The sequence below is a fragment of the Ailuropoda melanoleuca genome, chromosome 2 (genome assembly GCF_002007445.2).
Source record: "Ailuropoda melanoleuca isolate Jingjing chromosome 2, ASM200744v2, whole genome shotgun sequence".
In the NCBI taxonomy this organism is placed as follows: domain Eukaryota; kingdom Metazoa; phylum Chordata; class Mammalia; order Carnivora; family Ursidae; genus Ailuropoda; species Ailuropoda melanoleuca.
Genome location: NC_048219.1, coordinates 157663821 through 157735909, shown reverse-complemented (window position 1 = coordinate 157735909; position 72089 = coordinate 157663821). Strand labels below are relative to the sequence as shown.

Below are 72089 nucleotides of genomic sequence, written 5' to 3'. Positions count from 1 at the left end.
CACTCCCGTGAATCTATTAAAATATGCTGTGTAATCAGCCAAAACTAAAATGAATGGAAAGCCCAACGAAAGACCGAAGAAAACAAGGGAGAGGGAAGGAAATCTGGAGAGGAGAGAGTACTGTTGCCACTGGCTATTCCCATTTCTGATGATGAAACCAAGGATCAGAGCCATTAGCTTGCCCCATTTATCAGATCTCCTCTCCACCTTTCTAACAAATGGCTGACAACCAGACCTTTCACAACTTCTTCTCAATTGCCTTTCCCAGATCGATGGCCCTTATGCCAGACTTAACAGTTCAAGTTGGGTGGTGAGAAAAGGACAAAGAGTGGAATCATATCCTAGAAAGGTACTTCTGAAAGCTGGCTGTATCTCAGGGGTAGGAGAGACCCGCAAGGAGAGATTCCAGGAGAGCCACGATCTCCCTTCTACCACCAAGGCCTGAAACAATAACCGCTGCTTTGTGCTAAGGAGTTTTGTTGTGTGCGCACATCTTGCCCGGACTGAGGATTGTGCGTGTTACCTTCCACATTGCCCTCACTAATGCATTCAACCAAATCCAGTGTGTCTCTGCCGCTCGGCTAGACTCCCTTAGCTCCGCAGCCGTGGCACTCATTTCCAACTTTGTTTCCCCGTGTGAGTGTGCATAAATCATTGCCTTATGTAGCAAAACAAGATACCCTCCCTTTTTGAAAATGGAGCCGTTTATCCAGTGTGGGGCAGCTGGCCCTTCCCTGCCCCGCCACGTCTCTGCTCCCTCAAGCGCAGCCTGTCAGTGATTCACGTCTCCGTAGGAACTGGACAAAGGTGTCTAGACCTAAAAATCTGAACAGTGCTCTCTGGTGACCTTTTTCCATATCTCGGCCTTCCAGTTCTCCTACCAGTTGTTCTGCCACCCTTCCTCAACTGAAAAGCATTCTGCCTGACCCAGGAGACAGGTGCAAAGAGGACAGGCAACAGGGGGCTTTCTCGCTGTTGTTCCTTGACCTCGCACTCCCACTCCCACTCAACATGAAACACTGATGTTAACTTTAAAAGCTTCTTGTTCTCTTTGGCATTTTTCAAAAGCCTCCGTTCTTTCTGAGTCTTAACCTTCCTACCTCTCTTCATGAAGGTTCCCGCGTGTATTTCATGTTTATACTAGGTCATTTATTCATTCTCCCTTTCTTTGAGCACTTTTAAACCTGAGACAACCCAAGTGGTTGGTCCTCGGCCAGCCTCAGAGCCCCCGTGATACCACACTTTCTATCTGTTCTCCAGGACAGGCGTATTTACCTCAGAAGTACACTTTTCAGAATTACATTTTCTGGGTCTCCTTTTTCTCCTGAGTTACCTTGCCTAGTAGAGTCTTGGCGGCGCAGCGTCCTGAGGCCGGAGGGACCGTCACCTATTCCAGGAACTGAGACAGGAGACTGAAGCCAGGAAGGCATGGGTTTAGGATTTGGGCATCTTTAACCTTCAGCCTTTTGACATTAGCCCTGATAACAATTAGAATGACATCATCGCCTCTCCTTCCCCCTGCGAACACCTTGGAGCCACTTCACTATCTTGAAGGGGAAGGAAGAGAGAGGTCTCAGGACTCTAAAGGAGAGCCATTGTTCGCATACCTGATAGAAGCTTCGAGGAGAACCACTGGCTAAAGTGAGATTTTATATGCTCTGCAGGGACATGAGCAGCTAACGACCCCTTTATCACAAACAGCAGAGCTACCTATAACAAAGGGTGAGTTTTCTCATCTCAGGAAGTGAGTGCAACTAATCGTGTATGGGGGAAAGGCGCCTACATTTGCGCTTCTGCCATTCATGGGGGCCCCAATGTACTCTAAAATTTGCCCCAACTCCAAGCCCCATTTGGACCCAATGATTCATCATGGATGCTGAGATGTGGCAAGTGAGCAACAGCAACCTGAAGACTCTCTCTGCCCACCTGTGAGTCATACCTTCTGTCACCCGGCATCATGTGGCCTCTAGTCACTGACTCACCACTGCCAGGAAGGGAGCTGCCAGTAGAGACAGGTGTTCCTGCTGCTCCGTTCGATGTCACAGTGCCCCCAGACGGCTGTCAGAAAGGAATGACTGAGTACCTCACACCTCTCCCTCCCACCCCCAGCCTTGGCCTTCCCAGAGCCCACTTCCTCACGGCACGAGTGGAGAGCACTGCAAACACTCCACAGAGTCCTCACGGGGAGGGGGGCTCACCTCTCCAGTAGACACCACTTCAGGAAACCAGCCTGGCACCTCTGAGAGGAAGGACCCCGCAATGGAGAGCTTCTGCTCGCTTTAGGTTCTGTGGCTCCACACAGAAGAGGCAAGACCGGGAGCATGGTTTCAGTTGTTGTCAGAATTTTCCACAGTCTGCCAACGAGTGCTTTTACAATACTCATAATTCCAGTCCCTGGATGGGGAGGCCTGTACCGATTTGCATGGCTGCTTTTTAAAGATGAAACCCAAAAGGTGTATGTATGCTCCAACATGGCTGCGATTTTAGCTGTTCAGAGAACACAGCAAGATAAATAACCATGCCATGAGAAATTACAGCGTTATGCACTGCAATAAATATGACAAATGATAGGCCACATATTCATTGGCTCATAACAGTTGGCAGGCATAACCATCTGTAGATCCGAAGTTGAACTATTTGTTTTCTCTCCCTCAGCTCCCTTGATCTGTGTCTACCTCAGCTGGAACCCCTGATCTTTAAGGCAGCCTGGACAAGCTTGCGAAAACTTTGACTTTCTTAGGGTTTAATTAAGAAATACAGGTGTTGCCACAGAAAAGTCAAACCTTTCTGTGTGTATGAGAAAGAAAACACAACAAGAGATCTCATGTCCCTCTCTTGAAGTGGAGAAGTTTTTACTTGCAAAGAATCTGAAAACAGGAGAGGCAAACCTAAGGATAATTAAGAAAAATGATGGTGTTTGTGGCCACAGAAGAAATAAATCTTCTGTGTCTCTCGTTTATTTATTGATTAAACAAGGAACCCTACAATGGATTGAAGCTCTTGCTTTTGTCACTAGAAAGGTAACACTGAAGTCCATTATTTCATTATGTGAAATGCTAATCTATATTTCTCATTTAGAATCTAAATCCTCTGCTTGGTTGAAATCTCAGCTTACACCACTGATAAGAGAAAGCCTAATGAGCCCTAATGTCGCCACAGCAAAACTTGCCCAATTACACCAGCTGTTCCATTAAAAAAGTACACTGTGAAAACTTCTCATGCAGAATCTTGACGGTTCAGAGTTGAAAAATCCATGCCAAGAAAAATCAGATTTTTAAACAGGTGTCTTTCTGAGCAGAGCTACTTCCTGCCTTGATTCTCCCTTCTTAGCCCTGTAGGAGGATATCTGGAAGGGTTTCATCAGAAAGGCAGACAAAAGGATTTTTCAGACAGTGCAAGGCGCTAGCAAAACTCCCTGTAATAGAAACCTTTCCCCGGTTACTGTTGCGACCTGGGAGTGAGGCGGCTGAGCAGGACAACTGATTCCTGATCGTTACGCATTTTGTCTTTTACATGACTGTTTCCCTTTCAGCACTCATTAAAATAAAGCAAAATGACCATACCCAAGAGCAAAATTCTTTCTTCCTTCCTCACACAAAAAACACGGAGCCAAAGAGTCCTCAAGGGCAGATTTTGGAAAAACAAAACTGCAGGGTTATGAGAGCCTTCTGCTACCATTTCTTATCCAGGGAGCACACCATCAAATCAACATTGCCACAGTAGCATAAATCCATTTGGTAGTATGAACTGACCAAATGTGCACTGAGCCCCTTCTACATACACAGCAGCAAGCCGAGTTGTGGGACGATGCGGGGAGGGGCTACAACTAAAGCAGACATGGCCCACTCTTTACAGCTTCCGGTCCATGCAGACAGAGCGTTCTGATGCAGGTCAGACAGGCCTCCATGGTGCATGAGGGACTCAGACAGCGCTGGGGCATCAGAGGAGAGAGACTCAGCTGGGAGAACAGACGAGGGAAGGTTTCCTGGAGGAGATGGTCCTTGAAGAAAGGGACCACTTCAACATGGTGACATGGGGAAGTGGAAGGGCCCCCCAGACGGAGGAAGAAACATGAAAACATGAAAGCAGGAAGGTACCAAAGTGCTTTTGAGCCAAGTAGAGTGAGAAAATGAACAAAGTACCAGGCATGCAAGCAAGCATTGAAAATTGTTTGCTTAGAAATACTCACTGAACATTTCTCTTAGTTTATTTCTGACATGCTTCAAGGCACAGGGGAGACAGTAGTGAACAAAACAAACAAAATCCCTGCTCGCCCAGCTATTTCCTAGCTGGGGAAGATACGTACAACTATATAACATATCAGGTGTTTTTTAAAGTTATGCAAGTTATGTATATGCTTTCACATTACGAAATGATGGAAAGCAAGGGTTACAGAAGGTATTCCGGAGAATTTTTCTGCTAAGGTAACTCTTGAGCAGAAACCTCAAGTGAAGGGTGAACTAAGGGTCTGCTTTGGAAAATAGAAGTCCCAGCTATAAGGTCAACCTCTCCAAGCCCGACGAGGGGTGAATTGCAAAGGTGTGGCAGCTAATTCCACTGAAAGCCTTAATGCCACTGTCTCAGTGGACTTTTTTTTTTTTTCACCCAGGGCTTCGGGACTCCGGTTTCCCCTATTCACAGCGAAAATGTTTCAAGGTTAAAAAGCCAACTGCACTCCCCTACTTCTCTGGCTAATGTGAACTATAAAAAGCAATAATGTGGTCTTTGTGTCTAACAGCCACATCTTCTTTCCCAGTAAATTCAGCATAAAACTTCTCCAAGATGATAGATGAAGAAATGTGTGCTAGCAGGTGCTGCCCGTGCTGTCAGGCAGCCGAGAAGGAGCAGGGAGTGACTGGTGGCCATTCCCTCCCCATAACCAACGCTGCTCCTTCCTGTGACTTAGGGACAGGGCCCTCCTGGATTCGGCCCAGCGCCCTCGCCCTCACCCTTGCCCGCCCCAGTTTAGGTAGCACTCTGATTTTCATTTTTCCCCCAGCTTCGTTTTATTATTAACACACGTTAGCATGTCACGGGAGAGGTGTTTTCTGGATGGCTCAGGTGTCTCCACAGTCTCACAATTGATAACTCCTTAAAATCACCCAGAATGGCTGCAGCACAGCCTCGGATCAAACTGAACAGACAAGAAAGACCATATTTCCAAGTGCCTGCAGCAACCTCTAGGTCAGGTTCCCTCTCTGACCCAAAAATCAAAAAGGAAGGGAAAGAATCCAGCAGCCTAATGTGAGGAGAAATGCAAGGTGATGTGTCAGAAATAACAATGCAGGTCGAGTGGCATTTGTTGCTGCTGAAAGTGACAAGCCACCCGCCTTCCCCCATAACCGCTTTTGCTCCTCCAGGAAAAACAATTGGCTGTCAGTCATTATCTTTCCAGAGCAGTAAAATATGAAGATTTTTCCTATTATGAAATGATGGCCCCATCGTGAAATAAGGTTGAGCATTTTCTCTCTTGCTACGTGGCATCGTTTTTTAAAAACGGCAATTATTCACGTAACACTTTATATGGTTTTCAAGCTTTAATGTACGTATGAATCACCTGAATCTTGCTAAAAATTAGAGTCTGATTCAGGGAGTCTGGGGTGTGGCCTAAATTCTTCATTAGGAGCTCACTCCTAGGTCAAAGGCTGTTGGTCTGCCAATCACATTTTTCGTGTTGCAAGACAGTAAAGAGTGTCTTCAAAATTATAGTTTTGATTACTCTGTATTTTGTTTTGCTTTATAGAACATGCCAATTTCTACTAGATTTGGGTTTTGATCAGGACCCTTGCTCTACCAGTGCTTGCAAGTTCTCTGATGACAGCATTTGAATATATTGACTTTTTAACAATTATGGTTGGTCATGTATTACCGTTCCCAGTGTTAGCTGTATTCTTTACAATTCATGCTCTGCATTTTATTAATGCGTAAGTCACTATGCTGATGAGTTGAAGTGCAGAAATTTTCTTTCCTAATTTTGGAGAGAGTTAGTAACTAAATCCGTTAGAAATCCAGTAAGCAAGAGTCTATTTGTTTAAAAAATACTGTGGTTTTTTTTGGAAAATATTAAAGGCATATCACCTTTCTAGGGGCAAAAAAAAACAACAACTGCTATTTTCCTTGTTCCTTCTTAGAAGGAGAGTTATGAAAAATCATGGAAGGGAGCTTAGAATAAAATTAATTTTTACATTTTGATTCGGATCCTGTAATTTCAAAGAAAGCCTTTGAAGATAGACTGATTTTGATAATTTCCTGCATTCCACTTAACATCACCTGGAGCCAATCAAGAGAAATCAGAATATCTCGCTCTGACATTTGGGTGTGAAGCAAAAACAACACCTTTGTATTTTAAACTTCACTGTTTCTGAAAGTGAGAGGTTGAGAGGCGGAGAGGTTGAAAGTTCTGGCTTCATCCGTGCACATCAGAAGAGAACACAGCACTCGGCCCACAGATAAATTCAAATCAGACTTGCTAAGCTGGTAGTTCTGTCTGAAACCCTCGTAAGTACAATCTGTTGATCAAGCCGAAGTGTATCCTGTAGTTCGTTCCGCATACAAACATCCTCTTACGTCTGTAGCTGAGAATACTTTATTTCCTTAAAACCCATGCCAATTTTAAGATTGTCAATTTATTTTCAAATTGCAGAGAGGGGATGGTAGTTGAGCATGCAGGAGGATATATTGCTCAATTGTCATTTAACCATAGATTAAATGTCTGCATAAAAAAGGAATGCATTTTACAATTTTCAAATTGATGAAAGTTTTATGGGGAGATGTAATGAGAATAAGGATGTATTTTATGCAGGAGGAAATGCTGTCTGGCACTGAGAACCATAGATAAGGATTTAAGAGTCTGGGATTGAATTGGTGGCATCACAAAAGGTGCCTTCAGGCATGGATGCTCCAAGGTAGGTCAAAAGAGCAACCACGGAACCATAAAGGCTCACTGCTTCCTTTGTAACCTCAGAGACTCTGGGGCTCCCAGGTGTAAGGAGAAGGCAGGATCATCTCAGATCCAGCTGTGTGAAGCTGGGCCCAGACTGAAAGGAGTGTAACATAGAGAAGAGACGGCATACCATGGTGGTCAGAGGCATGGATTCCCCAACCGGATTGCCTGCATTGGAATCCACTTTCCAGCTGTATGACCTTGGGCAGGTTACTTACCTGCCTATGCCTCAGTTTCTAAACTATTCAGTGAAAATAAAAATAGTATTTACCTCGTAAGATTGTGTTGACAGTTAACGAGTAATATGCGTCTGATGCTCAGATCAATCCCCGAGGTAAGCATAGGCACTTTGCGTTCATTAAATAAATGAGTGAATAATCAAGCAAAGTGGTCGAGGCATGTATTGTCTAGATTCATATTGCTCAGTTTCAAATAACTCTGCCACCCTACCGCGTGAATTAGTAGTCTAGCCGAAGACTAGGTTACTCATACTTGTATCTCCCATGGTATGAGTCATCTTGGGCCAGATCCTAGCCTATCCGGAGCTTGGTTTATTCCCACACAGCACACTTCCCAAGGTTGACGTATAAAGTTATCTCCCCCCTACTAGTCTTGTCTGCAGATTCGATAAGTGTGTCTTTAACTCATTGAAAAACAGTAACCAAGAAAGGTCCAAGGAAAGAAAACAAAACGAAAGACCCTGTGGTATCCTGGTGGTAATCTTCCAGGTTGGTGTCCACGCACTCATCAACCCTGTCTAGGCGTGGCTGTTCATCCACTATTACTCCACTTCAGGGTGCTGTCGTGCAGCCCATATTTGGCTATTTAGTTCACAAAAATAGTCTTTTTTTACTGCGTGTTTCCTAACACACACTACATGATGATAACACCTTACATCTACGGAGCACGCTACTATTTTGCAAAGCCTTTCACATCCAGTATTTTATTTAACTAGACATATTGTAAGAAAGTCATTTGTCTTTGAAGAAGCAACTTTGAGGAAATTTCCAAATTTAATTCAAAAACATACTTTCACTGCTAACAGAAGTTATTATCGAAAACAGTATTTCCATCGGTGATTCCTTTTAGGTGAGAGACTGTAGGCAGTGCGTCTCTGGATGTTTGCTGCAGGGGGCAAAGCCACCCCGACATTAAAATATTTCTTTGTGTTCTCTCCTCTCCTCTTCTCTCTGCTTCTACCCCAAGCCCTTGTTGCCTGTTATATTGAAAACATCTCAATTTAAATTAAAAGAAAATTCTGTGTTTTCACTTGTTCAAGATCTCTACGCGTTTACCCCGAGAGTAGCTTCGTCTGTAACTACCTTTCCTTGAGCCCAGTCCCCCAAGAGAATGTGCCTGCTGCCTCATCCACGCTTAGTTTGTAGGGCCTGAAAGTTAGTATTCCCCCAGAATCCCTAAATCCACGTCCTGTTCTGCCTATGATCTCCTGGCCCAACACTTACTTAATTATTTATGACTTGGACTTCTCTTTTATTTCATTAAATGAGTAAATATATAGCTCACCCACTTTCCAAAAGCATCTGAGGTGACTCAAAAACACATGAGCGCTTGGGGAGTTCAAAGAACAACCAAGTTGGGCTTCCCAGGTCTTACTCTTGCTGTCCCACAGCTGCTTCTGTCTTGCTTCTCCTCACACACTGCATACGGAAATCAGTCACTTCCCTTGGATAATTATGGTCTTAATCTCACTCTGTGAAGTGAATGCAAACTTTGTGGGCCCCAGAATCTTCTCAACACCCATTTTCTCTACTCTCCCCAGCCTGGAATCCTCCATCTCAGACAAACAAGCCCCTGGAGACTTCATGTGCCTGTTCTCCCTCTCCTGCCTTCATACCTGTCTTTAGGAGTTTCTTTTATTTATATAACAAACATTTACATCAAGTTCTTAGTCTGTACTGGTCCTTGTTCAAAGTGCCTTATATAGATTAGACCCTTTAATGCTCATAACAACACTCATGGGTAGAATTATTATCTATCCTACAAATGAGAAAACTAAAAGAGAGAAAGTTAAGTGGCTGACACAAAAATTTCAAGCCAAGTGGCACAGCCAGGATGGGACCGGGGCGACGGGGTATAAATCTGTGCTTAACTGGATTCTGCCTCCGCTCGACTCTCTGTGCAATGCGTATTGATCTTCCTGAAGCCCCCTTGAGCTCCTACGAGGTCAGAGCACCTGCTACTCCGCTATCCCAAGCATCTCCGAAGCAGTTGAGCTCCTGCAACATAGGATCCAGTGGCTGGTGACCCACTGGCATGAAAAAATAATAATAATAACTCAAATTCATTGAGAGTGAGCTTCATGGACCCCAGTGTTGCTGTATTCTGTGAAGAATGTAATTTTTACATTGATACTCATGAACACTGTCTCAATTCAGAGATGTAAATCCATTGTTTAGATTTGAATGAAACCGAAATAAAACTACATGCTAGACTGATAACAAAAAAATGTTTTCCCGAGTTCTTTTTTTTTCTTCTAGGGAAAAGGCACAACCCGTGTAGGAAAATACGGAGGAAGACAGTTTTACAAGAAATGACAGTGCCCACATCTACTTAGTAACCATGTTCTTCTCTTGCACTAACCTATAATGGTAAAACTCCCAAAAGCATCCAACAATTACACAGACCTTCTGTTTCACCAGTCCAAGTATTTTCAGCTCAGGCTTTTGTATTGTTTTTATTATTTCATACTGCCTAATAAATTACCAGCAATGTACTGGCTTAAAATATTTTTAATCTGGAGCACCACATGATCAGTGAAGGATAGCAAATTTCTGTCAAAATAACTCACCCCCATCGATTTTGCATGAAACCAGGCTTTGCCTAGTATTATCTGGCTCTGAAAGAAAAAACAGGAAAAAACTTTAATCTTTCCCTACTCCTCTTTTCCCTTCCACCAACTCCACTGCCTGTCTCTCAAGAAGATCCTCCCTATCTCCACGACTATCACGAGAGGGGGAAAATGCTTTGTGCCACTTGAGAAGCAAATTCTTTCCAAATGAATAAGAACTGAATATTAAAACAGGTTACTTCACACTATAAGAATGTAGTGCAAGTTTTCACTTCTCAAGGACTCAAAAAATTAAAAACGGAAGATTGGTGGAAAAAAATCATGGTATATTTTACCTTTACCATTTAAATATTTTCTTAAACTTGGGAAAATATTTTTTGTTGACATTTGGAGCATATGTTGGAGTTATAGTAAGTATTGTGTCATTGAATTTCTTCTTATCAATAGATGAAACCAAAGATTTCTCATATATTTTATGCCAGTCCTTAGGAGCTAAAACAGTAAGTTGCAGCCTGTATCCAAGGCATGGTTGTTGTTCAAGAATGCATTTGTGAAGGGTGGGAAGGATACACCTCAAACACTTAATTTTACAGACACTCTAAAATACAACATTAGTACAAGATTAAGGAAGCACCACAATAATTGAGTGAGGAATAGCTCATTCACTGTTGGGCAAAATGGCTATTTAGGGAGGAAAATGTCTTTGCCTATATCCCATATCAAAATGTACACATTTCCCAATTTATTATGGGGTTATAGCCCAATAAACCCATCACAAGTCGAAAATGCATTTAATACATCTAACCTACTGGCTATGAGATCTTAGCCTCACCCACCTTAAATGTGCTCAGAACATCTATATTTGCCTATAGTTGGGCAAAATCATCTAACACAAAACCAATTTTTATAATGAACCGTTGAATATCTCATGTAAATTCTTAAATATCTCATGTAATTTATTGAACACTGTGCAGAAAGCAAAAAACAGAATTGTCGTATGGATACAGAATGATTGTAAACATATCCATTGGGGATCCTTGTGGTCACGGGGCTGACTGGGAGCCGCAGCTCACCTCCACGGCCAGCATCTCAACACAGTATATTACCACACATCGTTAGCCTGGGAAAAGATCAAAATTCAAAATTTTATGTCTGGTTTCTACTAAATGCACATGACTTTCATGCCACCATAGTCAAAAAATCATAACTTGAACCATTGTAAGTTGGAGATCATCTGTATTTAGAAATACACATTTAAAAAATTAAATGTAAAAATGTTAAAAATATATAAAATACATGAAAAAATACAAAGTAAATATTTAATCCCTAAAAAGGCAAGAATTTCTAAGCAGCAGAAACAAATCATATGGATAATAGTTAGCTATTTTAATAAATCATTTTTAATTTTCAAATATCTAAAACTAGAATTACATATTAAAAATAATATATTGAGGAGATATCCGATAAAATTCTAGTATACAAAATGTTACATGTAGAGTTTTGAGAAAGTTTTTCTTTAGTAAGAAAAGTCATAAAATATTTTTAGAATAATGAGTAAAGAACATGAATAAATAATTCATAAAAGAACAAATACAAATGGCAAATTAACTCAAAAGAAAATATTTCCTCCTCACTAATAATAAGTAAAAAATATGTTTTTCAGCTGTCTTATTAAAGGATTTTAAAAATTAAAAAATTCAATTGTAAGGACTATGTGGGGAGAAAAGTGATATCAGAGACTATGCCATGTGTATAAACTGATGTAATCTTTTCTTGAAAGCAATTTGGCAGTGGAGATCAAGGACTTTGAAAAAAGTTAAATATTTTAGCTCAATAATCCTTCTTAGAGGAATCTAGCTAAAGGCATTAAAAGGCATTTATAGGCCAGATTATTTGATGTATGAGTACTTGGTAACAAACTGTCAGACAATAAAGGAATAGTTTTAGAAGTCGGTATGTCCATGATAAAATATGATGCAATTATTTTTAAATTCATAATATAAAGGAACATTTCATGACTTGAAGTAATGCTTTCAATATGTAAATGAGCCAAACTAGCAAGATACTACACTGTACATAAAATGATCTCAATTTAATATAAAATAAATATGTATTAAGCATTTAAGAGGCTAATATTTTTTTAAAGATTTTACTTATTTGAGAGAGAGCACGAGTGGGAGGAGGGGCAGAGGGAGAGGGACAAGCAGATTCCCCACTGAGTAGGGAGCTTGAGGTGAGGCTTGATCCCAGAACCCTGGGACCATGACCTGAGTTGAAGGCGGACGCTTAACCAACCAAGCCACCCAGGTGCCCTGCCGGTATTTTAATAGAGATTGTCCTTTGGTGATATCACTCTTGCTATCAGGAAAAAAAAAGATCTTACTTATATATGTACTGATATAAATATACTTAAAGTAAGAAGACTACCTTTCTGGGGATGATTTGGAAAACTTAAGTCAGACCTCAGCATAAGCAAAGTACATGGCTAAAAATTTGCTAGAAACAGGTTTCCAAAATAATCTCTCCCAGTCCTCTTATTGATCTGCAATCGTTGTTGGGAGACAAATCTCCACGGGTCTTTCATGTTTTAGCATGTCTTTATCCGTAACTCTCTTCTTTAGCATGTTTATCTAGTGAACAGCCATGGAATATATAGTGTCTCCATCCAGAGCAAACAGCAGACATGCTTACTGTCCATTTTCAAAGATTTGAGTTCACTATGTTCTAGATTCCCTTCCTGTAACGCAACCACCATATGTGCAAGTGTCACCTGGCCCTCTTCCCACCACCCTGTGAGAATTATGACCAATATCTGGCTACAAATATCACTGTGAGTAATAAACTGTCCTTTGTCTCTGACCCAGGTGTTTCATATCTTCTGCCAGCATCCATGAAACTGACAGGCTAACATGTTAGTTTGCAAGTAGGGTAACATCTCAGACTCTTCACAGATCTTCACAATTGCCACATTAAAAATGTGGTTCTTTGGTTTTAAAAGTTTTCTACTAAAATGAGCATACATTAATGAAGATAGTACTTAAAATGTATTCATCATTTATAACTTAATAATATGAAAGAATTTATAAGATTCTTTGTTACAAACAAGGTTCAGGCAGAGGAGAATATGATAAGAATAGATCATGCATCCTTAATGCTTGAGAGTTCAGTAGATCATGGCACACAAAACAGGAGAAGCAGACTCTTCTGAAAGCGAAGTAAGGAGAAGGAGACAACCAGTGAATAGGGTGACCATGTAATTTATTGCCACTTTGGAGTATGAAAGGGGTGTTACTGAACAATAGAAAAGGATATTAGATTTACAGCATATAACAAATTACAAAATCACTGTAAAAAGGTGTTCAGGCTACTCCATGCCCCATGCCTACCTTCCCACACCTAGCGGTACTGTACCTTGACCCAAAAGAGCATTTCCAACAGTGCAACAACACAATGTCAAGTTCAGTAACACTGATTGATTGACAAATGTGGGAATTTCAGGCGACATACCACAGAGACTAGAAAGATTGTGTTTTATAGTCTTTGACAGGATACTCTGGTACTGGTCACAGTTTGGATTTTTTTTTTTTTAAAAAGGAGGTCACAATGTGTTTTTGAGTAAAATTTTCCTCCCAGTGGAGAAATTTCCAAGAAAAAGTAATAGGGTTGACTTGAAAGCAAATCCAGTTCCATTTTTGTTTTCCAAGATTGAATGCTCTCTGCAGCACACTGCCCCACCTAGAGAGCCCTAAGGGCCACGCCCATGATGATTTCCAACTCAGCATTAACCAAGATTGATGGTAGACATAATTCCCATGAAATGCTCTTTCAGTGTGCCTTCCTAACCTACGGATTGTTTTCAGTTAAATTGTTGTCTAAGAGAGAAAAGAAAATCAATAAATGGATTGAGCTTTTTATTAAAAACTCTCCAAGAAATAAGATTCAAATGATGAAAGAGTTAAAAAGAAATAAAGTAGCTGATTCAAATGCTTGTATCACAGAGAAGAGTCATAGCATTGTGAAGTGGTGACAAGTGGATGAAAAGGGAGCAAAACACTTGAAGACTGAAAATTTCAATTCTTAAAAATTCCACAGGCTTTTCCCCTTTCTATAATCTTCAAATAAAGGAAACTTGGGACCACTGCTTCTAAGAGAATTCTGCACTTCAGAAAAACTAATAAGTAAAATCAAATTTAATCTTGATGAAAATGACCTCTATTTGGATAGAAAAATCGTTAGCTTGTGGGAGCAGAGGAGTCTATTAAAACATGTGGAAAACATCCTTGTGTTTAGTTAATACTGTTTTAACTGTAGTTTCTGTCTGCATAACCTTGGATAAAGCCAGTTATGATGCTGGATTTCCCTAACCCACACTGAAGTTAGCTAGCTCTATATTCCCTCATCTCTGCTTGAAGGGGGGGGGGGAGTAAAAGAAAATAGGAAAAGCTCCTGGATTCTTACATGGTGTGTGAATTCCACTTAACACAATTATAATGCCCAATTAATCTTAGCAACATGAGTGATGAATCATTTCTCCAGGTGTCTCTTCAAAAGAGAGTAAATTGAGTTCCAACATTTGACTATTGTTTTAAACCAACTATAATCATGCCAGATTAATCAGGAAACTAATAATTGAACTCAAATCCATATTCAAAAATACCCTCTCCCCAGGTACCAACATAACAGCATGCTCACTACCCTGGATACCAATTTTTCCAGGTAATACAAGGAACGATAACTGAATTTTATCATTTGCTCTCTCTTTTTAATCTTGATTTGATGGTATCTCCTGCCATCTACTGATAGATAAAAATAGATAAAAACAATTTTTCTGAATCATTTTGCCGTCATACCATAGATGATCAATTGCCATTTTTTTTTACTTCAATGTGAAAAATCACCTAATCTTAAGATCAAGATTTTTCTATCCAGAAACTAGAATAGGTTTGTTTCTAGTGGAAAACCTTTGACTGCATTCACAACATTTTACATTTAAAACAATTATAGTATAAGAAAAAATATTACTGGCTTTGGAGTCACAGAGTCTGGGTTCTTGTGCTAGGTCATTCTAGGGCACAGACCTTGTCCTCAGCTTAGGTTCCTTATTCTAAAATAAAATATTGGTGGTGGGGGGCACTTCTTCCCAACTTCAAGATGCTCTAAGTCTTACGGGGCATTTGAATTCTTGATAATTACAGCTCCAAAGCACAGGTCACCCACAGTTTTACAGATGGCTCGATTAAAAACCCCAGATTGCTACCTCCCTGTCATGGTCACGGAGTACCTCAGCCACACTACGAAGGCTTCCTCCCATTTTGCCTCTTGCATCCGAGCACTGCCCTTCCAGCCTGCCTCCAGCATGGCGTGTCTTCAGGAGCTGTCCGCTGCGCTTCCTTCTGCTGACACAGCATCTTCTCTATGAAGGACTCCTCTGCATTCCCTCAGACAGAGTCAGCATGGGAATCGCAATTAAGCTGTTGAATTTAAATGACTTTGCCACCTACTCTGCAGAGCTGACTCCAACTCCCAATTGGATGACAGATAGATTTGATTCTTTTTCTAACCTTTGAAGAACAGTCAGTCTGATGACTCTTGCTTATCTGAGTTCACTCATCTGGTAACTTGAAATGTCTAAGGCACAACTGAGAAATAAAGATGGACCAAAAAAGTCCTCTGAGAAACATCTTTAAAGGTCTCCAAGAAGCTAAAATGCACATCACCAAACTCATTTCACTAAAATTAATGCACTTGACTTAAGTGCATATATCATTAAGATTTCTAAGCTTATCCATGCTGAATTTGTAGCCATCACCGTTTACAAGCAGCAAATTAGACATGGGGAGAAAGTCTATCAGAGGCAGAATGGCAGACACGAGAAGTGACAGACAAGCATCTGACGGTAAACAGAAAAAATGAAAATGTTACAGTATCTTAACCAAATCTTTTAAGAAAGCAAAAAGTGTATAATTCATTTTGGAAAGAGTCTCATTAAAATTTGTTAAAATAAAAAATTATCAGAAGCCTTAAAGGTGCAAGTTTTAAATAAGAAAAATTCACCATGTAGTTTTCTGCATTTCTAAATGATTTGTTCCAAGATGAAGTATTCCTATAGAATTAAAACAAGGGGGCTGACACAGTTGGCTTCTTCCCTGGCTGTTCAGACTTAATTTTTCAGTGAATTTTCCCAGCTGGCTCCCTTACCCCACACCCCAGTTCCTAGGTTCTTAACAGCATAGTGTATGCAACACCAACCTTTCTTTTTTTTTAAAAAAAAAGATTTTTTATTTATTTATGTGACACAGAGACAGCCAGCGAGAGGGAACACAGCAGGGGAGTGGGGGAGGAAGAAGCAGGCTCCCAGCGGAGGAGCCCGATGTGGGACTCGATCCGGGAACGCCGGGATCACGCCATGAGCCAAAGGCAGATGCTTAACGACTGCACCACCCAGGCGCCCCAACACCAACCTTTCTTAATAGTTCAGATCTTCCCTATTGACATCAGCAGTCACACTATAATGCCCTCAGGCTGACAAGAGTTGTAGGATTGTATGGCCATCCACAAAATGGTCCTTGGTCAGAGCACCATTGCAGTACTTTTGCCTGTTTCGTTCTTGTCTGTCAAATCAAGTCCAAATTTGTTAAGTGGCTGGGATTCACAATTTAGAATGTGGCCTTCTTCCCTCAGGGTCCTCTCCTGTAACAAGTATTTTTCCAAATCCTCAGCAAGACCTCCCTCGCCTTCTCTATCATGCTCATTCTAGCAGGGCTCTGGGTTTACCCCACCTGAGTTTGAAGAGTCATGCAAGGCAGACCAGGCAAGTCTCTCATCACTCTTGACCTTAGTTTCCACCATTAGTACTGTCATGTGAAGCAAAGTGTGTCAAAAAACAATAATGTGTAACAGATTGCAAGAAAAAAATATGAATATGCTTTTGCCTCCCTCGGTTTTGCCCTTTTACTGTCATGCACTCGGGTGTGAAGAAGCACAGCTTGGGAGGAATTTGACCTACTCTGTAAAGGTCATAAAAGTTTCCAACAGAAAGTGATGACTCATGTTCCATACATCCTGATATTTCAGAGTGTTCAGGAAAAATGCAATCTAGTCCAACACACCCTTTCTTTCCATCATTGTCTTGCCAACTCACTGTACTTGTGAATTTCACTACAAGGGAAGTTCAACAGCCAAGGTGAGGGAAATTGTTTAATGCGAACAAAAGTTCAAAAGCAGGGCAAGAGCAGCGAGGCCTCTCTGTGCTTTGTGTTTATGAACGAGACAGGTTTCATCCAAACACACAGATCTTTCCCATACAAATATGTGGCTCAGTGTTTTGGCATCTTTCAAAGCAAAGTTTTAGAAGCTGCCTTTCCTCCCCAGTTCTGTACACACACATATGCACGCACACACAAACACCAGCTTTGAAATTGGCTGGCATTGTCTCAGAACTTGAAACACATCCAGCATTTGACCTTAACTTTCTAGCACTTCAGGAAGCAGGAATTCTCACACCCTAAGGCCTCTAGTTAAATGAGTCCATGGAAATCTCTCTCCTAGAAATACTTAAGTGTACGCACTGTGTATTTATCATTTTCCCTTATTGAAAACATACAAGGTCACACTCCAAATCTTGATATAAATTTCTCATTTAACAATCAAGCAATACAGATACATAACAAACATACACAACTTGTGAGATCAACTTGCCATCTGCATGTGGATGTAGGCAACAGGAGCTAAAAGACTCTCCCTTCACAGTGCACTGTAGTGAACCACTCAGCTCCAACTCTTCTCAGTCCTTGGACCCTAGTACTCAACATTCAAATTCCCAGGACAGAGTCCGATTGGCCCCCTGTGGGTCAGTTCCCACCCCTTTGCCTGGAAAAGCAAAGGATCTTTGATTGAAGGGAATGTCAAGACTATGTGCAGTGGGGAGGTGGAAAATTAGAGGAAATGGGAGTGGATATTGAGTGGGCAAAATCCCCAGGTTAGCTCTCCAAGCAGGGAAGTAACAAGACACCAATGCTCAGTTAAAATCTTCAGAGTTTGTGCAGGCTATAATGAGGATACCTAGCTGATATTGTGTTTTCCTTAATACAGGATTATGTACTCCAAAAAAGAAAATAACTCAAAAAACAAAAAAAAAGGGAAAAAAAGGATGTAAAACCAACTTTATTAAAGCCATGGAATGGCTTAGTTGGCTTAATCATCTTATCCTATTAAGGGATATAGGAAGAAAAAAAAAGAAGCCTTTCAATCCATTATCAATCCTCTGTCAAAACGAAAATTGAACAAGAAACTTCTAATTCCAAATTCTACAGAATGTTTGAATTGGAAGGAATCTTCATAGGTCTGACCTAACCACTTATTCAGTGCAGAAATTCTCTTTACAAGCTCTTGTAGCTTTCGCTTGCACATATATATTCCATTATTGTACAACTCTAATAAGCAGAATGGCCTTCCTTATACAGAAAAAAATCTATTTACCCGTGAATCCCACATATCGACTCTAGTTCTGCCAGCTGGAACTACATGGGAAAAGAAAAAATGATTTGCCTTTCAAACATCTGAATCATCGCCACTACACCCCACCCCCACCAAAGAAATAAATAAACAATTGCTCCATCCAAGCTGAACACCTTCCAGTTCTCTCAACGGCTCCTCATAGCACTTTGCTGACTTCACTATTCTCGGAGCACTCTTCTGTGCAGTTACTGGTTATGCACATATGAATGTAATTATTTTTTTCTCCTACTTTGTTCCAAAAAATATTTCTGGTGGCTGAGTTCCAGTGTCAATACCCCTTTAAAAAATATGATGCCCGAAATGAAACACAATACTCCAGAGTCAGAAAGCAAATGCACTCCGTTCAGCACACTTCCCAGATAGGCTACCATATGTCACTGAGTGTTTCGGGATCTGCTGTCATTGAGGAGGAGGCAGTACAAGACTGCAGGGGAGTTAAGACAGAGTCCTGGGTTGTGTTCCAGTATCATTCAGTGTGAAATATACCCTATATAAGGAAAACAACAGATGTAATGTGCTGCTTGTCATACGGAACTCTTCCAACATGGGAATATCTTATCACAGTCACAATCTAATGTTGCCTCACACCCCCTAGGGGAAATTCCCCTAGGATGTGTTAGAAGAGGAAACTGCCTTGAAAGAAATTTTTCAGGCACATTAGAGCTGACAGAAATCAGTTGTGATGTCAGGACTAGGGATGTAAAGGAGCTAACCAGGAATACAGCCCAGGTGCTCTCAATGAGCCGTCACAGCCTATATTGAAAACTGCCTCCTGGATGTGCCTGGCGCTGAGGACTTTGACATTCTCTAATATGGGGGTAAGAAGGGAAAATGAGGCTTTGGAAGGTAGGAGGTTGTAACTGAAGGCAGATTTTGTTAATGGGTTATCAAAAGCACATTTCACAAGTTCAACACATTCCCCATGCCTGCTAGAACAAACAACATATAGGAGCTTCCTTTGATTTGCAGTCAATTGTAAACTGTCTCTATGTGATTTTACAACTGTTTAAGCTAATTCAGAGATTTAAAAATCCAGTCCCAGGAGCATCTTTGTGCATTTATGAAGCATCTGAGAAATTACTCATTCTGGAGCCAGAGGATACCTTACATTTTTCCAACTGTCAACTCATATTTGCTCTATTCCCTAAGATACACACACACACACACACACACACACACACACACACACACACACACAATCCATGCTGATCCATGTCCTGTGTGTATTAATGGTCTTCTTTTAATCCAAGCATAATTATTGACTTTCCAAATCTCCTAAGCGACGACAATTCTCCATGCTTTATCTAAAGCCTACTTCTAAACTTGTTTTTACCACTGAAAATAGTGAAAAAGTAGTTACAAGTTTTGGGATAGAAACAACGAACTATATTTTATTTAGCTGTTTTGAACTCTGTAGTATCAATAGAAAAAGAAATAAAAACCCTGCATGGTGGCTCTGGGTAGGCTGACAACACATTGCTTATACAAACCTGAGTTGGGATTGTAGTATCTCACGACCAATGGCACAAACCTATTCAAATGAAAGGTGTGTCACACTGGTTTTCTGGAGAAGCATGGAAAGCATCTTGCATACATATTCCAAGAGGAGTCTGCCAAAGCCCATCCTGTTTGAAAAGTCAGCCTATGACATAACCGTCACTTTGTCAGGAGGCACACCATTTCCTACCAACACGAACTGCTATATCCCAAAGGCCAGATGCGGACATGTCTGTAGGATGCAAGCAAGTATAGAAATCCACCTGCATTTTGATATAAATTTGTTAACTGAAAAATAAGCCCATGAGGACTGGGATTTTTATTTATTTGTTTGTTTGTTTGTTTGTTTGTTTTTAGTCTGTCTTGTTGACTGATTTATCCCAAGCACCTGGGATAGTGCCTGGCACATATTTGTCGAATAAATGATATGAGTGAGAATGACTACTCTAAGTTCAAGTCTGAAAAGATACTGTTCTTCGACCCTGTACTCTGCTTATAAACATTAAGACGTAGTTGTCTCATGTTGGCAAATATCAGCATTTGGACTAATGTGGGGATAGGCATCACATGAGGAGACTTGGTAGAAGATAATATCTGGATCCATGCAGATATTTTTAAAAATTGTTTTCATGTTTTACTGACCAAGAAACCATTCTTCACGTCTTTCTGTATTACACAAAAGGAGTTTACAAAGAAAAGACCGGCAGTCCTCATGATCAGGTGATCTCTTATGTCTACAAGAATTTAGCATCTTGGGGCGCCTGGGTGGCTCAGTTAAGCTGCTGACCCTTGGTTTCAGCTCAGGTCAGGATATCAGGGTCCTGGATCGAGCCCCATGCTCAGCGGGGAGTCTGCTCAACATTCTCTCTCTTCCTCTGCCTCTCCCCCCCCCCCACTCACTCGCTCGTTCTCTCAAATAAATAAATAAATATTTTTTTAAAAGAATTTAACGTCTTAATAACTCTTTTAACTCAAGGTATTACAAGTTGTTTAAACAAAGAATAGGGCAGTAAATTGAGCCCTGACGCCAGTGAGAATCTCTGCTCAACAGAGTGTGGCCAAAAAAGAGAGTTCGATGGGAAACAAGGACCCAGGACACTGAGGGCCAAGAGCAGACAGGGATGTGAGACTGACACTGAAGGATGACAGTGTGGCCACCAGAGACCAGCGGAGCAGAGGGCCTGCAGGTGGGTGGTGGGCAAGGTGCCGCGGCCAGAGGTAAAGGCCACCAGCTCTCCATTGCCTATCTTGAAGGATGGAGAAGAGGCAAGTTTCCTTGGCAGGTGTGCTTGGCTGTCCTATAATTCTCCTGATTGTTCTCTTCTCCCACACACTCTTGGCTGTTCAACAAATAGCAGATTTGGTAGATGGACTGGGTGTCTCCATGAAGATCCTACAGGCACAAATTAGTATTGGTTTGCTAGTCACATAACATTAGCAACAGTATTTCTAATAGATATATTAATAATGATAATACTAAAAACCATAAGATATCCCTAACCTCTTTACAAGTAAGTGACATTTTTCCTCCAGGAACTTCCAAAACTTTATTTGCTATTTGTACATAAATAAGAGCTACAGGTTAAATAACACTCATGCTGGAGCGCCTGGGTGGATCAGTTGGTTAAGTGTTTGCCTTTGGCTCAGGTCATAATGCCAGGGTCCTGGGATGGAGCCCTGCATCACGCTCCTTGCTCAGCAGGGAGCCTCTTTCTCCCTCTCCTTCTGCCTGCCGCACCCTCTGCTTGTGCTCTCTCTCTTGCTATCTCTCTCTCTGTGTCAAACAAATAAACAAAATCTTTAAAAATTTTTTAAATAAATAAATAAATAACACTCATGCTTACTGCAGCCAGGACCAGAGCCAGAAAATCTATGCTAATCCATGTCTTACACATCTGTGGACTCTATTAAATCTCTACATAGTTTGTTTTGATGGTTTCACAAAAAGTCTATAATTATGCCAATTTGAAAATGAGAGAGATGAGAAAAATGTTTATGGCAGGATTTTGTTATTGTATTTTTTTTTCCAGTCAGACACAGAGGGCAAAGATTTAGAGCCATGAGTCAAATGTTGCCTACCCTTTAAATGTACTAATTTTAAGGACCAGCATCTTTGGATTTAATAATAATCATTCTTAGACTGTCCAGCCCTGAGGAGCAAGCCAGAATATGTGTGGAGAGGGGAAAATATCAAGAACATTGGAATCAACATTATCTGTATTTTAAGTGTTAAAAACAAGTAAAATAAAATAAAATAAAAATGTTAAAAGCGGCTCTGAGACCCAGAGTTCTATCAGAGTCAGGATAACATGGAAAGATTCTCACATATGTGGGACCGTTAAGAGGAATGGAGCAGAGCCAAGTCCTGTCATCCCGTACATGTTTCCAAGGGGCAGGTCACAGTCCTTGGGACTGACTTCTCAGACCTTTCCCAGGAAAATCTATGTCCCTAACAAAATTTGCACATGTGGGAACTTGGGAGTCACTCCCAAATGAGATTACATAGAAACATCTTTGTTTCTAAGTCATTATTTCATCCCACACAGCGATGGAAACTTAGCCTCCAATAAAAAATAACAAAAATTTGCATTTAATGAATATAGCTTTCTACTTCCTAAACTTTTACCCCATTAGATGTATATAAAACTGAAAATAAAGCTTCAATTCAACAAAAGTCATATCTGCTGTTTAGACTTCTTTTGTTCTGTAACAGCCACAGAGGAGATACTGGGGACAAAGATTATGATTGTGCTAATATCCTCGTTAGGGATATGAAGTCCAGGGAAGGAGCAGCACAAAAGGCGTCTCTGCAGAGCCGTGGGAAGTGCAGAGACCGGGAGTCAGGAGGAATTACTCTGGCCCTGGCTCCCAGCAAACAGGTTGTGTGATGTAGGGAGAGTCATACCAGATTTTGTCTATTTCCTCACCTGTGAAATGAGGGGCCGAATGCTGATGACGACGGTGAGAATAATAATCAAGGTGACAGGAATAATAGCTAACAAGGAAAGCTTATTAGCTACAATTTAATTTAATCCTCTCAACATCCCTATGATTTAAATATAATAATTATTATCTACATTTACATTTGAGGAAAGCAAGCCTCAGAGAGAGGTTTAATAATTTGCTTAGCTGCATGAAAAGTAGAAGTGAATCTGCTACGAAATTAACGAAGGGTAAGCCTCAGAGCCCCTTATTCGCACAGGCCCCTTCCAAGACTCTGTACCTAATTTTGTATTTTGTCTTAAAGAGGGCTTCTAAAATTGTATGTATAAGGTTCAGCCTCCAGAAAAATGGGATTTGCCCCTGACGTGGGCGAGAGGTAGAGTCTGAATTGGAAGGCACGTGATCGAAATCTGAGACCTGGGATCGTCCTCACTCTGCTGAGCTGGCGCCCTGCATTCCCTCTAACTTCCTAGGCTGCCTGTTGTAGACCGAATTCTGTCCATATGTTGAAGCCTTAACCACCTTCAATGGGACAGTATTTGAAGATGGGGCCATTAGGGAGGTAATTGGATTAAATGAGGTCATAAGGGCCGGGCCTTCACTCGATGGGCTTGGTGTCCTTAGAAGAAGATGAAGAGAGGGCGTTCCTGGCCCTCTCTCCCCAAGTGCACACTCTGAGGAAGGGCCACAGGAAGACACAGCAGGAAGGTGGCAGTCTGCAAGCCAAGAAGAAAGCTCTCACCAGAAACAGAATTTGCTGGCACCTTGATCAGGGGCTTCTAGCCTCCAGAACTGTGAGAAAGTAAATGTGTGTGGTTTAAGCCCCCAGTCTGGTGTTTTGTTCCGGCAGCCCGAGCAGCTTAGTATCCCATCCTCTGCCCGCTTGTCCTTGCGCTTTGTGTCCCATGCACCAGGACTGCCCACATTTCCGTAAGATGCTCATTTCACAACATAATATCTTGGAGACACCCAGGACAACATTTTTCTGAGCGTGATTTTAAATCATTTCTCTTAGGAATGAAAATACTTTGTTCTTCTCTGATTTGGGGGAAGCGGTGCAGTATTAACATTGGACGACAGACGGCAAAAGTCCAAGTTCGAATCTCAATTATTCCTGATTTGCTGATGATATGCGGGGCTTTGGGGTGCAAGCCATTCTAGCTTCGTTAGGTTTGATGATTTCATCTACATAGAATCGCTGGTCAAAATAATTCATCAAGATTATACTACAGAAACTTCACTAATATAATACAGTATAGTAAATGCCATTTGATTTCCCCTTACATTGTGCAATAGTCCCAAGCCCCTCAGTGAGGAAAGTGAATTAAATGGAAAATCAAATCACATGATTGTCTTGAATTCAATACGGGATACTAAACATAGAGCCAATAGTTTATTTTCCCTTCTCCCTGACTTACTTGCTTTGTTGGCACTTCTTTATTCATTCGTTTACAAGTATGTGTTGAAAACCTACTAAGTAGGGCGCCTAGGTGGCTGTATCAGTTAAGTGTTCAACTCTTGGTTTGGGCTCAGGTCATGATCTCAGAGTTATGAGACCCAGTCCCGAGTTGGGCTCCATGATGGGTGTGGAACCTGTTTAAGATTCTTTCTCTCCTTCTCCCCCTGTACCATCCCCCCACCACACTCACTTGCATAAATGTGCTCTCTCCCTCAAAAAAAAACAAAAACAAAGGCTTCTAAGTGTCAGATGCTCTTCTAAGGCTTGAGACTACAACAGTGTGGTAGGCAGAATTATAAACTGGCTTCCAGGGTTCCCATCCCTGGTGTACCTGCCCAGTATAATCCCCTCCCCATGACTGTTCGCAGCACATGGGAATATGATAAGATTTCTCTCCTCTGATTTAACTTACATTATGTGGCAAAGGTGAAGAGATTTTGAAGCTGTAATTAAGGTCTCTAGATCAGCTTACGAGTTAAACCAAAGATTATCCTAGGTGGGCCTGACCTAATCAGGTGAGCTCATAAAAGAAGAGCTAGAGTTCAGAGACTCTCCTGCTGACCTTGAAGAAATAAATTTCCATGTTGTGGGAATGTCTCATGGCTAGAACTCTGGGCAACTTCTGGAAGCAAAGAACATCTCACCAGATGACAGTCAGCAAAAAAAAAAAGGGGGGGGGGACTTAGGTCCCACAATCACAAGAAACTGAATTCTGCTGGCAACCTGACTAAGCTTGAGAGAGGACTCCGAGTCTCAGATGAGCTTGCAGCTGGGCCAGTCTGGTGCAGCCCTGAGCAGAGGATCCAGCTGGCCCACACACAGACTCTAGACCCACAGAAACTGAGATAATTAATAAATGTGTGTTATTTCAAGCTGCTAAATTTAAATAGGAAACTAATACAGTGAATAACATAGACAAGGTCCCTGCTCTCATGGAGCTTTAGGGCTAACGGGGGATGGGCAATAGGCAGCTCACAAATAAACAGTATTATTTCAACTAGTCATAAATGCAATGGAAAGAAAAGGCAGTGGGGTGGTAGAGAGAGAGGCTGAGGACTAGAGTCGCATGAGGTAGAAAAGCCAGGGAAGACTCCTCTGGACGACGGGGGGAAAAGCCAGCCACGTGAGAATGAACTGGAAGGACAGGCCACACAGAGATAGAAGCCGGGGGAAGGCCCTCAGCTCCTCTGGCCATATCATTACAGAATTAACTCCAAGAGCCATATGGAGACACTACTACACAAGGCCATGTATTCAATGAATGTTTCATTTAATATAAATGTATACCTGCCTGAAAAATACGCTTTGGGGCACGCCTGTGAAGTGTCTACCCTCAGCTCAGGTCATGTTCCCAGGGTCCACGTCAGGCTCCCTGCTCTAAGGGGAGTCTTCTTCTCCCTCTGCCCCTCCCCCTGCTCGTGCTCTTTCTCTCTCTCTGTCTATCTCTCTCTCTCAAATAAATAAATAAAATCTTAAAAAATATATGCTTTGGTAGGGTGGGTACTATCAGACATTAATCAGTTTAAGTGCCATCATCAAAAGTTCTAATTATAGTAGCCTTTTAAATTTGGCTCTTCTTCCACCTTTGCCAGGCAGAAATTTGCCTTATAGGACATAGTACTTAGCACATAGTGGAAATTCAAAAGGACAGTTATTGGAATGAATTCAACTTTATTTAAAGTTTCATGTTTGTTTGATTCTTTGGGGAGACAATGTTGTTCCCTTGTAGTAGAAAGATAAAGAGCTATTACATTGTGTTTTATCTGAGACCTCTGATGATTAAGTCAAAACCTGAATTAATATATTAGAGAGACTATATTAAATGAATAAGTACAAAATGGGGACACATTGGTAATTTTGGCCAGCTGGCTGGTATTTATGTATGTTCTATGTAATAGGGATGGTGTGATGTCATCAAATCCGTGAAACATCAAATAATATTATAATATTCTATTTAAGATTATTATTATCATCATCATCATCACAATTTTTTAATGAAGAAATTGAGGCCTAGAAAGATTAAGTACTTATCTCAATATTCTACAACTAGGAAGTGAGAGGCTGGGACTGGAATCCAGGTGACTGACTCTAAAACCCAGCCTATATGATCATTGCAATGATGACTAAGATGTATTAAGTGCTTACCACATGCCGGGCCAAGCACAGTCCATATATAAACTCATTTCATCATCACAACCCTACAAAGTAGATATTCTTAGTGAAACACTCATTTAATAGCTGAATCTCAGAGGGTTAAGAAATTTGTCCAAGGTCACCGAACCTCTCTGGGGCTCAGTCCCCTCCACCTAAAATGGAACATCCATAGTACCCGCCTGTGATGGTCGAGGGCAGAGGATGGGTTGGATCCCAGCCAGTCCGGTATCGCAGCCACACTCGGATGGCCATGTAACACTGCTGACCAGCACTGGCCTGTGAGCCAATGCAAGCTAGTCGTGACAGGACATAGCTGGCAGACGTTCGTAGCCAGACGAATTAGAGCTGGAAAATTTAACGTTTTCTTCATTGCTCATTTCTTTAATTAGCATGAGTTGCATTTTTTCCTTTCCTCTGGACTCTCTTCCAACCCTTGGTCTGTGTTTGAGGCTGAAGTAAGGTAACCGCAGCTTGACTTTGAGTAGTAACAAAAAAGTCATGCCATGCACATGAATAGAATCCATGAAAACAGATGTGAATTGTTGGTCTGCAGGGTAACTCACTGTAAGATGTATTTTGTAAATGTGGGGCTAATAAGACCAGGGGACATTTTGTGTTGCAAAAAGAAGACCAACGTGACCTCTAAATCCAAGAGAAATAGAGACTATTTCTCAATCTCAGCAAGGTGGCAAGAGAATATCCTAAGGACAAGGATATAACTAATGTGAAGAAAGTTCTCATTTGGTCAATTGTATTGTAACCGTTTGTGGGCAAAGAATGTGCAACAGGAGGGATGTGATCTGAGTGGAAACTAGAAAAGGAGATCCAGAAAGGAAACACCTGTCAGTATTGATTCAGCTTCCTCCGGGATGAGAGGGCTCTGAGTCCAGAGCAATGTTTTTCAAATTGTGGGTTGTAAAATTGAATTGTTGAATATCAACTGACATTTTAATCAAGATAGAATAGACCAGAGTGTATTGCATGAGGTAAAGTTCATTATTGTTTTGTGAAACTTTCATTTCTATTGTACATATTTATATATACATCTTTATGTATGTGCGAGTTACATGTAATAGTGTGTTTCTCTCTGTGCATCTTGATCAAAAGTTTAAAAAGCCACTGGTACATAGATCTTATTTCAGTTCTCTAAGCCAGTCATTCTCAGACTTCGGGATTTCATGGACCATAAATCATCCTCCAAAAAAGGAAAAATAGGGATCTGTCAGAGGGTTGCCAATATTTTCATTTTGCCAAATTTAAAAAATATATATACATAAAGATAGCATTATAATTCCCTAAAATCAATTTTTTCATTTTCATTTTATTTTATTTTATAGAGAGGGATAGGGAACTAGGGGCAGAAGGCGAGGGAGAAGGGGAGAGAAAATCTTAAGCAGGCTCCATGGCTAACACAGAGCCCGACCTAGGGCTCAATCTCACAACCCTGAGAACATGACCTGGGCCGAAATCAAGAATCAGCTGCTTAACTGATTGAGAAACCCTAAAATCAAAATTTTTGACATTAAAAACAACAATGGCATAATCACAGAATAAAGTACATTCTTTTAAATTAATATATATTTGGTTTTTGATAAATCAGTTACACTTCCTCTTTTTTCTGCATTTTACAACAGACTTGTGAAAACACCTTCATGATCAGTCATTGGAGGGAAGACAGAAATATGCTCACAATGTGAAAACGCAGTACAGACGTTACTCTTACCTCAGTAAAGTATTTGTTCAGGATCCTACCTTCCTTTGCTATGTTTCAGCATCACTGAGCTACCATCTGTTATGGAATTTTGTACCCGAAGAGGTACTGCCTCTTGACAGTGAGCCAGCATGAAGGAGATGACCACTGTGGTTTGTTCTGCCGGGAACTCTCTCTTTAGTCATTAAAACACCTGCCTTGTGAATCACTGTCTTGTGCATTTGAATGGCATGAGTCAATTTCCCCCACAACTTATCATCTAAGAGTGAGTGGATAAAACTCAATTTCTAGACCTAGGAACTGGAGAATTGGATATTTTAGACCACATGACCCGGGGGGAAGAGCAGAAGCTCAGCTCACGACAGGTCCTACCATTTTGGTACCACTGTGATCCAGAGAGCTTCCCCTTCCAGGATGCTTTTAAAAACTTTTCATCTCAGCTTCTCCTTAGCACTTGCCTGGATGTGACCTCCTTCTTTCCTGACCAATAGCCAAGCTTGAGCAGACTCTGTGAAGAGCTCTTCTTACTATTTTGTTTTACTTCCCTCTTCCCAGTGTCTGTCAATGTTTTTGTGCCCAAGAAGAGCTTCCAGAAGCTCGTCAGTCACGCCCTTCGCTATGCCATGGCATATGACAGCCTGAAGCAGCCAGCTGGCCTCCCTCTGTGATATCTCTTTTAGCAACAACTTTTTAGAGATAACAGTTTCAGATCTGATTGTAATAAAATCGCACTGTTTCTAGTAAACAGAAACCAAAGTGAGATGCCATTTGCTCGGACCCTACTCATTAGTAAAGTTTTAAAAACTAAAAGTATACCGGATTCAAGTTGACCTCTGAACTGTTTACATAAGAGGGTGGGGGAGAGGTCATTAAACAAATGAGCGGCAAGAACAAAATTTAAAGAGCTTGATTGGTCATTTTATTTTTAAGCATGTGAACACATAAATTATATGCATATAGTCCTGATGAATCAGAACTTATCTATTCATTAAAAAGAAGAATCTAATAGCACTTAAACTTAGAAATGCTTTTCTAGCAATTAGTTCAACTTACCACACATACTTGACAGTAATATAATTGCATTTCTTTTTTTAAAAAAATCCTACAATTCAGATTATATTTTTCTCTAATTTAGATTGGGCTTTCTTCCATTTAAACTAAATTAGTTCAATCTTACGTCAGGGAGATTCATACCACTTTCCTCTACTGGCTTCATTACCCTCTCTCTGCCCTGATTCTTTTAAAGGTCAATCCCTGAACTGGAAAAACTCCATCTTCCCATGTTTTCATCTCTCTTACACCCTGCAGAGGAGTGCAATTAGCAGTGAGAGATGGACAGGCCGAACACCGTAGTAGATCGCGGTGCAGAGTTGCTGCTGCAGTGAACTCCAGACACCGGGTACAGGGTCTAAAATGCAGACCAAATACACCTTTCAGCGAGAGGGTCTTCAGCCACAGCTGAACATCAGCTTTCATACTACTTGAAAACTCAAAAGCCCATCGTGCCTCCTCTGTGCTCCTAAGGCCTTGTGATTCTTTTTTCTAGTACAATGCTCAACCCTGTCTTTCTTCCTGGGGAATGCTTCCCACGTCTTCATCTCTGTACTCTTTCCATCTCCGCCCTCATGTCTTACTGAAAGGTCTTAAATGTAGGAAACCATTAATAAATGTCTGCTGAATTGAATTAGACCCTCTAGCCAAACCCTTCATGTTACACACGAGGAAACCCAGTCCCTCAAGGTTGAGTGCTCAACGTCACCTAGTTGGTGTCAGAGCTGAAAATCAAGTTCAGGTCTTTCGACTCAATTCACCCAAATGCTACGTTTGGTCAAGCGACCTTGGCTGTGAGCAGAGATCCCGTGACCAAAGGACGCTGGGTGGTTTGTTTGTTTGTTTCTGATTTCATTCATGTTTTATTTTTTCTGTTTTCTTTGTTGTTATTGTTTTGTTTGGCTGGATTTTATTAAATGAAAGGAGCAGAGGGAGAGGAGAGTCTATGGTCTCCTGGGCTATGAGGGACAGCCATGGCCGTCCCATGGTTCAAAGTGCATTGCATGCTGGACTTGAGGTATAAGCCAGGCAGGGAAGGCAGCTGGGAGTGCTGAGAGAGGTCAGAGGTTGGGACCTGTGACCCATGCACACCATTCAGGAAGACTCAAGGGCAGGGAGGGAGCCTCCTGGATCCCAAATGCAATTCACCCTGAGGGCCAAGGGCTGGGGGTGGAAGAACCAGGCCCACCCCAGGAGGAGGAACAGGCAACAATGTTCATCCATTAGAGGGTACAGGGCTGTGGGGCAGAGCAACCAGTTCCCCCACCGTGGATGTCCCAGACCCATGAGTTTGTTTGTTTGTTGGTATTGTTTTTGATGCCGAGAATCTGAGACAATGCTAACAAAATTACTCTGCAAAAATGTATTAAAGCGTTCATTAAATTATAAAATGTTATCGCTACAAAAGGCTTTAGAAATCAAGTAGACAAGTTTTACAAATGAGGAAAGTAAGGCCTGAAGACACAAAGTCCCTTTTGCATTATAATACATTCCATCATGTTTGCCATTAATCAGGCCTGATATTATCACTGTGTCTGTGCAACGGCCTCAAATTTTTTAGAGATACTCCAAATATGTTTTAATAAAGCAATAAAGCTCATGAGGACAACCAGCCAAACACTTCCTCCCTCTGCTCTCATCACTTACCCTGGTTACCTGGATTTGGGGCTCACTCAGTACTTATTTTTTTATTTTTTTTAAGCACATTTTATTTTTAGTTTATTTTTTAAAGATTTTATTTATTTATGTGACAGAGAGACAGCCAGCGAGAGAGGCAACACAGCAGGGGAGTGGGAGAGGAAGAAGCAGGCTCCCAGCGGAGGAGCCCAATGTGGGACTCGATCCCGGAACGCATGGGATCATGCCCTGAGCCAAAGGCAGACGCTTAACGACTGCGCTACCCAGGCGCCCCACTTATTTATTTTTTTTAATTGGAGCAGAGCCATAGCTTCAACTAAGACAACAGGTTTTTGAAGCCAACAAATGTGAGCCCAAAGGGATAGGAATTTGGAATCACACATTTTTAGCATTCAGAGATAATTCAAGATAGTTCAAGCACTTTCTAAGTGTTAAGCCACCAGGCAAGTATTTCTTGCCACCACCATTCACCTACAAAAATATTTTATTGCTAAGACATGCTGCATTGTCTAAATATTTTTGAGAAAAAGCATTTTTGCCAGTGGGTTCTATATAGACACAGCCTCAATTTTATCAAGGATCCAAATTTTAACACCAGTATGCAGAAAGTACATACATATGATTAATAGGTAATTTATAGAAATCCATTATGTGGCCGTTCATTAACTCAAAAACCAGAACAGAATGAGAGGAAATGGTTTTATATTTCTACAACAAGGATTTAAATTATCTATGAAGAAGAATTTCCTGACAAATACCAGACTTGGTTACCAAAATGGTCTTGGAATTTCCTTCTTTACAACTTTCAATTTAATATAACTTCCTTTTAAGACAGGGTAAGAAGGTTTTGTTGTTGTCCCTGATTTTTGTTTGTTTGTTGAAATAGAGAATCAAATTGTACGGCTTCTTAACATTAATTCATCATCATAACGTCAAGGAACACATTCACAAAATAGACCTCAACTAACCAAAAACAAGCCCTATTAAACTCTGAAACAAGCGGGCAGGGAATCTCTAGAATTCCCTTCACAGGGGAAGATTTAAGATTCCATTAACAGCAGCGGGGTGGCCAGGAAGGGAAAGGGGAAATCAGAGGAGGCAGCCGGAGAGGGTGCCAAATAAATGTGCTCGTCCCACAGTTCTGTCCCCAGCACTGTGCCTCCCCAAGCCTCAGTGGATCAGAAAAAAGCAGTGGATCCTTGCCCACTGCCTTCAAGTATTGTTTTTCAAGGTCTTATAGTACCTTGAGACAACATACCAGAGAAGCCCTGTACTGCAAGCATTATTACCAAGTTACTCTTCTCATTTAAATCTCTGCCTTGGTTCCTGTTTGCTCCAGGGCTCTGTAATGAGAAAAGCAACGCTAAAGTTATTGTGAGTGAAGGGGTTTCCTGAGACTGAAAAGGGACCACTTCCCGGCTCCGTTAGCTATTTGCCTTGTATTGTCTTCTAATTGCTTCTTGTGAGGAAATCTTGCTTTTTCCCAAACTCTGAACTTCTCCGTGACAGAGACCTTGATATATATCCTGTGTGTGCATTGTCTAAGAGTCTAAGTCTACGCCGAGCACACAGCCACTTGCTTGAAGTAGTTGATTTATTTTTCTGTACGAAGGCCGAGGCGCCCCCACGTATTTCCTCTGGGTACGCCACAAAGTACTCCGTGAAGGAGTAAGTCAGAAAGGAACAGCAGAACAAGTATTAATTTTGAATATGGCATTTGCAACACAAAACATGAACGTATTTTTGATAAAAAAATTAAATCACATCTTCAGAACCACGAAGCTAAACTAGACATTTATATTAAGAGTTTCTATTTATTCAATGTATATATTTAACACATGTGTTGCTTACCATGTTACAGATACTAGTCCAAGGATTTCACAAATATCAACTTTATTCCTTATAACAACCTACAACAATTAAAATAAGAATTATTATTATCTACATTTTATAATAAAACCTGGGACCTAGAAAGGAAACACAACTTGGACAAAGTCACACAACCTTGGTGGAATTTGAGCCTGGGAAGTCTGGTTGGGGAGTCCATGCTCTTGATTGTTACTCTGTTTTCGAGGTAATCACCAGGCAGGGATGGAGAGAAAGAGAGAAGGAGGGAAGGAGACGGAGAGCTATGAGAGAGCAAGAAAGAGCAGAAAGAGCTGCCATGTTCTATCTTCAGTGCATTGATTCCCATTTCTGCCACAAGTCAGTTTTGCCATCTCCTATGGCAAAACTGACATATGGCAGGGGGGTGGGGTTTGGGGAGAAGAGGGGGAAGAGGGATAGGGGCCAGTGGAGCTCATATCCAGTCCTTTGAAGCATTTGGAAATAGCCCATATCATTTCTGTTTATATCCCTTGAACAGAACTTGCTAACCTGTGCACAGCGAGCTGAGAGCGAGCCTGGGAAGCGTCCTCTGTAGCTGGGTGTGCGCATGCCCACCTAAAACGCTATGGCTGTGTTAAAAACAGCATAGTACTACAGAAGAAGGCCCTCTCCTCTCACGTGGATTCCTGCAACATATTTCTGCTTAAGTGACCCTGCAGCAAAGACTGCCTTGACCACTGGAAGATAATGCCCTTGTCACTCCCGGGCCCCTTATTCTGCTTTATTTTTCCTCACAGTACTTATCACTGTCTGACATTACATTGCATTTTTATTTATCATCTGTCTCCACTCCCATCCCTCAGAGCATAAGCTCCATACAAACAGGGACTTTGTCTCTTGTTTCCGGTTATATGCCTAGTACCTATTTGTGACTCAGCCATGTTTGTTGATTGAATGATGAGTAGACTATGTTCTAAGTCATCTCCCCATCCCTGATCTTGACAACAAAACAAGATGGAAAAAACTTTAGTCAATCTTAACTGGCACCAGAATTCTTCTTAGGAAAATAGGAAAGTATTTTTATGATAATAATAATATATCTTTTTGAGGCAGAGGATAAAACCCAAGAGCCGTATTTGAGTAAAATTTCCTTTCATGAAACAGAAAGTGGAGGTAAGGAGAAAACAGGAAGACATAAACTGGGAAGAGAAGAACCAGCAAGCTGTCAGAAATCTTCCTGACTGTGACTCTGAAGTTTCATTAACATTCGCTACACTTGTGAACGCTTTGTGTAAGTAAGTTCTGTGATGCTTAAAAACAGGGGCTGGGATTCACAACTGGGCAGGCATGGAGTCATATGGAAATGGCACATTGGGAAATGGGAGTCTGAGAGACAGGGGGTCCTTGAGATTGCAAGGCCCTCTCAGATTTCCCTGTGGCATTCCCTAAAAGACAGCTCAGGGGAGTGAAGTGGAATTTACCTTTTATGTCAACGTTATACATTATCAATGCTTCATCACTCATATATAGAGGACCTCCTTATATGTCACTGTATTTCACACCGGCATCCCTGATAGGTTATATGGGGACTTCGGTGAGGAGTACAAGGGTTATGTAATCACATGCTTTTCGTCATTAATATTTCTAGTGAAAGTGAACACTTAATTCCTCTCCTTTGCCTCAGCAAAGAATGAAGAAAAGGCAAGACCTTCAGGCCTTCTGCAAACTATACCCTTGCTTTCATCTGAACCCAATGCAGGATGCAGTGCAGAAGGAAGCCAGATATGGTCAAATGATCATTCACCACCACAAACAGAAAAGTTAACCTGCCAGTTTCATGGCAGAGGGTACATGGCTCCTGGCTCAGAGACAAAGACTTCATCACTCATGGCACAACAGGCAAATAAATTTCATGTTCCCATCAATTCCCCTTCCCTCCCTTCCTCATGTCACATGCGGGTGACACAGGGATGGGTATAGGAGAATCCTGCACAGGCCGTGGATCTGCATCATGGGGAGAACCCAAGTTTAGGGCACTCCACTTTTTTGTGAAAGGCTGCAAACGATCTGCCCAACCTCCACGATGGAGACATCCCCTGTATTGTACTAGACATCAAATAATCCTAGCTTCTGCTCCTTCTCCAGCCTCGGCTACTTCCCTGCTTTCCAAGGCAATTCACTCTGCATTCCTGAAAAGATAGTCCAGAACAAACGACTGTCAGTAGATCTGCTCAAAAGGCTTTCATCAATATAAAAGATCAATGGAGAGTTGACTCTGAGCCAGGAGCTATCCACATAAAGAGACCTCACAAGTATATGCTGGGTGGTAGAAAGAGTTTTCATTAAGAAGAATAAAAAGGTGGTAAGATTCCTCTTCCTCCTGGAAGACACCTTCCTTTTCTTTTGTTTTCGTTCTCTCCTCTTTCCTTGAAAAAAAAAAAATGTCATCATGTTCTTTCTTTGCGTGTGGTTAATAGATCACACGACCTCCTGCTCAACAGGCAACTCAATCTTTGAAAGGCTTTGAATACCACTATGGGGCTCAAAGGAGAAGATATATGGAGTGGCCAGCTTAGCTTTTCTGATTCTGTAGCCATTGAGGAGAAGGGCTTTCTTTTCTGCGGGATCATCATTCCAGGACTCTAATCACTGCCACAGTAGTAAGACCAAGAATTCAGGATTCCCGTATGGGTTGAAATGAAAAAGGCTGACCAAGAAGGTCATTGAGCTGCCTCTGGCATAGAAATTATGCCAAAGGATTAACCAAACCTAACTAATGATCCAAAATGGGAAATAGAGATTGAGATCAGTGCCCTAGCCAGTAATAAAGTAGGATTTTCCTGAAATGACCTCTATGCTTATATGACTTAGAGAGCTGAGGTACCAGCAGGCACCTGCTGGTCAGTGGGAGGATTCAGATCCCTAAACACACCCTGTTGCAACTAAAGCTCTCACGGTACCCCATCCCAGCACCACACTGGGGCATCCATACCCAATATTTGTCTACCTGCCTGATTCATTGTCACACCAGTTCTTCTTAAACATGTCACTTTCACGTGTTCAAAAACCTCTAGAAAACTCCTATCAGCCATTGTCTCAAGTCTAAACACTGCTACCTAGTTCTAAGGAACCCATTAGTATGTAATAAGTCGATTTAATTTTTCAAAACTTTCTTCTAGGAGCTGATTGCCAAATTTCACTAATTCCTCCCAGACAGAAATAGGACTTAATTTTAGGTCAACTAAATGGTGAGTGTGGCTACTCAGGGTTACCCCAAATTCTAACCCATCAACGGTGCTTTCTTTCATTGTCTTTGCTTTCGCCCGTACAAACTCTTGACGCCCTTAAAGTCTGCATCTCAGTCTGTTACCTGGTTCCATGCTGTTTTGTACAGGACAGGTCCCCATTATACAGCTCCTCAGAGTCCCTGTTGATTATAAAGTTGTGCAAGAGGGGTGCCTGGGTGGCTCAGTCGTTAAGCATCTGCCTTCAGCTCAGGGAGTGATCCCGGGGTTCTGAGATCGAGCCCCACATCGGGCTTCTCCGCTGGGGAGCCTGCTTCTTCCTCTCCCATTCCCCCTGCCTGTGTTTCCTCTCTCGCTGGCTGTCTCTCTCTCTCTCTCAAATAAATAAATAAGATCTTGAAAAAAAAAAGTTGTGCAAGGAAGCAAATTACACCACAACATAAAACTATTCACTTAGGATCACATACAAATATAATTTCCAAAGGATATACTCCAAATCCATAAAAAAGATTACTTCTGATAAGAGGAGAAAGGGAATGGGATAAAAATGGTGATTAAATGGGCCTTCAGCTTTATTTGTAATAGTGCTTTGAAAGAAAAAATGTATTCGTGTTGAGGTAGATTGTTTCTCAAGATGGCTACGGCAATCTCCCCCATGACGCTGACCCTTTCTCATGGGACTTTGTTGCTCCTCTCATAAAGAGGGAGAGTCTATTTCCTGCCTCCTGGAAACTGAGCTTAGTCTATGATCTGCTTGGACCAACAGAATGTGATGCAAGTGACAAAGGGAGAGCTCCACAGCCTCATCTTCAGGGATCCTGAAGCTTTTGCTTCCAATCCCTGGGAATCCTGAGGCACCATGCGAAGAAGTTTGGCTACCCTGCTAGAAAGATCCGAACAGAGTCCCTGGAGGCTGAAGATGAGGAGAGAGAAATCCCAGCAGTCGACTCAACCCAGCTAAGGAGCCAGATGTGATTGAAACCATCCCGGAATCCATTACAGGTGAATGAGCATGCCTAGCGGAGGTGATCCATTCTAACTGAGCCCTGCCGAGCCAATCACAGAATCATGAGTAAATAAAGCTCGATCATTGTTGTTTTCAGCCACTGAATTTCAGGCTGGCTTGTTACACAGCAATAGACAACGGTTCTGTTACTTGAGTTATTCAAAATTACTTTTAAAACATAAATAAGCTCACGTGCAAACCTTTCTTCCCATCTAACAGCAAGCTTCTCTCTCTTTCCCACCTCAACGTCGTGCCTCCAGTGTCTCCACTCATCTAACTGATGATGCAGTATCTAACAAGGCAACGCGAAATCCATGCAAATCAATGCAAAATCAAGGCAAGTGATCAGAATGTGAAATTGAAAATCTTTCAAAATATGTAAGAAATCATGAAGTTGATGAAGGTAATGTTAAAGAAACCCTTGAATCATGGACAAGTCCTCTGACAAATGAGGATCTGCAGCTGGAATAGTTAACATTCGAAGAAGAAAAAAACTCCATGCAGATGATGGCACAATAAGCACTTCGAAAGGGAATGATTTGAATGTCAAAATTTAAGAGAGGCTCTTGGAAAACTGATGAAGCCCTCAAATATTTTTGCAATAATGACCCTTTTTATGACTCGCCCGCAAAAGTCAAATGTAGAAGGACATTGTGTCATGATACCGTGTAATTTTTTTTGTTAGAAAATTATGCTTCTCAAAATCAACACTCGATTCATCCTTTGTTCTAATATTTAACACATCACTGACCAACTAAATTTTGTTAAATGTAAGGTAAATTAATTTTAATGATTTTCTTACATTGTTTAAAGATCAGGTTCCAACCAAATCTTTTCACTTTTTTAAAAGATTTTATTTATTTGTTTATTTGAGAGAGGGAGAGAGTGAGCACAAGAAGGGGGAGGGGCAGGGAGAGAGGGAGAAGCAGACTCCAGGCTGAGCAGGGAGCCCGATGTGGGCCTCCATCCCAGGACCCCAGGATCATGACCTGAGCCAAAAGCAGATGCTTAACTGACTGAGGCACCCAGGCACCCCGAAATCTTTTCACTCTTATTGTCCTTATGTTAACAGGTTTATTTTAAGTGGATTTGGGGTAGCAATTATCTGAGGAAATTGGGGGTCTCTGTAAATATCTTCAATTCATCTCCCTAACTAGCAGGTGTAGTCTTCGATCGTGTTTTACTAATACCTTCTGGATAGTTCGTCAAACCTAGAACTGAGCAGATAGTGGGCACACACAAATTCAGTAAATGTGGCAACAAATGGCCAGCTGCTTGATGATTGGCTTACGTGTAGGTTTTTGCCACTGAAGAACGGTGCTTTTCCACTATCCATCCTTGACCCAGTATGATCTGGCATTTGTTCTTCTCAAAACTGTTCATAGAAGGCCTATTACAAACTTCCTGCTGAAAGCACTTTGAAAGGCTGGATACATTTAAAACCAATTCAAGCATGTAAAGTCGTTTTAGGAAATAAGCCCCACGTCCCAAGGGCTCAGCTGAGAAGGGCCGTGTTTCAGAACAGGTGTGCCACTTCACCGAACAGGAATTTGGAAATGTCAAACATTAGAAGCACTTCGGAAACTCCAACTCAACCTGCCGGAGAGTTACACTTCGAGGCACGTGTCAATTAACGACTTGCGCAGAGAGGTATTTGAGAAACATCTCTTGGCACAGATTCAGAATTAGCCAAGCCAAATCAGCATGGTAGGCTCTTAAAGAGGCTACACTTGTTTTTGTACAAACTTGTTTGTTTTTTCCTTTTTCAATTTTACTTCTCAAGTCTATTTTTTTTAAAAAAAATGGCCATTCAAAAATTCACCTTTTATTACATGATAACCAGGACATAACAGCAGTGCATGTTTCCACGTTCCTGAAATTCAGGCTCTTGCAACTTATTTTGCACCCCCAGTTGCAAGAGTAATAAGAATAGGGCTGTTTTTTCTTGTCATTATCGGAGTTATCTCCATTCCTTTGGAAATTAAAAATTCGCAGTACAAGTACGCTTTTAAACTGGGCCCCTCCCAGTAGGACATGATTCCTCCAGCAGCCCATCAGTTCTTCTAGGGCAAATGCAAACAATACTTTCCATTACAATAACCTGTAACCAGGAAAACACACACACACACACACACACACACACACACACGCACACACACGCACACGCTGCGTTCCATCTGTAGCATAGCAGCCAGAGAAAAGTTTACTAGCTTTAGCCAACTGAAGTCTGTGGAGCTGGGCCAAATTAGCATGTTTTTCTCCGCCTCTAGATGAAGTCATGATTGAAACATGGCATTGAACTTCTTTTATAAGGGGACGAGGAGAAGGAAAGAAAAGCTAAACCTGCAGGAAAGTGTCCCGTGCCAAGGAGCACGAGGTTAGGAAGTGTGTGCCTGCTTCTGAACCCTGAGTGGTTCTCTGTTCTGTAAACTTCGCCTCCCACTGGGTGGAGTAGGGCTTTTAAGAGCAGCTGGAATGCAGTTCCCCTGATCAGTGTAGCCAGTTGTTGCCTGTTTGAACCTCTGCCAGTCCTGGAGAGCAGTGCTCAGAGCTCAGACCAGCAGGCCTCTCTGCACCCCACTACCGTCCTTCTTGCCGGAGAGGCACGATCCCACCTGTCCAGCCATGGGGGAGGACCTCTCACAAGCTGAAAAGTTTCAGCACCTGGGGTCTGCCACGTGGCAGGAGAAGCCAGCCAGCCCCAGCCTAGCGCCCTCCTCCACGCCGAGCCCCAGCCTGAACCTGGGGAGCGCGGAGGAGGCCATCCGGGACAACGCGCAGGTGAACGCCGTCACAGTGCTCACGCTCCTGGACAAGCTGGTGAACATGCTGGACGCGGTGCAGGAGAACCAGCACAAATATGGAGCAGCGGCAGATCAGCCTCGAGGGCTCCGTGAAGGGCATCCAGAACGACCTCACCAAGCTCTCCAAATACCAGGCCTCCACCAGCAACACGGTGAGCAAGCTGCTGGAGAAGTCCCGCAAGGTCAGCGCTCACACGAGGGCGGTCAAGGAGCGCATGGACCGGCAGAGCGCGCAGGTGAAGCGGCTGGAGAACAACCACGCCCAGCTCCTCCGGCGCAACCATTTCAAAGTGCTCATCTTCCAGGTCAGTGCCCCCTCCTCCTCCTCCCCCGCAGCTGGGCCTCCTCACCCTCCGTGATCGCAGTCAGCCTGGCTCTCCCGGCCCTTCGTACATCTGTCCTGCCTGTCAGGGATCACACACACAAGGCATTGTCCACCCCTTGCCTTCTGCGGGAGGATGTGGAATCTGCGCACAGGGGTGGAATTTCTCAGGTCACTGCAGCCTAAACCCGAGGCGGGTGCCCCAGGGGTCAGTAGGCCAGGGCCGTTTGTTTAGCGAGCACCTGGATGCCGTCCATACAGGTTGGGAAGGTGAGCAGGTGCATGCACCCTGGTCAAATTCATTTGTCACTCTGCATTATGAACTTGGGGCTCCGACTGCAGCTGTTAGCTGGACAGGGCATATTAATTCCGTGGCTGTTTATTAACTCCTTGTGGAAAGGAGATAATCGTGTGAGTTGGTTTTTTTAATCAAGAAGTCAAATTCATGACTGCTTTAAGTGTCTTTTTGTCTAAAAGCTACCAGTGTTTGGGGGACTAACCAAGTATTGAAGACTGATTCCATTAGATTTGAACTCATCTCTTCCTTTAAGATTCTTTTGGCCAAAGCAGTCTTTGTTATTTTCTAGCAAATGATGCACTAAAAATATAGAGCATAACTCTTTACAAACACACTAGGTAGGCACCTTATCGCTCAGGGAAACCACAACTGTGAAGTAAAATACAAGCAGTGTTATCCGTTAGAGTTACAAAGGCTAGTCTTGAATATTTTCTCTTTTAAATGGTTTGCCTTAGAATAAAAAGGCCACTTAATTTTTTTAATGCATCAATGATGCAATTAATGTAGCAAGAGGGTATCTGGGGACAGGGAGATTGCGTGGGGCTCTTGTTCCGCCAAGTGGTGGGCATTTGTGAATCCAAGGGCAGCCCTGCCTAATGCTGGAAGCCCTTCCGCCCAGTGGAACGCAGCCAACGCAGAGCCCAGGAAGCAATTGCCATCCCTGCCCCAGGGCTGTCTCGTTGTGACCATGTGAATAGGAGAGGATTTCAAAGCCATGGAGGGGAGAGGCTATGACCAACTGTTTGATTGTGAAAGGCACACAAGAAGAGCCTTCATCTCCCAAGGGAGATTTAGAAATTGGAATTTAAACCGAGGGAGCCTTCCTTTTTTCTAAATGAATCTGCTCTGCCAAGTTAGAACCTAAGCCTCCTTCCCTCCATAAAAGGGAAGACTCATCTGGCTGCTTTTTTGTCCTCCCCAAATTGCACTTGACGTAAAGCTTCAGGCCGCTGATGGCCTCCTATACCTTGCAGGCTCTTGCAGCCCAGACAGTTTTTAGCTTTTTATGCAAATGGAATAGCTTTTCATGCACCAGATGAACTGAAAAGAGATACGGTGACTGCGCCTTTCTTAAGCCGTATAAGATCCTTACTTTATTAGCCTAAAAGATATTAGAAGTCTCAGCTCTCAAGGCATTTCTAAATTAAATACTGATCTCCAAACAAAACCAAACATGTCCAGACATGTTTAAATCTGAGTCGTCAAAGGAAATTTTCCTCCTTCCCATATGAATCGGGGAGATTATCTCTTGTCCTCTATCCCTTAGTTGAGGGGGCAGGGGAAGTACCTCGTAGAGGTAAATCATAATTTGTCAGGATCGGTTTATGTTTCATTTTGCCACGGATGTTCTGTAGATGTTGGGGGCAGGGATGGAGAATATCCGTGACTAAAAATTCAAGAGAATTGTAAATCTGACATTTAAAAAAAAAAAACAGCGGTTGGGGAACTTACAGACTCAGGCTGCTGTTGAGCCGTACCACGGTCTTGTGTTTTGCCACATTGGATTGACAGGTGTGAAATTGTAGCCAGAAATGGTAACAGTTCTCCAAATAGTGAGTAAAAGGTGAAACAGGGGTGTTCAAGAGCAAGGTGGAAGCAAAGAGAAGCCAAAGCAATGTATCCAGGCTCCCTTCAGCACCTCTTAGCAAGCTGCCCCCAAGGACACCTTTTTTTTTTTTTTTTTTTGGAAGAACAGTTTAGGAGACAAGGAACTAAAGTCAAGGAACTGGACCTTTCTTAAGCCACAGAAGACACTTTATTGCCCTGAAGGATATTAGAAATCTCAACTCTCAAGACATTGTAAGATGGTTATTTTGACAAAAACAAATCCAGGCGCAGTCACTTAGTGGAAGGGTTGTTCTTTCCAGCGTAGTAATTATGCCCGTGGATGAAATACTGACTTGTGCTGGAGAGGGCTCCAGTTTTGGGGTTGAGAAGCTGTATTTTGTCACATAGACACTGGTTCATACTCTAGTTTCACCACTTGCCAACCACGTGATCTTGTGCACACTTTGTAGCTTCTCCAAGCTTCTGTTTTCTCATCTGTACACTGAGGATATTAATAGGAACAAAAGATTGTTGGGCTCTTTTAGTAAGCCCCGCGTGCTCTAGGTGTCTTTCTGTGTGTTATCTCAGTTGCCCCCAGTGTACAGATGAGGGTGCTGAGATTCAAAGATGTTTCTATCTTGTTTGACGTCATTTGGTAAGCAAGCAGTGTGGCCAGGATGGGAACTCACATGTAATGGATTCCAGGGTATGCTCTTAACATGAAGGCTTCTTCCCTCCTGTCTCTTTTACATGGCGGGCAGTAAATAGAATAACCTATCTAAAATGCTTAGTGACTGGCACGGTGCTCAAGGAAAAGAAGCTCTTCCTGGGTGGATCTGAAATTCATTTGCACAGAGTGGAGGCTATACTTTTGCTTGGTTAGAAATATGGTTCTTGCGTGAAAACTGGCCCCGCCCTACCCAAGACCTTAAAACAGCTATGCTTATGCTTTTTATTTGGGACTTATTAAAAGACACACACACACATACCTGCACGCACACACGCACACATACTCTTCCACTCCCTGCCGTACATTGTATGGCAACTACCATGTGGAAATCAGTATTATGTCCCCAACACACCGTGAGAGCAAAGGACTCTACCCAAAGGGCCTACCCAAAATAGACCCTTCTAGTGGCAGTAGTCTTCACTGAGTGGCGGAGGGTGGGTGAGAGAGGAAGGAGGCAGATAATACACCAGGGACCACCCTATAAGTAACTTGTCATTTTCAGACCACTTGAACCCTACGCTAGACTTTCCTTTACTAAATTCATTGGTTTTCTAATTTAACCCCCCCCACCAAAATTGATGTGAAAATTGAAAAAAAAGAGAGAGGAAAGAGAATCTGTCGCTTCAGTTGAGCATATCTGGTACGGGAGTATTCAGAGGATTAGGCTGCCAGTTTGTGAAGTCCAGTTGTTTCCTCCAGCACCTGCAGCTGTTCTGTGGTTGGTCGCTCAGTTGATTTGTGTACTAGGTATTACACATAAGCGGTTTTTTAAATTCCAAACTTTGTCCTTAATTTTTCCCATTTAAAATAGATTATTTATTGTGCAGCTGGGTGGCTCAGTCGGTTGATCATCTGCCTTCAGTTCAGGTCATGAATTTGGGGTCCTGGGGTCGAGTCCCGCATCGGGCTCCCTGCTCAGCGGGGAGCCTGCTTCTTCCTCTCCCACTGCCTCTTCCCACCACTCATGCTCTCTCTCTCTCACTTTCTCTCTCTCTCTCAAATAAGTAAAATCTTTAAAAAAATAAATAATATAAAGTATATTATTTATTTACTTACTTAAGTGTATGCTGAACTTACCACATTGTTGTGGCATTAAAACCTCTCATCCCTTTGGCAATTACTTCAAGTTATAGCGAGCGGTATCTAAAACTTGAGAATGTTCATCTCCCTTTAAGCAATGAAAAAAAATTGTAAAATCCTTGTTAAACTTAGCAGCTTTTCTTTTTACACTATTTTATGATAGCTTAAGATCAATGTTTGAATTTAAAATATTAGGAGAGGACCCAGTATAAACGAAATAAGACTCAGAGGGATTGGTGATCAAAAAGCAAATGCTGAAGACTAATAAGACTAATGCTTTGCCTGTAAGTATGGCTATCTTTACCTAAAAATAGAATTTATACGGAAAATCAGCGAATTTACCATTAAAAGGGAATTTTCTCTGTTGATTGAAGAGCCTAGAGTCTCACAGGTAACTGGCGGCGAGGGTGTGGTGCCCACTTAAGCCTTAAGGTTCTGGTTAATGATTATCTGAAAAAGCAGTTTGGGAATGATTTCCAATCTAGGGAACAAAATGAGAGTACTCATGGACAGCTTACACTTTCATCCACATAAAATTGTGAAATTGGGTGAAAGTAGAGGTTGGGTGTTTGCTGTGGACACGTTCGTGGAGAATCAGGCCTATCAACGTGTTCAAATATTCATCATTTGACTTCCTTCGAGGAGATCAGAATTTGAGAAAAGTGCTAAAAGTGTAACATCTTCAGACTGTTTTTTTTTCATCTTCAGACTATTTTAAAGTGGATTTTGTTTAAGACAGTACTTTCTCTATCCAAAGCCACTGCTCTGAAAACCGTTAAATTATTACAGCTGTAGAAGAAATGCGAATACAGAAAATCAAAGACACGTTTATGTGACACCTCACCATGTTTACGTCACATTGATTCACGTTCCCATAATGGGATTATTGGTTTTGATGTGCGACTTATCCCGTGCCCTTTGAGTTTCTGAGATGAACAAAATACTAGCTCTTATTGTTATTATTTGCACTTCTGAATGTGAGCACTGCCTCAGGCATGTTAAGTGAATAACTGATTATTGTTTCTTCAAAAGAATCATTACTTTCTCTCATTTATTAAAAAACTAGACCGTTTCTCAAATGCCGCCCTTCCAAGTATATGTGGCGCCCTCCAATGTTTTGCAGTCTGGAGCTGTTAGAATTGAATGAATGAAAAACATTCTCCAGGGCAGCACAGGTCCTCTAGTTTGGATTCTTGCATGAAACGAAACCTGTTTGGCGTTAGTACACCGGGAGATCTCTTCTGAAATTTGTTAATTATTTTTCATGGGATTTACATTAATATCAGAAAATCAAACGTCTTGGAGCTGGAAAGTACCTTAATAATCATTTAGTTTAACCTCATTTTATATCAAAGAAACAGAGGCCCTGAGAAAGTGACTAGCAAGGTTTCCTTTTATTAATAATAGAAATTATAGAGTCGAATGGTAAAATGAGTAAAAACAAACACTGTATTCCCACTATGGCAAAGTTCATGTTTACTGGGTTTTCTACACCAGCTTTTAAATAATTCAGAATGATTTGTTTTCCATTTTGTGGTGGGGTTTTTTTGTGTGTGTGGGTAACAAAGACTACCTAACCAGTGTGATCTTAAAAAAGAATTGAACCCTTGATAACACTGAAAAATAATGAAACTTTTAAATCCTCCACAATGTGAAAGACTGCTCAGGGATTATAACTAATGCATTTTATTCTTATGACTTGCTGATTCTACCGACAGCTGCCTTAGGGTGCAGTTCTAATCAATGGCTTTATCCACTTGGCAATCTATACCTCAGAAACACAAATTGGAGAAAACCATCAATGTGTAAAAGAGACCTATAAATCAGAATGTCAGGTGGGCATAGTTCCATTTTAATAACTAGTATTTAGAGATTATTGGATAAAGCATCCCATGGACACAAATTTATGGTCCTCATATCCCTTCAGGATGCCACCACATCCCTGTGGGACTGTGACAGCCGTAGTTAATTTCTTCTAACAACAGGGATGATAAGTTAGTGACAAAAGAACAGACTGCTGGCTTCTCTCCCCTCATTCAAGCTTTGGCTCTAGGCTTCCTTTTCTAATGCTGGTCATAGAATCTCCTTCTCTTTTAAAGTGCATACTTCTGTGCATGTGCGAAGATTTGCTTCCATGAGCTACAACCCAAGAGGTGCTCGGCAAGTTGGCAAGTTTCTCTGTGTTGATATCTACATGCACAACCGGGACAGTTAGTTCGAGAGAATCAATATAAATAGTAAACAAGCTGAAGTGTAAGGAAAAATGCCACTTCTCAGGAGTTCTTTCCATTCCTTTTCTCTTTCGTGCTGCAAGCACATCATTCATATATGTTTGAAGTGTGCTGTTTAATTCTCCTTCCTTTGAAAAACTCCTAAGGGTTCTTGTGAAAGGTCAGAACCCGGAGCAGCTGCATTAGTGGCGGCTGAGTACCTTTTTGAAAATAAATCTGTAGGGCAAACTGTCAGGCTGCTCTTGGGGGACTCTGCTAGGTGGAAGTGCCCAGGAAAACAGTGCAGCCCACAAAAGATTCTTCATGCCACGTTAAGGAGTCACGAACCCAAAGTCGATATATGAGTGACTAGCATAGTGCAGCAGTGATGGAACTGAGGACAAGTGCTGGGCCCTCCCCTTGAAGGAGCCGTCGGTGTTGGAATCTGTCAGAGAAGGTGGATCAGAAACGTGAGGATGGGAGGCTGAAGGGGAAGTGTCCCCTCCCTTGTAGACAGGTGAGCTACCATCGAATGTTGCCACGCAGCGTGTGTGAGAGGACCGAACGATGGCACGTGTGCAGGGAAGATCGGACACCGGGAAGCGCACACTCATAGAAGATCTACTGTCTGAAATGCCAACTGAATGTCCACCGTCCTAACAGCGACTTCACGGTCCCACACAGTGCAAGCAGTTCACTCAAACAATAGAGATTTGGAAGAAGCGTCAGTATTTTCCTGCTTCTAAAGACACATGATGGAAAGGCAGGACCTCGTGCGCTCCGACACCCGCAGACTCGTGTGGGAAAGGAAGGGGCTTGCCCTCAGGCTGGATGCCATAGGCCGCCAGAGAACAAACGCTGTCCAGATGGAGCCCAGAACACTGCTCAAGTAATAACAGTGACAGCAGAAGCATAAAGCAGCTAGTCAAAAAGACATAGCTCACTTGTTTCCAGTTGTATAAGGACACATCCAGCTCATTCTGGATTATGTCTGTGGCGGCTGGGTTTATTTTCAGAGTTGGCTTGGCGCTCCTGAATCAAGGTCCCAGGCGCTGTAGGAAGCAGTTCAGCGGGTCTCCCTCCGTCCCTCAGCCGCGCTCCTCTGTGCCCTGTACCCACCGCACATCACTCTGACTCACCTGACCGTGCACCTTCCCCACACCTGTCTCCAAAGGACATGGGATGAGACAGACCAGAATTTCTGACTCGACGGGAACTAGGTTGTCCTAACAACAAAATGAAAGTTTAAGAAGAAAGGCAGCATTATTTAATTCTTCTAAAAGTACAATTAGTACGTTTACCTCTCTGTTAAGGTTGAAGAAAGGGAAGTTAGCAGGGTAACCCTCTGAATACCCAGAGAGATTAGACCATACGAAATATATCTCTGCTCTGGGAACCAAGGCTTATTTTTGTAGTTTCCCACCTAAATTTCCGCTTCCTCCACTGAGGACTTGCAGTAACATTTCACTGAGTTCTTGGTTTCTGCCTTTCCTGCAAACGGCTCCTGTCAAACTCTCCTAACCCTCTCACCAAACCCCAGAAGTAATTTTGCTTCTGGACAAAACATCGGGGCCTTAACTGTCCCTGCAGTCGGCCTCCCTTCCGGGGATGCTCTTCCACTGAGAATAACATCCTTCCTTAAAAATGGAAACCACTGTGCCCCTTAGACTGAGGTTCTCCTCATTTCCCAGGGGAGCAACAGTCAACGAACTTCCTTCTAAGACGCAGAGCTAAGCCTATTCTTTTGTAGTCCTCAAGCCTACCCGAAGAGTAGGGCTAATTTCTGTCACAGCCACCCGCAGGCCTCTCTTAGAAAGCCACCTTACCCAACAGGTGCTCAATTCACAAACTGCTATTGAGCTGCCAGAAGTATTCGAGTTGCTGGGGCCTAACCGTGAACAAGAGACAAAAATTGCCACCCTCATGGGGAGTACATGCCAGTGAAAGGGGAAAGTCACTCTCTAGAAAAGTCTATGTCTTAAACGACTCATGGGAATCCCATACTCCTTTCAATTTTTTTTTTACTTTGTCTTTTATTTTTTTTTAAATATTTTATTTATTTATTTGACAGAGATAAAGACACCCAGCGAAAGAGGGAACGCAAGCAGGGGGAGTGGGAGAGGAAGAAGCAGGCTCATAGCAGAGGAGCCTGACGTGGAGCTCGATCCCAGAACGCCAGGATCACGCCCTGAGCTGAAGGCAGACGCTTAACTGCTGTGCCACCCAGGCGCCCCTACTTTGTCTTTTATACTGTGTTCCTGACACTTTCTATGACATTCAAAATGGGTGGTTGTGGAGAGAGCTTTCGGAAACAGAATCTGTAATTTCTTTACTCTAACAGACATTCTGTTTAACCAGATTTTCTGCTATTTACCTCTACCTGAGACTTTATCCTTCGTTTCTAACCAATTTACAGAAAGGACCATGGTATAAGTATGTGCGTGTGAGGGGGAGACACGGAGCTGTATCTTTTCAGAGTATCACAGTTTTACTATTCAGTGGTTAATAAGGAGAGGGACTTTTCAGTTTCTCTATAACAAACTTGTTCATTTAGCTTTTGTAAGCAAGAAGTTAAAAAATATGCAGGGGGCGCCTGGGTGGCACAGCGGTTAAGCGTCTGCCTTCGGCTCAGCGCGTGATCCCGGCGTTATGGGATCGAGCCCCACATCAGGCTCCTCCACTATGAGCCTGCTTCTTCCTCTCCCACTCCCCCTGCTTGTGTTCCCTCTCTCGCTGGCTGTCTCTATCTCTGTCAAATAAACAAAAAAATCTTTAAAAAAAAAATAAAAAATAAAAATAAAAACTATGCAGGTACACTCTTTAGAGCATGTGTTTGATCCTAACCCCAATGTCACTGACTTTTCGGTCGATCACAATTACAAAACAAGAAGGGAAATTCTTACTGTTAACATGAACTTTACATGACGTTTACATCCCAGACAGACTTTTTAATGCACAAAATCTGGTTATTTTTCAAGCTGAGAGTCGACTGGGCAGTCCACGATCTAATCTGGACATTGAAGCCCTGGTTGAAGCCAGGGTGGGCGCGGGCTCTGAAGCCTGGCGCACCTCGGCATCCCTGCAGAGCCCTGAGTGTCCCTGGGAGTGCAGTTTGAAGGCTGCTCGTGGAGATCAAATCCTCTTGTTCATATTTGGAAGACACTGAGACCCAAGGAGTTTAAGTTATTTGCTGAAAGCCACCCAGCCCTTCAGCAGTCCAGCAGAGACTGAGACTCCGGCTCCTGTCACACGTTCTTTCTACTGTGCCATTTCTTCCCATGAAAATGTGAAGAACCCTTGCAGGCTGGCTCTCGTTAATCTAGTATTCAAAGAAAAATTTAAAAAATGATTGGGGCACCTGGGTGGCTCAGTCTTTAAGCGTCTGCCTTCAGCTCAGGGCGTGATCCTGGCATTCTGGGATCGAGCCCCACGTCAGGCTCCTCTGCTGGGAGCCTGCTCCTTCCTCTCCCACTCCCCCTACTTGTGTTCCCTCTCTCGCTGGCTGTCTCTCTCTCTCTGTCAAATAAATAAATAAAATCTTAAAAAAAATGAAAGGGATTGTTATGCTGTGTGATCAAGTCTGTGTGAATTCATACCCACCCTCTTAGTGTCGGGGCACCATTGCCCTTGCTCTCTGAAGGCACGTTCTTGGGCTCTGCTCCCTGACACACAGGGAGGGGCAGACTTTGCCTGTGTGCCTAGAAGTTGGAGGAGGAGGTATGCTGGGAATAGTGCAGGAAAGGGGGCAGATTCCTGAGCTCTCTCCTCACTCTTAGCTCTGCGGGGGGGGCAAAGTACTCTTGCCCAAGGAAGCCCTGTGTAACAATAGAGCCTTGATAAACTGCTTCAGAATTCCCTCTCACAACTCTGAAAATGGCCATGGCATGCCACTTCTGCTTATTAGTGCCCCCAAAGGATACCCTAAACCACAAGGCTCCAGAGTGGGCCCCCAGTAAGGCTGGCCCTTGCTTCTCCTACTCTTAAGTTATGTCATCAGAAAGATTAGTGTGCAGTTTCAAATACACACCAAGGCTGACCATACTTTTCCTTCTGGCTCCCACCTGGGGAGGGAACATAGTATCTGACACTTGATGGCTGCCCAGTCCTCTCTCTTGCCCCCATCTTTTACCTTCTACCTCGGCCTCCAGGCTCTTTTGCAGTGGGATTTTGGCAGGAACAGAGCCATCTGACCTTGAAGGAGGATAGGAGACAGGCCTCTTGGGTTCACAGTAACTTACTTTAGCTCCTTTATCTAGGCAACTTCCTGGTCTATCAGAACCACAGCCCACTTCCCCCGCTGCCTGTCACTGATAGAGCCCTTGCCAGCTGCCCTCCTAATATTCCCAATAAGCAGCCCTTGCCCTTATCCAGCCTAGCGGAATGACTTGACCAGTTCAGAATTAACTCCTCACATTCTAGAAAACAGAAGCCACAAACGTTTGGTTTTTTATCATCCCCCTGTGCCAGAAAGACCGACACTGCAAATTACAGCAGTTCAGGACGATCTGTGAAATCTGTTATTAACATGAAATCTACATTGTCCATCTTTTCAGGAAGAAAATGAGATCCCTGCCAGCGTGTTTGTGAAAGAGCCGGCTTCCAGTCCAGCGGAAGAGAAGGAAGAGCTTGCTGATGAAAACAAGTCCCTGGAGGAAACCTTGCACACGGTGGACCTCTCATCAGATGATGAATTGCCCCATGATGAGGAGGCCCTGGAAGACAGTGTGGAGGAAAAGATGGAAGAAAGTAGGGCAGAGAAAATAAAAAGATCTAGCCTCCGGAAAGTAGATAGCCTCAAGAAAGCATTTTCTCGCCAGAACATCGAGAAAAAAATGAACAGGCTGGGGACCAAGATCGTATCTGTAGAGAGGAGAGAGAAGATTAAGAAATCCCTCACTTCCAATCACCAGAAGATATCCTCTGGGAAAAGCTCCCCCTTCAAGGTTTCTCCCCTCACCTTTGGTCGAAAGAAAGTCCGAGAGGGAGAGAGCCCTGCAGAAAATGAGACCAAGTCGGAAGACATGCCTAGCAGTGACCAGATAGCAGATGAGCAGGAAGAGAGCTCAATCGTGGAGGGTCTTTCAGAAACGTCCCAGACCAGCGCCCCAGTGGAAGGGAAGAGCAAGGAGGGGGAGACAGGGAGGGCAGCCTCCAGGGGGAGTAACTCGGGCCGGGATAGCAACATCGACTTGACAATTAAGGAAGATGAAGAAGAGGAGCCAGTGGCCGTGGAACAGGCCCAGAAGGTTTGCTATGAGGGCGGCTACCTGCTAACATCTGAGGATGCGGAGCGGTCCGATGAGGACCCAGTGCAGCCTGCAGTGCTGCAGGTGGACCAGACCAGCTAAATGCAAGCCCGCTGCGACCAGCCTGCGCTTCCGTTTAAATGGGTGAGCAGAGTGCAGAACCAGCCTCCTCCACATCTCCAGCACTGCCCCGTCACAAGCGTGTTCTTGTCCAAGCGGCCATCAGTCACCTCACAGTAACAGCACACACGTGACCAAGATCTCCTATGAAGGCAACCTGTCAGGACCTCTACTCCTAACTTGCTCTTAGGTTCTATTTTTATAGAATTTCTCCAAGATTGCACAGAAGAAGACAAGGAGCAGCTGCAAAACGCTGATCAATTTGGCTTAGCTAGAAAAACCAGAGGCTACTTAAGATACTAGTCATGAAATGTGACTCATTTTTTGTCATTCCATAAGCTTGCTGAATAGTGTGCCAGTACTCTATTGAATTTCCATAGAACTCTGTGAAGCTGATTATTGTATTTCAAGTGTATGATATATAATATACATATGTATTTAAGCTAAAGTCATACCTACTTTTTATTTTCAGGGGGAAAACCCACTTTTAAAAAAAGGTGAAAGAGAAGGGCCAGGTGGTTATTCACTTAATAGAAACCAGGGTCTTATTGAAAATGAAGGGAAAAAATTGGAAGATTATAATAGTCAGCTAATAGGAAAGCCAGGACTATCAGAGAAAGAAAACTAAGAAGGAGAAGTTGGAAAATAAGAGAAACAGGAAAGGAAGAATGCCAAAGAGAAAGAAGAGAGAGAAAAACTACGTGCTTAGAAATAAAATATTTACAGTATTAACTCAAGTATTCCATTCCTTAAATAATAATTCTAAAGAGTTTCATATATCCTGGAATAATATGTTCTATCTTCACAATATTTTTATTTTCTAATATCTTTAAATAATATGAAAGCATATTTTACTATGTTAAAGCTGCATTTTTTCTTTAAAAGACATTACAAATATTTCTCCAATGAGGTTTAAAAGGATGTTGTCTCTTTAACACTGGAATGAACATAAATCTTCAAAATTCACATGTACTGTCTTTTCTAGGAAGTGGGATCATACTATTCTTTCATGTTTTCCAAATTTGAAATAACCTTTACACTCCAGATGATGTAACGTAGGTCTAGAAAGATGTTAAGATCAACAGGTTTGAGAAGGGAAGGATTCTTGTTTTCTTCCTTTTTGTACATACTGCTAATTTCATCCTAGGTCATATTTTATTTATATATTAATTTCACAGAATATTAGTATGATTCTTCCAAAAGCATGCTAATGTATATATGTGCACATTTATTCAGAGAGAATAATTTTTACTACTGCCTAACATTACACTAAAATATTGCTTTATCTATTTTTAACTACAGAATGCTAATGTTTTGAGAAAACTATTAAATTATAGTTTAGAGACACTTGTGACAGGGAGCAAACTCCCTACCTTTCATATGTACCACTCACCATAGGTAACCTTACAAATATAAGTAATCCAAGACAGTATTAACAAACGATGCTTTGTGTTATAGAAGGAAAAATAGGATTAACAAAACATATTGATGGCGTAACCTATACAGCTCTTTCCTTATTTTGCAATAATGTACTCTAAATATTGTTGAACTAACAATGGCTGTGTTAAAGAAAACTAAATAAACAAAAAAATAAAAAGTGCATAACAATGTCAGTTTTTTGGCAGAACAATTTTAGAACAAGCAAAAAGAATTGATTTTTAAACTCTTCCCCAAACGGAGCTGTAATGTTGATTGTTTCAGTCTTGATTTCCCCTATTAACTCTGCTTTCTTTTTCCCCTGATCTCATTTAGAAATCCAAGTCTCATTCTTCAAGTTTAACTTTCTTGACATCACCTTGCCAGCTCTGGAGAGCATCTGAATTTATTGCAGCAGCTTGATAAATTTGATAGTTCCATCTGCATTTTTATTGTTTTGTACCAGACCTTATAATACCTTAAGGAGCCCTGCAAACATGAATGTATTGAACTGTATGTTCAGTTTATTCACACAGAGAAACCTTTGTCTTCGGCGGCACGGTACACTTGGTGGAAGACTTAATTTCACTCTGGACCCTAAGCTTGCCTGTTTACCCTTTATGAAGCTGCTGTCACTTCTTGCTGCCGAAGAGTTGGGGGATCCAGAGCTAATGAAATGTTTACATTTTCTTTCCAAAAATGCTTATGCCATTTGTTCCTATAAACTATTTGCATGCCAGTGAAAAGTCACACTTAAATCTTTTTAGATTTTACTGACAAACATTTATTCTGTGTTCCACATTCGAAGCATTAAAATTCTCAGCAATAAAACAGCGAATTAGGCCAGATGATTGTTGGAAAACACATACTGTAGGGATTAGAGAGAGCAGCAGTTGTGGAAATGGAAGCTATTTATTCTGTATTATTGTTGAATTATTTGCATACTGGTGAGGCTGAAAAGTCCCCAAATTAGATATGTCTTCTTTCTACCCACCCAATAACCTGTTCCTAACTTTATGTGCCTGGAGCTCAAGAGCCGGATTAGTTTTCCCCCAAAGATTGGTTATACATTAATAAGCACTGAGATCCTTACTCAGAAATATAATTCAGGAGTAGGAAGCGTCTATTACATGGATCACAAATCTCACAGAAATATAGCAAAGATGTCACTTTACTGCAAGATTTTATTTTTAAAATATACAGACATATATTTCAACAGGAATATTTTCCTCTTTCCACTTAGGAATCTAGTATATGGCTGAATTTCTTTTTATGCATGAAAATAAAAGCTCCACGCTAAGGCCACTTCTGCACAAAATAAAGGTTTTTCACATTTATTGTATGATGAAAGCCCAAAATGTTTCTGTTTTTAGCACTGCTCATGCGTTTCAGTCCACTGTCGGGAGACTAGAGGCTCCTTCCACGTAGCCAAGCTCCTAGTGTAAGTAAAGGTTATAATGAAAGGCATTTCCTACATTAAGACACGAATGCCCAAGCCCAGTTAATTCTTGCTTGAAAGTTTGTTTACTGCCCTACAGCCCAGGTCTAAATGATTTTATATCGGAGATTGGGAGTCTGAGAGATTGAGGTACAGGCAGCAATCATTATTAACAGTTCCATAGCAACCACAAGTCTTTTCCTAAAAACCAAGACTCTGACACTGCAAAACAAGTTTCAGATGAAATTGGCATTGCGACCTTTGTATTCTGCTCGATCTGGGTGTCAAGATAAAGACTTCTGCAGCCAGGAACTCATTCCTAAAGGGAACAGGCAGTAACTCAGATTATTACATTATTATGTCCTTAAGATCCAGCCTTCTCATTTTTGTTTTAACCATTGCATTACCCTGTAGTATTTGAAACTCCAAAATTATTTCTAATTCTTCACTCTAACTGCCCAATTAAGAAGCCACACCTTTAGCAAAATGACTTGATATTCGTACACGTGAAGACTTTCCACCGTAAGATCAGTATCAGTTCATTAAATATTTGTCGGGCAGTGCAACCATTTGCTGAAACTCTTAGTGTCCAAAGCAGTAAGGCGCGAGCACAGGGGAGAGGGAAGCAACGTTTCTGAGAGCTTGCTTTATACCAGGCTGGGCGCTCTGGTGGGAAGCAGTGCTGTGTACCTACCACATGCTGAGCACAAGCATTCTCTTGTTTATTTTTTTTAAGATTTCATTTATTTGAGAAAGAGAGAGAGACAGAGACAGAGAGGGTACGAGCAGGGGTGAGGGGCAGGGGGAGAAGCAGACTCTCTGCTGAGCGTGGAGTCCCACTCCGGGCTGGACCCCAGGACCCCCGGGATCATGACCTGAGCCAAAGGCAGACGCTTAACCAACTGAGCTGCCCAGGCCCCCAGTATTCTCTCATTTAATGATACAAAACCTATTAGGAAAGTACTGGTTTTGCACCTAAGACTTTTGAAGTCAATTTACTACAACTAGTAAGATGGAGGGAGGGGCATCTCCAGAGTTCTTAATAGCTCTAAGTTCTCACTCCTGCTAGAATTTAATTATTTTTCCTTTGAAGTTCACCAAGTTAAAAGACTTGTGCAAGTTTACATAACTGTTGAATGTCAGAGTCAGTGCTCAACCCCAGTCTGAGATCTGTGCTACTGCCAAGACAGACTCCTAATGGTATCCTCCAACTGTGCTTAATTATGAATCACTTTATAAGCTCTCAGATGGTATAGCATTAACTTCGTTTATCGTCCCTTATATGGCATCAGATCCAGCTGCACTTTATAAATGATTTTGGTGCTTGTCATACCAATGCTAAGAAAAAACAGCTCACAGTTCCTGGGGAGGCACAGAGAGACTATTATCCAGGTCTGCTGAGGCCACACAGGGCTGCAAAGCTCCTTGGCATCACCCCTTGTCAGTAGCTGCGGGGCTCACTTTGGGCCTGGTTTAATAAGGGCAGGCTGTCAACAAGGCACTGGAATCAGCTAGCTCCAAGATGGCACAAGTCTGCCTCCAACTCTTCATGTAAAAGCAGTCATATCCCTGTGTCACACTAGAGAAATTGCTATTTCCTGCCTGGCCACATCCGCTCTTGGGTGTGAAAACCAGCAAACACCAGATCAGCCTGGGGGGGGTTGGAGGTTGGGTGTTCAGGAAATCAGGTGAATCTTGAGGACATGGAGACCTAGCCTCTGAGTATAATTCCTATGAAGTCATCTTCTCAAGGAAAACAGGAGCTAGGTCAAACCAATGCTGATGTCTCCATTTCTAAGGGCAAGCAATCAAAGAAAACGCTCTAGGCCAGCCCTCACTCATGAAGATGTACGCTGCAGGCAGCCACTTCCTCCAAAGTCTTCGGCAGTGGTCACAAACTCGAATGCCTACAGGGCTCACACGTGAGTCAGATGGTTCAAGGTGGTGGCGGCAGTTGAGGCAAAGCTGTCACCCGGGGCATGATGGGGCACCTTACAGTCCATCTGCCCAGAGGCAGTGCCTTTTTCTAATTCCCAAAAAGAGATGGTACATTCTAGGTGCCACCCTGGATTGTGGTAAACTGACAGCCATCACCCACCCCAGTTGCCATAACTTCAACTTCTTTCAAGAAAGGCCAAAATTCGTATCTCTTTTTTCATGAAAATCTCCTGGCTTTTAATTTTTTGGCAACTGGCTCAAATCATTTTAAAATATTGCAAGAACCAATCAACCGTCTGCAGTCTGGATGTAGCCTGGGCACGGACCATCAGTTTCTGACTCTCGGTCCGTAGAGATGACGGCTCTTGGGTCCTCCTTCCCCTCCCTGAGGCACAGACATGAGAATAGAAAGCTACTAACACAATTGGATTTGCCTTGAGAAAAAGCACAAAAACCTTCTTAGGGAAAGATAAAATACAAAAATACCCTTGCCAGAACTCGTAAGAAATTTTTTCTTGCTGCTTACTGAATTTGCCGTTAATGCTGCATAGTTCATGCGCGGAGGAGATGGTTGCCAATCACATTGGAAGATGGCTTCTTGTTCTTTAAGGGGAAAGCACCACTTGCTGTTAATAGCCTTGCTATCTACCTGTGGGTTACACGCAGAGCCCTCGAATGTCTAAAGGATTAGTATTTTTGGTAAACTGAGCATAGGTTCTGACTACCCCACTTCTATATTCCATTTGAAAAAATACCTAGTCCTGTCAATAGCTTGAAGTTTCTGGGGATGACAAAAGGTAAGTTTGCATTCTGCTTTGCCATATGTCATAGCAAACCTGCCAGCCAACACCCCACGTCTTCAACTCTTTATTGTTAGTAATGAGGTAAAGAACAGGGCTCAATTCTTTGGATTCTAAATTGAGCCTTCAGAGCTCAGGGTTGGGGAAAAAAAAACTGGAACAGATGTAGCACAAGAGGCAAGATGTCCTTTGTTAAGGAGAAACTTTTTCTTGCAACCACTTGAAGCTCTAAGAAAGCACAGGGATTAGCTGTGTTCCCCAAGGTCCACTGCATGTTAATTATCTCCAAAACCTCAGTGACATGCAGAGAAAAACAGTGTATTCTGGTGAACGTGCCCTTATTTGGAAAATAAAATTTCCTAGGGACTTTAAATCAACAATTTTAAGTCACTTCATAATAAAAGGAAGTCTTCCCAGGATGGATGGAGGAAAGCAGTATGTTAGTTTATGGGGTTGCTCCGGAAATTAACGGAGAAAGAGAAACTGATGTACACTGGGTATAATTTCATTATTGATCTACAGTTCTTTTTTTTCTTTCTACCATTTCTCTCTTTATTGTCAGAAACCAAAAGATCCTTCCCAACTACCTTGTAGCTAGATTTTCAGAGATTAAAAAAAGAGCAGTTAGACCTGAATTATCCAATAACCACAGGGAGGTTTTCTCTTTTTATTTCTGCAAGAAACATTTAAAAATCATCTTGTTTTATTAAACATTAATACATTTATTGGGCATCTATGTGTGCCAGGCGCCATGCTGGGTCCTTGGATAAGAGAGAAGAGTCTTTGCCATTTAGAAACTTTCTACTGAGAAAGGGACAAGTGCAGAGAATACCTCAGATAAAGAATTTGAACTTACAGTAGCAAAGCAAGAGGAAACAAATAATTTGAGAGAGAAATAAATCTTCAGCCCTAAGGAAATTGTTATTTGAGAGATAATCACTCAATATAGTTACTGGAGATTCTGTAGCTTAGCTGTGAAGCATATCATAAATGTCCGGGACAGAGATGGAAAGAAGCTAAGTTGCAGAAGGCGTAGTTGTGCAGACTTAAAGAATATACAGGAATAGGAATATTTTCGCTCCAAAGTACAAAACAAAATGGTAGAGGGGAGACTGAGTGGAAGAAAATCTATAGTCTTTAAAATGCAACATTGACAGCAAGCACATTCATTTGTTTTAATTAACAAGTAAATATTGGACACATGCTGTCTGCCAACCCCTGGGAGAGGCCCTGGGTTCACTAGGTAGACAGGAACAAAGCCGCTCCCCCTGCCGCCCCAGCACGGCCTGCAATAAACCGCTTGCTTAGTCACTCTCTGGCAAGTGTTCAAACTGGTTTCGGTTTTGGTTGTTTAATTTAGGGAATTTTCCCTCCTGAAAACACATTACTAATTTATAATGTTACATACTGTCTTTTCTAGGATGAGGCAGGGATGAATAAATTACAAAATGCAATGAAAATCAATGAGAAATTTTGACTTTCCTTAGGCACAGTAACTTAACATCCAACTTCAAAAGCACATGTTATCCTTACAATAAGGGTTGGGGTTTTTTTTAATAGCCTTTCTTAAGTTTCTTTATTTAATTAAAAATATAATTAAGCAGGGGGGAAATGGCCCATAAGCCTAGTGGCCAGATAATCCCAGATATAATTGTTTTCTTAAAAATATTATAGAAAACTATTAGTTTTCTGTCACTGGGTAATAAATGACCAAAAACTTAGCAGCATTAAACAGCACCCATTTATTAGTTCATGGTTCTGCTGGTCAGAAACCCAGCACAGTGTGGCTGGGTTCAATGCTCAGTATATCCAAGGCTGAAATCAAGGTATTGGCTGGACTGAGTCCTTGTCTGGAGGCTCTGGGGAAAATCTGCTTCCAAGCTCATTCTCGTTAGCAGAACTCAGTTCTCTGCAGTTGTAGGACAGAGGTTCCCATCTCCTAGCTGGCTATCAATCAGGGACTGCTCTCAGCTCTAGAGGCTACTCACGTCCCTTACCGTGTAGTCCCCTCCATCTTCACACCAGCAATGGCACATTCAATCCTTCGTGTTCTTTGAATCTCTGATTTCTTCTTCCCTTGTTCTTCTGTTTACCTCCCCTCCGTCTTCTCCTCCTTCTTCTTCCAGCCAAAGAAAACTCTGTGCTTACAGGGCTCCCGCAATTAGGTCAGGACTACCTGGATAATCTCTCTTAAAGTAAATTACATCCTACAACATAGATAAAATCATAAGAGTAAAATCCATCATATTCACAGATCTAAAGATTATGCAAGGCATGTAATCCAGGGAAGTGGGAAATCTTGTGTCCATCTTAGAGTTTTGCCTGCACATAATGAAACATGGTAAGGAAATTCAAATGATGTGAAGAGGTCCATACTCACTAGAAATTGAAGCCAGCCTTTTCCCACTTCTTCCAACATCTTATTCCAGTGGTAACCATGGTCAGCAGTTTTTCTTCTTATCTTTCTAGGAAAATATATAAAAGACATATACGCATCTCTGTATTTTCTCTGTATATTTAAGTATCCAGGATCTTCTTGCACCTAACTGTTCTCATGTACTCTCTCAAGGCACTCCTTATTTAGTGGCAAATGTGGATCTATATTATCCTTTTTCACAGCTACATAGGAAGAGATTTTTATTTCTTCAATAATTACATGAGAATAAGCAAAGGGATCAGCAATGAATCTTCCCTAAGATGAAGACAGATTACTTATTATCTCAAGGATTTTTAAACTGTGGATACAGTTTGCAGAAGACCCATTGTTCTTTCTTAGAGCAGATGGATTCTCCTGGAGTCCCTATTTTGGAAGAGAGTCAACTAATTTCTCTCCAAAGTAAATTTAAACAATTACTTCTGGAGGAAGTGATCTATTTAGACACAAAAGGATTTTAAAAGAATTTCCTCACCTGTAAAGGAAAGTCCAAAAAAAGAAGAAGAAAGATGAGGAAAAGGAAGGGGAGGGGGAAGAGGAGATGGGGCAGAGGAGGAGGAGAAAGAGGAAGAGAAGGAAGAAAATAGAAAAACAGAATAAACCAGTTGAAATTAAACTGAATCAGGAATTCATCTATGCTTCAGGACAGGAATAAAGTTCCACCCTCTGACCATTACCTCATCTTTTCTCCATAGCAACAGCAAAGAAATGAAAAGTATTTTATTTCTTTTTCTCTGCAAAAAAAAAAAAAAAAAAAAAAAGCATTTTTTTCTAATTATTGTCATTCCAAAGTTCTTAAACTACAATATTTGATCTATGGCTTTAGAATACCAATTTTTCATATCTGTTTCTTCTAAGTACAAAAAGACAAAGAGACTTCCACTACCTTTCATTGTACTCTGAATGGGACTAGACATTAAAAAAATAGATTTACATTACTAGTCATAACTTGAAACTCCTGAAGCTCCCACAAAACTCATATATTCAGTTTTTTCTATAGAAGTGACAAGTTGCTCTGCTTTCATCAATTTAAATGAAAACACAGTAAACAATAATAATGGTCCCAATTTCCATGAGCACTTTCTCTGTGCGAGGAGTCCATGAGCTGAAAGTTTCTCTGCAGAGCTTGGTCCACTGCTCTGAAATGGAGATGGACGACAAACATCATGTGAATACTCATGAATTTGTGTTAATACTTGAGGAGTGTGTGATTTGCTCTTCAAATCAGAATTCCACATCTGCACTCTAGAGAAAGGTCCTAAAACCACATCCCTAAGGATTGCCTCCTGGGACGTGGAGGAGGGCACTTTCATAGTACCTTAGCAGCAATTTAAAAGCAAGCTCCAAGATTGTATAAGGCAATTGCTAGTGAGACAAATTACAACAGAGAAGCTATGAAGAAATCCTATACTGCACTTAGACCTGGTCTAAGGCACACCTGTCCTGTGCCTGCTCTTCAGGGAGCCCCATCCTTTAAAGTACCTTCTAAGAAATTTTCTAAGTATCCCTCTGGTGCCTGGGACCAGCCAGGGCTGATGTCATCAGACAGGATGACTTAGATCAGATCAGGACCCTTGTGGGCCCCAGTCTCCATTTCTCCTTTTCAGAGTATCAAACTTCTATCCCCGACAAGCAGTAGACCAGATGTTCCCAAAAACCTTCAGGCGGGAAACCCTGCCAGTCAGCAGAGTATTTCTTTTATGAAAGTGTAAGAGTTTGGATGAGATCAGTCCCTCTGATATGGTACTGACATGCTAATTTGAGGAAATTCACATTTCTGAGGGACACAGGACACTTCCAGGGCTCTGGGATACTGATGGTAGCACCAATCCCTGGGCTTGAGACACCCATGTGAGCTGGTACAAGAGTTCTTCCAACGAGAGATGCCACCTCCAGTCTGTAGCACCAAGAAAGCAAGATGGCAGCAGATATCCTTATCCAGAGTTGTCATTGCACTTCTCCCTCAGGTTCCACACCATGTGTCAGGCTGTTTTCCCATGGTTGCCTCAGTCATCTCTTCCAAGAGCTTTGGAAACCTTTGTTCCCCTATGTCCAGTGGTTCTTCTGACCAGTGTCCTCTTTTGCCTTACATCATGTGTTGATGTTTGTTCCCTGCAAGGATGGTCTTAAGCCATTCTAAATGAAGGATGGACATTTCTTGTTCAAATGGGACCACTCTTCCTAACCCCATGAGTCTTACTTATCTTCTCCATGAGTTGGAAGTGGTAGAAGGCAGGGACACAGCCAATGTTGAAAGAGATCATACTGTAGGAAAGCTGTAGTCACCTCCTAAAGAGCTGAAGAGAAGACAGATTGGAAGATGTGTCATTCTATATTTATGCCATAAAATTTTGAACACTAAATTTGGCATAACCAGAAAATAAATTATCATTCACATTTTCCTGCATATACCATATAAGACTTGCATTTGTGGTCATCAGCAACAAAGCACAGTAACAACCTTTGAAACAGTCAGGAAATCAATGTTCATACCATGATGGATGATATAGAATCATGAGTAACGATATAACCAGCATTAAATAAATGGTCTTAGGAATTACAAAGACAAGAAGATCTATATTGTTTCAATTCAGACAAGATCTGAAGAGTCATGGCATTGTGAATAACAGCATTGCTACCTTTTTCTCAAATGATGGGAGATATGAAATTAGTCAGGAACCATTCATTTGACAATAAAAAACAAGAAGATATAGCACATAGCTACTAGCTACTATGAAAAATATTTACATGCAATGATCAGACAGTAAACAAATGTGTAAATAGCTCTACTTTACCCATTATTCTGAAGATTTATTGAAAATTACCATAACTTACATAGGCCTCTGAATTTTATAAAACTTCTTTAAATCAAGTTTTTATGTAGATAGAGACCCTACAGAAAAGATTTGCATGGACGCTTTATATCCTAGGGATGGCCTTGAGGAGAACTCCCGAGAAAGGGTAGAAGGTGATTTACCAACATACAATTTCATCTTTTCTTAGTATGGATACAGATTTCACATTACATGGTTTAGGAAGCTGCATGTCTTAATTTAGTAAATATTTTATATATACAATGAGATAATTACCATTACTCATTGCAAAGATTTGGGGACTTTAGCAAATTTTTTTGTGGGTTTTTTTTTTTTCTTTGCAGCTATATGCTTTTGGGTTTTTCCTGCTTGAAGATAATTCTCAATTATTCATTTTGGCTTATCCATTTAGTAAATTAAGTGCATAAAATAAATGCTTTATTTCTAGATTGTCTGACCTCCAACTAGAGTATTTTTAGATGGCCTTACTATGCCATTAGTTGGTAGAAATTCAGACAATGAAAATTAATCTTTATGTTAGCCTTAAACATTTTAATTATGGGAAAAAATTTGCTCTAACAATCAGATAAATGCATGCTAACATATCAGATTATTTCTGAAATATCAATCACTTGAATTATCTTTGCCTTTTATATGAACATTTACAATTGAGGTTTAACTATTTCAAGGCTTTCACTACATCAATGATATGGTTTTCCATACATCACTCATATTTGTACCTATAAAAAAAATTACGTATTCACCAGTGATTAACAGTTAATCTGGTCAATTATTGGCCAAACTACTAAAAGAGCTTGATAGTGGAAGTTCTAGTTCCATTTGAAGAAATCGGTTTATTTCTAGAAATGGGCAAGAAAAAAATTAGGGAAAGAAGATCAGAGAAAAACATTAAATTTTTAATCAACATATTAAACCAACTCAGATATGATATAGTCATTCTATAAGCATGTGTCCTTCCTCTTACCCAATAATGTTTTACCCTGACAGAGTCCGACTTAGAAACATGCTACTAGAGATGCTTGAGCTAATCAAAGTAAACACTTTATTCTCCTGGGCTTTTAAAATTTCAAATTCCATTGAATTTCCTTTCAGTGACTCTTACAAATCTGAGAAAGAATAAAACACTCTAAGAACACAGCACATTAAAATGTAAAATTTGAAGTTCATTTTTATATTCTAAATTTTTGTCTAATATGAAACTTAAAGACAAACACTGCATCAGTGCCACCATTCTTGTTTTCAAAACTTCAACAGATTTTTCATTTAGATAGAGATGGTTATAAAATGCATGTGGGCCATAGGGAAAATAGTAGGGCATAATTCAGATTTTCTGAAGTAATTCGTTTTCTTTTGACTCACCAAGTCTTGCCTCCCTCCTTCGTATCAGACAGGACACGAAGTACCTAACTTTCGAAGATCTATCTAGCCATTTCAAGTGGCATGATAACCATACGGTGAGTGAGGAATGGATTCTGAATAAGGACATTAGTAGCTACAATAATTGCATCTACTTCCTTAGTAATGAACAGCAAGTTCCAAGCTTTTTTGTTTGGAGTTTCAACAATAAAATGTGTTTAAACTTTCTTAAAAAGCAGTGGCCTTTTTGAAATGGAATCCTTGGGAAATAGCCTTAAAATATCCTAAAAAGTCTGTGATCTTCACAAATAAACCATAAGTTGTACCATATTAAAAACAATCACCTGAAGAGCGCCTGGGTGGCTCAGTCGGTTAAGCATCTGACTCTCGATCTTGGCTCAGGTCATGATCTCAGGGTCATGAGATTGAGTCCTGCATTGGGGCTCCACGCTGAGTGTGGAGCCTGCTTACGATTCTCTCTCTCCCTCTTCCTCTGCCCCGCCCCACTGCTCCTGCTCTCCTTTCAGGCACTCTGCCTTCTCTCTCTCTCTGTCTCAAAAGAAACCAAAACAAAACAATTACCTGACTTTTCAGGTACACTGACCTTCAGGTGGATGCATCCCAAAGATTCAATGCTAACAGCTTTACATCCTCTGAATCTAGCCCAAGTCACCTGTGAACATAAAGAAATTGAGTCAGAATGATAGCTAAATAGAAAATAGCACAGGTACCTGGGGGCCTCAGTCAGTTAAGTGACCAACTCTTGGTTTCAGCTCAGGTCATGATCTCAGGGTCCTGGGATTGAGCCCTGCATGAGGCTCCCATTCAGTAGGGAGTTGGATTCAAGATCTGTCCCTCTGTTCCTTCCCCTGCTCCCTCTCTCTCTCTCTCTCCCTCTCTCTCTCTCAATAAATAAATAAATAAACCTTAAAAAAAAAGAAAATAACAAGCACCAGCTTGCTTTAAAAGAAGGTTTTAGATTTAATTAGAAGATATTGATTATAAATAAGCAATGACATGGTAGAAACAAAATATTGTATTGAGAATCAATAATATCCAGTTTGGTACATCAGTCAACATTTTTAGACATTATGTTTGGTTCAAAGCAGCTTTGATGTCTGTGAAGGGTTGAAACTTCCACTGTGGAGTCATGTATCTTTGTCCCACCCAACAGAAATAATTCCTTTAAAATATTTTTGTTCCCTGTGTCTTTTTTCATCACCTCTGTGTGCATTCTGTTTTTCTAAGTGGCAGGGTCAACCTGACATTTCCTGGAGGACTGAGCCTGTCAGCTAGAATCACGGTTCTTCCAGTTGCTGAGTCAGCCCACTCTTGTACCACTAGCTGGTAACGATTACAAGGAGACTTTCAAATTTTGCAATTTTTTTGTTTGGATTAGAATGGGCTCTAGGCCAATTTCTTTATTTTTTATTTTTTTTTTTTTTTTAAAGATTTTTTTAATTTCTTTATTCGACAGAGATAGAGACAGCCAGCGAGAGAGGGAACACAAGCAGGGGGAGTGGGAGAGGAAGAAGCAGGCTCACAGAGGAAGAGCCCGATGTGGGGCTCGATCCCACAACGCCGGGACCACGCCCTGAGCCGAAGGCAGACGCTTAACCGCTGTGCCACCCAGGCGCCCCTAGGCCAATTTCTTTAAAACCAGTATAGATTTTCAGACATTTACACAATCACCTTTCTAATGACAGAGGACCCTGAAAATACCTATCATTTTAGACATGGACGGACTACTTGATTCCAAGTCAAAATCTTTTCTCGTGTCACCCAGATGACAACCACATACTAAGCCCATAATGGCTATTCCTATTGTGGCAGGACCTAGTTTGAACTTGAAAAGCCAAGCTTTTAGAAGGAGCGCTATAAATAGAGTTAATATTAGATGAACCTACCAAAATGGAAAGAAGGAAGTAGGAATCGGTCATTGAGTTCAAATTTCCAACCTTTGTGGCTTTGATACTCTGCCAACCATGCTTCTTTCATGTAAGCTAATGGATAAAGGTTGCACAGAGAACAGTGCCAAACTGAAGGAATTTTTCTTCTGTTGCTGCAAAGGTTTATTAAGGATCGATCGAACAGACTTCAACAATTCAGAGATAGTCAATTGTTTTCGGAGGACTTCTGGTTAATAATGGCAGTGTATTGGTTAATTCGTCACAACAAAATAAGTTAAAATATATGGGCAAACTGACTGTTGTAGGTCCGAACACCCTAGAATCAAAGACTAAGATAGTAGTTCCAGTTTGTGTTTATTGAAGGGACACTCTTCAGGGAAAGCTCTTTAGGGGGAGGTTATGACGAGCAGGAGAAGGAAGAAGAGAGGGCTGAGCAAGGGTGGGGTCCCATATCCAGGCTAGTCTTGACCTGATCCATGAGATCACACCACAAACTAGATTATGACCCTCTCCTTTGGGGCAAGGGGTTTGGCCTTTTATAGCCCATATCCATCAATTATTGGCTGCTCCTGTTGGAAGATCATAGCCTCTTGGGATATACAGCTGCCAACAGCAATTCTCAGGAGTGGGGGAGACAGCTATGGATCATTCACAGCCAAAAATCACACCAGCTGGAAGGTGCAAGGGACTAGTCAAGAAATCTGGGCAGGGGCACCCATGTCATCTACTATACTCACTAATTGCAATTCACTCAGAAATTCAAAAAATACCTAGGACTCTGGTAAATTTTAGTCAGACTGGAAAGGGTCACCTCTGGTACCAACAGGTGAGTCATTGGGATGGAATGGCTGGCAATCTTACCCAGTTGCCTTTAATTGTATTATACCCTATGACTTGTGCTGCTTTTGCTTGTTAACAATCTACAGCCTCTGACATAATGTATCCTTAACCTATTTTGGTGCTCTTAATTCAGAATTATTCCTTCTTCCCGCATGAAAGAAAAGCTGCCAGTTTTGAGAACATCCATTAAGTTAAGGGCACAAGGCAGAATGTTAACATTCAACTCAAAGGAAAAGCAATAAGACTCTATAAATCACAAAGCACAATTCTTTTTTTAATGAAAGAATGAAGTTTTCCATTGAGGGTTTGGGGGGCGGGGTGGAGTAGAAAGAAGTTTCCTCAGCTCTGGTGTAAGTTTTATTTGCATTCCGTGAGTCCTGTTACACAGACATCCTTCACCCAGTAAGAAATGTACACTTCTGCTGTGGTTTGTGACTGCCCCCATTTTTCAATTATGGGCATTAGAAATTCCAAACATGCTGTGAGTCATTTTTACCTCCTTTCCTCCCAGACATTGTGCTGGAGATGGAGTGATTCGCATTTTCATTGTTGCTCTGTGGTGCACCGAAACAGTCAAAACAAATCTAAGTCTTTATTATCAACAAGTAGATAGGAAATAAGAATCCAAAGGCCAGATAGCAATAAATTTGGTAGTCTTTATTCAGATGGACTTTTGAAACCACAAAAAACTCAAACATATAATTTTGTACTTCTAACTTTTCTCCACTCCATTTTGAGGTGATTAATTTCATCTGGATGTCTAGAGAACAGACAGCTTTATATTTGAGTTCATTATAAAAACAGAGAAAGAAAGGAAAGATTTTCCTATCTCTAAAGGAAAGTCCATCTCTTTCTCTTTTGACCTAATCAATAAGAGAAGGCATTAAATATAATGGCTTCAAATCTTAATCTTAGTAATGCCAGTTTGGCCACAAAAGGCTTTGGTAAAAGGGCATGTGAAAATCTGTGGGGAAGGTCGTCGTTACAATAATCCACCCAGGATGGTTTGATTTCTGTACCTCTGAGTCCAGATATTTGTCCTGGATTCTGCAGCCAGCCAAGTCAGTGGGATATTTTTTTCTGAAGCAAACAAATCTCCCTGTTTCATACTGATCCAACCTAATTCTAGCCACCCAGCCTACACATTATATATTTCCTATTTTGAGAAAAACATTCCTGGAACAAGGAGTGGGCAGTGGACTCAATTCTATTTTCCGCTAAATTAAGACACCTTACAGATAAGGAAAGTCACATTTTCTGTGACAGGGAAGAGGCAGAATACTTGCTGTGGTGAAAAAAATCACAAACTGAGAACCAGAGGATAAGAGGAACATGGCAGATTGACTTCCGGTTAAAGGACAGCTGTAAGCTATTACAAGGCTCCCTCTGGCATGCTCCCTCATTCCTCGGCTCCATCCACATCCACAAAGAAATAATTTCCCAAAAGCAGAGCAAAATTCCAGCTTTACAAGGGCTTCTAACCCTGGCCTCCCACAATCAAGGCAAGACCTTCAAATTATAATTAGCTTTCATTGACCCTTCTCCAAACATCTTTTAGCCTGGGAGCAACAAAAGCTGTCAGTCAGCATGACCAAATCACTGCTATTTTTATCAGGGCTCAGTGGCCATTCTTGTGGCCACAACTGTGTTCTGACCTTCTCTGGACGGGAGTACTGAGGATCAGTGTCGTTTTGTTCACACTCAGATCGAGTTGGTATGTCATGTCTGGGGATTAGAATCCTGACTTAAAGAGTAAATGGCAGCTTGTGGTTTTATTAGTGGAGCAAGACAATAAAACTTCATTTTTAATATTTGTCATTTAGTCGGGGGAGGGATCAGTGACTACATTTATGAAATGTATTCATAAAGTACGTAAGGAGAGGAATATGGAGAAGAAGAAGAAAATGGATAGAAACTTCTCATTAAAATTTTACAAAGTTTACCAGGAGGCTAAGATTAGACCAGTTTTCTGAATTAGGACTAACACGAATTTACCTCTTTAAGGAGCCAGGACTCAGTTTCACAGCAGAAAATTTTACCTCTTCAGAAATTCAACTGAGGAAAATGCAAATTAGGTGGACAGAAGTGCTAAACCCAGAGGAACAGCCTCTTTGCTAATAGAATTAACTGACATTTATTTTGTGTTTAAAGGCGTCAGGCACTGTTAAGAGTTCAATGCTAGTATGAAGTGTTATCACTTCCAGAACACAAGTTAGTCAATGGGATTAAAGCCCAGCTGGAACATTTACTAGCTGTGTACCCCCAGAAAATGTATTTCTGGGTTTTTCTTCTTTTTTTTTTTCATTTGTAAAATCAGTGTTGGAAATAATCCCCATCTCACAGGTTGTCATGAGGTTAAAGGAGTTAGCATATGTGAACCCATCAACATAGAACCTGACACATGGAAAGAGTCTAAATAAGTGTTGGCTATTACTATTATCTCTCTTACTGAAGATGAAAAAGTGAAAGTCTATAGGTTAAGTAGCTTTCTCAAGGTCACACAGTGAAAATGGCACAACTCAGATTTGAATTCAGGGGATCTATCTCCAAAGTTTGAGTGCTTATATAGTAAATCTTAACACCTCCCCGACAAGCATGTTCCCCAGGACCCAGCGTGATTGGAATTCAGCCCTTTCTGACAAGGCAGGAGCAGCGCAGCAACAAGACGGTGATGGGTTCTTTTGGCCAAAAGCTGTGGCAGATCATGAGTCTAAGTATAGAAGGATTAGTCACAACAAAGGCTGACTGATGCCACAAATTTGAAGGCAGTGTCAATTCCTCAATGGAGGGAGGGGTCAATGCAGGAAAAGTTGTTGGCTGAAACTAGATTTCTCTCATGAAACTCAAGCATTATCATGAAATTAAAAAATAACTCATGAATTCATAGCATAATATTTTACCTAAAACAAATAGAAATCTTTTGTGGTAGAAAGGTACACAAGTTCCAGAACTAATAAATGCATTTTATATTCACATCGTGCTAGGTACTTTGTCATATGGTATCTCACTCAATCTCTGCCATAACTGCATGAATTAGAAATTATTAGCTTTGTTTTATGGATGAGAAAATAGAGAGGTTAAATGATAAGGTCACAAAATGGCAGAGCTGGAATTTGAAACCATGTCCCCAAAACCTAGTGTTTTAATCATGAAACAGATACTGCCTTATGGCTTGTGCCATGATGCTCTGTTTATGTATAAAAATTGCAAGGGTTAGGGGTCCTGGATGGCTCAGTCAGTTGAGTGTCTGACTCTTGGTTTCAACTGGGCTTGTGATCTCAGGTCCTGGGATCACCCCGCATTGGGCTGCCCACTTAGTGGGGAGTCTGCTTCCCTTCTCTCTCCCTCTGCTCTTCCCACACTTGTGCATGCGTACTCTCTCTCTCTAAAATGAATAAATAAGTCATTTTTAAAAAACTGAAAGGGTCTCTCCTTTTACAGTAGTATTTCCTTAGCATGGCTGGTCACGCAGCTAAAAGGCTTAGTAAGTGTTATTTCTCCTTCTAACCATACACTTGTAAGGCACTTTGGAATTTTAAAAGACTTGTACTTCTCTTATGTTAAATAGAGCTAAGGAAGTCATTAGCATACCCACTTTACTGATTGAAATATTGAGACTTGTAAAGAGTAACTCTCTCCAGGTGTGTCTGTGTGGCTCAGATGGTTAAGCATCTTCCTTTGGCTCAGATCATGACCCCAGGGTCCTGGGATCAAGTCCCACATCAGGCTCCTGGCTCAGCAGGGAGTCTGCTTCTCCCTCTGCCCCTCCCCCTGCTCATGCTCTCTCTCTATCTCTCTGTCTCAAAGGAATAAATAAAATCTTAAAAAAAAAAAAAAGAGTAACTCTCTCCAATCAGAAAGTTTTTAAGTGATGCCATGGGCCTCACCTTCTGGGCTTTTCACTATACCTCATTCCCTACTTTCGGCAACACTATCCCAAATGGGCTATTAGAAGTTACAAAAATACAATTGTTTCTCCAAATATAAATGATTTTTATCAAAAGGCAAATATTTCCGGTGTCTATACAACCATACCAAAAACATTTCCACAGAGACAGTGTTTTGAACAAGTGAGTCTCCTAAGATTGATAGAACTTTGGGATCTAACTAAAGCTATTGACTGATATCTTTGGGCTCTGGTTCTCCTAGAATAGCCACAAATATCTTGTGGTTTACAGGCTCAAGACAGCTTAATGACCAAAAGCTCCTGCAAGCTGCTGCTGGGAGGCCATGAGGCATAAAAGAATAGCAGTGCTTGTAGGAGATGTGGTAATTGAGACAACGCCAATTTTTTCCTTGTTTGTTTCCTGACTGTGAAAAGATTAAAGCAAAAGGAAGAAAAAAAAAAAAAAGAAAGAAAGAAAGAAAGGAAAAGAAAAATCAAACCACCAATGTCTGCCACACGGCACCCAACAGCAATCACCTTAGCACTGAGCAGTGGTACTTACATCAGCCTTAGCTTCACACTGAACATGCAAGATTCAGAAAACAGCATGCCTGATTTTGCCCTTCCTTCGCTCTGCAGGACCAAGAGAGGGGAAAGAGAAGCTTGCAGAAGGAAAGAAAGAAAAAAAAAAAAGGCTTTGATTCTCCACACATATTTATTTATGCAGGAAGGAAATTGTCTTTGCTGCCATCTCTAGATGGAAGGGCGCCATGTACCAGGGAGACCTCCTGTCTCATAACGGGCACTCAAGAAATGCTTATTGGATGAGGAGCCTGGGGCTCTCAAAGTGATGGAGATGACATCAGTCCTATCCTGGAGGGACCTGCAATTGAAAACTTCTGACATTAACCCAGACAAAAATGGACAGGCAATCCAGATAATGCACTGAGAACTTTGAGCAATCAAATAAATATGCAGCTTGATTTTTTTTTATGTTTTACATCACTTGTGTTATAATCACAGGTTGCTCAGTTCCTCACCACTCTATGAGCAACCTTCCTTCACAGACTATTAAAAGGAAGTCACAATCCATTTTGAACAGCGGCCTTCAGTAATGTAAATATGAAGCCATTTTTGACTGGAGACGAGTAGAATGTTCTTAAAGAACCATTAGAAGGCATTTGTGAGTGAATCTCGCATAAGATTGTCCTTTTTGTTCTTTCCAAAGGTAAGGCAGATCGGCAGTTAAACTAGATGCCACTTGGATATAAATTTGATTATTCTGGCAAGCTCAGAAGAGATCTAATGATTCTAATGGATTCTTAAACTGCCCTAAGTAGTTCTCCACACTTGACTATTTCTATGGTCACAACAGATTCAATCATGTGCATATGGAAAAGGAGGCAGGTTGGGGCGGGCAGAAACACAACCGGCAACGCCCCCCGATGTTGTGCCCCAGCACTCCCCACAAGCTGCTGTATATGACCTTATACCCTTAGATGCCTTCGTGGCCCTTTATGTTAACTTTCGGTCATTTCTCATTCTTCTCCAGCCTTTATAGGACATGCTTCAATGGGAACCCACTGCACAAACACTTTGGATTTTTCTCTAGTACCTGAAAGTCTTCTTGGGACCGTCTTCTGGGACTGCTGCACAGAGCCTACTTACATCTCCGTGAAAAACCCTACAACATAAGGAGAGAAACAAGCTTGAAATGCAGTCTGGAGAGGTCAGACTAAATATTTTGTTAAAGGTGGTCTCAGGAGTGATATTTGTTCGTGAGGCAGACATGCACATTTCCACTAAGGATCAATAGTGAACCCATTTGTACTACGTTTAGTGTTCAAAGTGTTTCTGTGCATTTATCCCACCTCGTGCACTTTCTCTCTATAAATAAATGCCACTGGCTGTCTGAGTTTCAGAACGCTTCTGCGTGTGCTGCTGTTATCCTTGCAGAGAGTGAGCTGAAAAGACCAGTGCGTCGCCATCCATCCTCTACACCCTGTATTCAAGCGAAGATTTTCTCGGGTGGCTGTTCTAACTGGGCCTTGTCTCTGCCTTTAACTCCACGGTCTGTCTG

At 41.6% G+C, this 72089-nt stretch overlaps 1 protein-coding gene and 4 long non-coding RNA genes across 7 annotated transcripts in view; 2 read left to right on the top strand and 3 right to left on the bottom strand.

The window, feature by feature from the left end:
- LOC117801114 overlaps positions 1-8563 on the bottom strand; it is a 95395-nt gene extending 86832 nt beyond the window's left edge. The window contains exon 1 of the long non-coding RNA XR_004623546.1: positions 8468-8563. This is a non-coding gene — a long non-coding RNA (uncharacterized LOC117801114). The remainder of the gene's footprint in view (positions 1-8467) is intronic.
- Positions 8564-33573: 25010 nt separating this feature from the next.
- LOC117796477 lies at positions 33574-37663 on the top strand. The gene is made up of 3 exons (XR_004621009.1): positions 33574-33839; positions 36560-36795; positions 37060-37663. It is a non-coding gene; the product is annotated as an uncharacterized LOC117796477 (long non-coding RNA).
- A 1370-nt stretch (positions 37664-39033) lies between these two features.
- Positions 39034-52759, top strand: CAVIN2 (caveolae associated protein 2). The gene is given in 3 exon segments (XM_002917997.4): positions 39034-39658; positions 39660-39908; positions 50345-52759. Coding segments are annotated over 3 exon segments (1278 nt in total). The 5' UTR covers positions 39034-39424; the 3' UTR covers positions 51140-52759.
- A 616-nt stretch (positions 52760-53375) lies between these two features.
- LOC117801113 lies at positions 53376-61485 on the bottom strand. Its single transcript, XR_004623545.1, has 5 exons — positions 61384-61485; positions 59861-59917; positions 59130-59214; positions 58747-58956; positions 53376-54330 (listed from the first exon to the last, which is right to left on the bottom strand). It is a non-coding gene; the product is annotated as an uncharacterized LOC117801113 (long non-coding RNA).
- A 9269-nt stretch (positions 61486-70754) lies between these two features.
- The window catches only part of LOC109489419, a 101318-nt gene continuing 99983 nt past the window's right edge, over positions 70755-72089 (bottom strand). For all 3 annotated transcript variants that reach the window (XR_004623543.1, XR_002142413.2, XR_004623544.1), the window contains exons 3-4: positions 71625-71693; positions 70755-70892 (exon numbers count right to left, since the gene is read on the bottom strand). This is a non-coding gene — a long non-coding RNA (uncharacterized LOC109489419). The remainder of the gene's footprint in view (positions 70893-71624; positions 71694-72089) is intronic.